Genomic DNA, 71,019 nt, shown 5'->3' on the forward strand with positions numbered 1-71,019 from the left:
TCAAAGGGGGGCTAGTGTAGTGGGGCAAATTTCCCAGTAGCCACGTGTCAGTTCGGACATGATGACCTGTCAGCTCGACTGCTGTGATATGGCAGCTCGGGCAGAGCAGTTCGGAATAGAGGGAGGTCAGCTCAGCCGTGGCCGCCGCCTCTCCATGAAGTGGGCCTGATGGGCCGCCGCCTCCGGACCTTTAGGGGTTGTCATACGAAACCCTAGAAGGACTCCGAACCCTAAGGGGACTTTGACTCCTATATGGAAACTACTACCCATTAAAGCCTATATATACAGCGCCACAAGATGACACAAGGTACGCCAGCTACAGTGCTCTCTACTGTTGTTCTACTCTTGAGCTCTACTGACTTGACCGTCGGAGCTATTCCGAGGACTCTAGTCCCGCCGTCGTTCTTTTTTCGCAGGGCATTCTGCTCGGTCTTCCCCTCTCAGCTCGGCGGCTTCCAACCAGCTCGGTTTGTAGCGGCTCAGCTCGGCCCGCCGTCTGTCCATTTGCAGGTCAGCTCGCTCACCTCGCCAGCTCACCTGCTCGCTCCCTCTCAGCTCGCAGCAGCACAGCTCGAATCGCGTTCCAGGACTGAGCTCAGTTCGCTGGCTTTCCTCCCATCAGCTCGTCCCTGACCAGCTCGCTCAGCTCACAGCAGCTCAGCTCGGATCTTGTTTTTGGCCGTCGCATCAGACCCATTTTTGTTTTGATTGGTGATTGAAATCCAAACATCCATTAGGCAACGTAATCCTCTACTAAAGTTGCTCAAATAGAAAACGAATCCTTTTTCTATATATGAAAAGTGCAAAGCTCATTAATTTGCTTGTTTCGTGCTGCAAAAGTGCGTACCTTTTTTGCAGATTAACGTTTAAGCTTGTGGTGATGATGTTTCATCTCTTGCTACATTCCCTAAAGCCGCAAGCAAGTGCTCTATGACTTTCCTTCTGGTCCACATAGTTATTTAGGGAATAACAATGCTCAAACTCCTGCTTGAGGGAAAAAAAATAGAGAGTTTTTGTAACCAAACATCTATTGGGCACTCGTTAACGTATCTAAAGTAATTTATCTTGTCGTATAATATATATATAGAGTACCCGTTCGATCCAAAAATAAAATATATTACTTTCTAGGTTTCTAAAACTATTTTTGCATTTTGAACTTTTAATAAAATATATAGTACCCGTTGGACCCAAATTGATGGCCCAAAGGAGCGGCCTATCTTCTGAACAATTGTGTGCCCGATATTAGAGAGCCTTGTAGCAATTATTTTCAGGATAGACCAATAGAGTATGTTAAGAAAAGAATATACAGCTAAAGTGAATCCAAATGGAGGAAGTATCCAATAATTTATGATTTTCGATAAAGATTTGTTTTATTCTCTTTTGCAATACTGTGATTCCACTGAATGTTCCTTTCTAAAGGTTCAACCTTTTTTCCTTTAAATAAAAACCGGATTATAGATTCTACCAAACAAACTGACCTCATCAATTATTCGCAGGCGTGGGGCCCCGGTTTGTACCTCTTCTGCTTGTGCTCTTGCCACTTGGGTTTTCTTTGGCTAAGTACAGCATATTTGGGAGTTGGGAATGGGAAATTGTGTATTTGGATAATAGATTATTTGTGAAAATTTTTTGAAAAAAGTATTGCAGTATTTTTTTTTTGATATGATACATTTAAGATAGAAATGTTGATTGAAAAATATATTGATGATACAAATAAATAAAATTTTAGAAATAATTTACTATCCAAACAAATCCTGCCCATGTATGCAGATTGAAGACTATTTGATTTCAAAACAATGAGAAGAGTGAAAAAACCGTGAAAGCAAAAAAAGTATGTAAATTCGACTTTGTTTTTTCATTTTATGTCTCCTGTGTGCGACATTAAAGACAAAAAACACTACACTAACGAGAAACACGGTTTGTGTTTGGATTGCAATTTTCTGGAGTTTTTGTAAAAAAATATACTATAGCAATTTGATTTATGTAAGGTAAAAAGGTGATTGGAAAATATGTTTACGGGAAAACGTAGAGATTTTTTTGATAGAAAATTCCTTTCCAAACAAGGGTACTTGTGGTTTTTTCTTTTCTTCCCCTTCCCCTCGAGGATATACATTCCTCCAGGAGGAGCCCACTCACAAGTCACAAGAGAGGGAGAATCTTGCAAGCAAGTCCTCATGTCCGAGTATTGAGCAATTCATTCATGTTGGGACACTGTATCTGATTCCAAAATTTGCAGGCTTCTCTGTATCTTTCGAAAAGCCAAGGGATGGTGCAGATAAGTCAGCCCAGAAATCCTTCGACTGAATCTGGCCTCCCTGTATTCAAGATATTGTTACGATTAACTATTAAAGTTGCTGCAGAATAAGCAAAACAAGCAGCAGTAAATCTTTTAAAGTAGTTTGATGCTTGTGGATCAATCAACAATACATTTGTTAAGTATATTTAGCCGAACATGATTGCTTGGTCCGCAGCACATAATTCACTTGAATGTGTCGTGTCTGCTGAACAAAACAAAGTGAATGCTGGATGGTATGCATTTGTTGGATTGTTGGAGTTTAATCTCCGACATCCAAACATTTTGCCCAAGCGTCTCCATGTGAGACCACGTCCAGTGGCCATGGTTTCCTACCAGCTGCATTTGACGAGGAAGCTTAAATCTGCATCATCTTATCATAGTTGTTTTGGATGAGGACACCAATGGTCCCTCAACTTTGATTCATATTCTATCTAATTCCTGAACTTTTTTAAGTGTTTATCAAGTTTCTAAACTTATATATTTTGGTTCTAAATAGCCTCCAAGCCAAATCCAATTATGGTTGTTTCTTACTTTGCCCCCTAACCTAAGGTTTGATTCAATGCATAGTTCCACCTTCTAAGATCAAGAACAAGGCGTACGTATTAGCTATTTTTATTGATTAAATATTTAATTGTTATTTTTTTTTTTGTAAATAAATTGGCTGGCTAAAATTAATCACATTATCCTTCCTATGATTTATATGAACTAAAAAATGACAGCACTACTTTTTTACAAAGACTAACGTTACTTTGTCTTTAAAATTTTTTGCTGACTTTGTATCTTTTTTCCCCAAGTTTTAAATCTCTTCAAAAGAATATAAAATTTCAACATGAATTATAAATTTTTTTAAAAGAAAGGAAAGTATTTTTGTTTTTTATCAGTCTAACATCTTTTTCACAAGATTATTTAGAATATGATAAATTTTGACAGCAAACAACTAACAAAAGAATAAAAGTGTAATTAGTTTTTTTTTTTTTGCATATTATTTTACTTTTAATGTTTCTTCATTTTTTTTGTTTATTTTGCAGGTACATGACATCTACATAAATATTCTTTTTTCACTAAATTTGTTCTTAGAATTTGACTTGATTAACCGATCCCCACAAGTACATAGTATAAGTTTGACTAAATTTGTTAAAAGAATAAATTTTCATTATTTTTGAATTAGTGAACAACTGTATTTATGCAAAACATTTTAGTGGAAACCCGTTTTTTAAACTTGGAATGGGGCAAATGGAGGGCATCCATTAAACTTTGGTGGGGTAAAATGAAACTTATCTTAGCTTGAATTGGGTTTAAAGACCATTAAGACCCAGATTGAGAATTTTAAGAACCGAATGGATAGTTTTAAATTTGAGAGACTAAATAGAAACTTTGGCTAAGATTTAGAGATCATTGGAGTCATTTACCTGTTGTCTGTTACTATTTAAACATACAATTGGGTTAACACGTAGGGAATCAAGAAAAAATTTTGGGCGAATGCGCTAAATAAAGAAATGTAGGAAATCTAGCCTATAAGGATAGCATTGGTGGAAGATACAAAGTATTTGGATTGCTTCTTTATAATTATGAGAATTTATAAAAGTTAATCTTTGTTTGGTTTAAAGTTTTTTTCCCCCTTTTTAGGATCTTTATGTTCAATACGTCTTTATACTAGTGTATCAAGATACAAGTCACACGTGTAAAAACAAATGCTAAAATTTGGAAATCATGTTAAAAGTGTTGTGGTATAGAATGCTTTACATTATCAGCATATGAAATATTATAGGTTCGTCTGGGAGTGAGTTATTTATACAATTTTATTTATTTACATTATCAAGACATTTTTTAATCATTTTATCTCACATACATTATATTAAAGAAGTGCTACAATTATTTTTTTCAAGAACTTATTCGAAAAAAATCACTATCCAAATATAAAAGCTATAACTTTTTTCTGCCATACCATGTCAAAATTTGGGAGGAATTGGGATAAATCTTTAAACTGGCTGAAGTTGCACGAGTGAAACCGTGGCAGCTCTGATTGGACTATTGGCATTGGGTAACGGTTTAAAAAAGGACACGAAATTGGCTTCTGATTGGACTATTGTGGTATGTGTAGCAGTGCAACCGAGTCGTGTTGAGTTGAGTTTTGATTTAATCGAACCGAGTTCCAACATAATTTTACAAAACTCAAACTCGAGCTAGGGTACAAACAAGTCAAGTTTTGATCTAATTGAATCTGGTCTCAACATAATTTTACAATATTCGAACTTGAGCTCGAGTTTGATAAGTTCAAAATGTCAAGTTAGAACTCGAGCTCAACTCAAATTCGAGTTGAATTCAAACTCGAGTTCGAGTTTAAAAAAGATAAAAATAATTATTTTATTTAAAAAATAAATAAAATAATAATTTTTTATAACAAATAATAAAACATTGGGAATATATATGTAATTTTATTATTAAAATAAAAAAAATAAAAAAAATATATTTCTATATGTATAATCGAGTTCGAACTGACTCGAGAACTAACGAATTTAGTATTTTTGAACTCGAATTTGAGTTAGAGTTCAACTTGGTTAGACTGAACTCGCGATTGGCTCGCAAGTGACTGGATTCATTTGCAACTCTAGGCACGTGCAACGATTGGTTTTCATGCTGCGTTTATTTTTAGGACGAGCTAAATAGTAAAACCGTGGGAGCTCTGATTGGACTATTGGGTAATGGTTTCAATAAAGACACAAAATCGGCTTTACAGCAGTGTTTGATTGGGCCTTCCTATTTCGGCGGGCAAAACGATTGTTTTAGATATTGCTTTTATTTTTAGGATGATCTAAATACAAGTAAAATTTAAGAGCAGAAAGCTCATATAAGAATAACAATAGAAACAAATTAACAATTGCAACACTTTTTATGATGTAATGTATGTGAGATAAAAAAATGATTATAAAATAAAATATAATTAAAAAATATGTTTATAATACAATCAAATAATTTTTTACAAATAAAATCGCATCCAAACAAACCCCTTATGGAAAGCAAATTGGTAAATATATATGGCAAAAGCAACTATGAACATTCCAACTACTAGTAATTTGGGCGGCATGATCAATAGAATGATTAACTAGGTAGTTAATAGGTATAATAGAATTAGGGAGAGGAAGGGCTGTTAGAGTTTTTCGTTTAGAGCTTAAATTTTGTGCTCATCTGTGGAGAGTGGGAAGAGTGTGGGAGGATGGGAAAGTAAAAAAATTTTGACAAAAGGATTAGGGGTAATTTAAGAAATAGAATACGGTAGGAGTATTTGAGGAAAAATATTAATCCATGTATTTGGAATGTTCGAGTCACTAAAATATACAGCTATATTCCACCCCACAATTACTTTACATAATGTTTTACTTATTGTGGATGATGTGAAAAAGTAAGGGCGTGCACAAATTTGGTTAATAGAATTTAATTAAAATTGATGAATTGATTTCATCATTTCAATTCGGTTTGGTTAAAGCTGAATTCTAAAAGCTATTATTTGATTCAAAAGGAATTTTGGGTTTTCGATTTTGGTTTTAAGCAAAAAAACTGAATTTAAAATTTCCTTTTCTTACTTATTACACACATATATACATATATAGGTAAATGCACACATATATACATACAGAATATATATATATAGATATATTATGTGTGTATGTGTATATATATATATATGTATCTATCTATCTATCTATCTATGTACGTATACCTATGTTATTGTTAACACTTTATGGTCTCGTTACCTTTTCTAAGTTCTAATTACAATCAAAATACGGTTAACATGAGTACAGGTTACTCCAATTTGAGTTTCGGTTAACCAAAATAAAATGCACGCTTATAACCGAATTTCAAATCGACGAAATCGATCAACCGATTTCAATTCAATTCGATTTCAATTGGGTGAATATAAAATTGATTTTGATTTATGTCAGAAAAACAATAACCTTTTTAAATCACTGATCAACTGACTGATTCTCACCCTAAGATAAAAATAGATGGCAAATATTTATACGTGGCGCGTGTAGTTATTACCTTTGAAGAACGATTTATTTTTTGAAGAAGGATACATTGTGGGTTAGTTAGAAGTAGAGGTGAGGGCGCCACGTGGAGCAGCGGAATCGAATCGGATGGGACTTTTACCAGAAGAATCGGTCGGGAATCCAGAAAAAGGTCCGACCCTTTTATATCCGGATTTCACGACCAGTTTCTTTTTTCTTCGAAACAAAGCATAAGCATATCCTCGGTCGGATCCGGTGGATCCCACCTAAATCCAGTAACTGCGGAATAACAGCCGGGCACAAACTCAGAAATTAGAGTCCATCATTGGAGTGGCTGCCAATCAGAATCCATATCCGTCAATGGCCAACTTACCCGTGATCCCATTTAGATGCCGCCACTCCAAAAACTTGAGCACCCTTGTCCTTTATATCGCCGACATATCATCACTCCCAGAGAGCGTATAGGCAGTCTACACCTGGAAAATATGACTGGATTCCGGTGCTGAATTCACTGGACAGTAAGGTCCAGTTTAGACTGCTATCTTTTTTAAGTTTTTATAAAATAATGTGCTGTAATGATTTTGGTGTACATGATAAAAATGGTGATTGAAAAATATATTCACTGAAAATGTAAGAATTTTTTGAAAGAAAATTGTAATTCAAACATTATCTAAATTTAGGTTATCTTGGTGAGAGTTTTCTTCTCTTCTAAACTACTCTGGTGAGAGTTTTGTTTAGTTTTTATTTGTTTGTTATTTATTTTCTCAGATCTAAGAATTTCTTCAGATCTATATGTTATATCTAAAATTTATTAGATCTTCTCGTCATATCTCCATATCAATTTTGATATTGAACCAATTGGATAGCAGATCTGAAGGAATATACATGCGCCGATATATATATATGTATGTGTGTGTGTGTGGAGCTGTTCGTTCAATTGGTCAGATTTGATGATTGGTGATTCACAGTATAATTTTCTATATTTTGTAACTCCGTTGAATCTTATGATTTTTTAGATCAAATATATCTGTGACATGTTCAATATATTTTCTGCCATTAGTGCATATTACTTTGTCAAACAAATTATGCCGAACGATTTCCGGCGAAATGATTAATAATATTGATTTATGTTTTATCAAAAAAATAAGGCTCAACAATAGTAATTCAATTTATTTCTATATTTTTTTAAGGATCGTTTCATTTTAATATCTATAGTAATAGCACTAACTACAAGATAGATAGATTTGAAAATTAACTGATATAATAAACCTAAAAGTATAATAAATTTGATTATATTTTTGAAACTCCGAGAGTATTTTCCATAACATGAATGTCGTTGCAAGTCAATAAATTTGTATATAACTTCCAATAATCTGATAACAAGTTCTTGAAGATTAAAAAAAATCTAACAAAATAGATCTAACTTCCAAATTTAATTTATGAGATCTACCAAATTTCTAGTATTAACCACAAAAAATGACAGAAAAAACTTTTACAAAAATATTCTAAGAGAGAAAACTCCTATTAAAAAAACCTACAAAGAAGAAGAATTCTCAATATGAAACATTATGAGAGAACAATCTCTTATTAAGAAACTATAGGATAGAAATTATTTGAATAATAGAAATAAATCTAGGGAAAGGCGCTGCTCTTAGAGGGAAAAATTTATTTGATCTCTCTCCCATAGGATAAGTTTTAGACGAAAGTAAGAGAGAATGTCCCTTCAAATTTAATTTGATTTTCAGTTCTATATAGATCATGTGCTATATTTGATGTACTTACTACCATTAGTACATGTATATGAATTAAATTATCCTTTTTACCAAAAATAAAAATTCCGGTTCGGATAACCAATATTTGCACATTATTTAAAAAAAACATATTTTTCAATCATCTTTCATCCTATCATAAAAAGAATTACAATCAAAATTCTTTATAAAAGACAGCACAATCAATTGAACTACATTTTTTTCCAAGATGTATTCTAATTCCCCTCTACCCGTTTATTTGTTTTATATATTTTTATGTTTGTTCTTCATTCTAGTTATTGATTGACACGAATTAAACTTATTTCACCATGAATTGTGACAAAGGAAGATGAAAAGGAATATTCCGCTCAATATATATTTTTGCTACTTTAATTTTAACAAGTTATATTTGACAGTGGAACGTTTTTTTATCTCAAACAACCTCAAGGATCAGGAGAAAATAGATCTCACAAATTAGTCATGAGAAAAGGATGAACTAGATTTGCGTGAAAGTCCAACACAGACATTTATATAGGAAATTTCACTAGCGTATGGTGAGATTCAATTTAGAAACATTTAAGAAATCATGGCTATGTAATTTATTCTCACTCTCAATTTTCATCCTATTTATGCAATACTTATGAAATAAACGGTAATGAATACTTTTTTAAACATTGAACGTCATTTGACCAAGTACCGTGACAATTTCGACAGGCTATGATAAGAATAAACTCACAATTTGATTAAGATAAATTATGCGTTCATTAATAAAAATTCTTTTCAATTTAATAGACAAAATTTTACCTAAACAATATTTTTTTTAACTTAAAAAACCTTAACCACTCTGACAATTGCATTGTGTGACGACCAATTTAGGTTTATTTTGGCAAAAAGGTTTATATGATCAGGGCTGAGGCAAGGCAAAGCCAACTTAATTGAATTTCATGTGCATGTGACGTGCTAAGACCAAATAGAGAAAAATCCAAGCGAAGCGCGTCGAATTCAATGAGTCAACAAGTCAAACTCCGCATGCGTTTACGGGTAAACGAAGGATGCCTCCTTCAGTCTGGTCTACTGCACCATGCACATGTACCATTTTGATTTTGGGACCTGCTATTAGTGTGACCCTTGCCTCTGTCTTTTTCTGTCCAATCTTCCAGTCTTACAATCGATTATCCCAAAGTCCAAATTTACCTGCTTTTTGCTGAAATCGTTTCCTTCCGTCCAACCAATGGCAACAATCCTTATAACCCTCAATGCTTGGAAGCATGAATAACGTGGGAGACCCGAATTGAGATAAAATAAGGCCCTGTTTGCCACTTGAGTTTTTTGTCAAGTTTATCTGTTACAAATTTTTTAAAAACTTTAGTTACAGTAATCTCAAAAAAAAAATTAAAATTTTAAAATTATACACTTCAACAAATTTTAAAAAAAACTTCTACAGTAAAGTTTTAGACAAACATCAAAAAAACTCACTTGCCAAAATGGGGCCTAATATCGTACCATGGCGATATTATAGATTGGCAAGTGAGTTTTAATGCCATGGCGATAGCAAAATTACCCTTGTTAATTGAAATTAAATACCATCACCAATTGACTTAGGACCGGGGATTTCTCATTTTGGTAAAAAATTATATGGCATTATATTGTCACCATTTAAAGTATGGTCCCTAAGTATTTTGCATTGTGAACTGTTTAAGATACTGGATTGTATTAGAGGTGCAAACAAATCAAATCGATCCCAAATAGTGCTATACTCGAGTCTACTTGCTATAGCACTACTCGAGATTGAATTTGATTGAATCAAGCTTAAATTTCTACATATTGACTTTGATTCACTAAAGTTTCTGAGATGTTCAATTTTGATTCGTTTGGACTCGAGCAAACTAGATCTAGATGTATCGAGCTTGATTAGGAAATGAGGTATTTTGGAAATTGACAAGAATTCAGTACTTATATATGTAATTTACTATACACTAATATATATATATATATATATTTATAATACGTGTTGCTCGATAAGACTCGATGAGTTATTGAGTTTAACTAAAAATTATCAATACTCGACTCGTTTGGTTAACCAAGTTGCTCGAGTTTGACTCGAACTCGGTTAACGTCGAGTCGAGTTGATCGTTTGACCGATTAGCTAGTGAGTCGCTCAATTTGTTTGCCCATTATAATGTATTCACACAATGGCGTTGGCCTTTTTTTTTATGAAGTGTATATCCAAAATAATGCTTCTCGTAACTATTATGTTTTATTTTTACATGTATCTAAAAATTAATACGACGTCTTAGCAGCAAAATAATAAAAGAAAAAGATGAGCACGATGAATTAATTCAATGATTAATTATTAATATGTGTTTTGCTCCCAAAAGAAATAAAAAAAAAACATTTGTTCTGCTGAAAATTGACACAACAAGTTTTATGATTAAATTGTTCACATGCTGTTGAAGCGTAATTAATATTCATTAAACCCTACGTGATTTATGCCGAAGTCAGGATGCCTCTTGTCATTTGAAAATATTCACATAAACTCTTTATGCTTTCGACTAAACAAGAAAAAAATAAAAAAAATATGATTGGATGATTGGGAAAATGTGAAATATCAATTATGTCCCTATTTAATAATGTTGAACAAACTCAAATCTATAGTCAATCTCATCCCCTCCTTTTGATTTGTCTCTTTTTCTACCTTTTTTTTTTTAACGGTTTGGAGGGATATCCCGGAATCATTCGGACTAATCCCCCAGACAAGACAGAACTCGTCTCAAAGATGCCTAGCAACGATAGCAGGTGAGTATCGAACCTGAGAGCTTGCTGTAAAGACAGACGACCGGAATCAGCCAAGCTACCCACTGGGGCAATTGTCTCTTTTTCTACTTCATTGTTTTTTTCCCTCTTTCCTCATATTTTCTTTCTCTTTTTCCCCTTCCCGTCGTTTCTTTTTATCTTTTATGCTTCCTTTAAGTAACTTTCTTTCTTCTCTCTCTCTCTCTTTTCTTCCCTTTCTCGTTCATTTTCTTTCTTTTTGTTCTCCACTTTTGAACAACCCAACCACCATCTTGCTCCATGAACCCAACAGAATCTTGAACAGAAATGAATCAATTACCATCAAATTTTCCACACAGGAATCATCCCAGTTTTTCGGGCATAAGCGAAAATCCCACCAGCTTCAATTACCCGGCCAGCATCCCTAATGGGCTTCAACTTATTCTCTCTCCCAGTGTAGTGATTGATCAAATTGTTATCTGCGAGCTCAATTGTCACCACATCTCCAGTCCTACATTCCTCACAGAATTCCTGAAGAAAATCTCCAATGGATAAATTTCTCCATTCCCCACATATTTCCTGAAAAAAATCCTCGCATAAGATTCGACCACCACCGCTGCTCCTCCTATCAGCTCCGCCGGGGCATTGCTCACGGGAAGACCCGTATCCGAAATTGTCACCACCGATGACGATGGAGTAGTTCGATTTGAATTGGCCCGGTTCAATGAAACGCGTCTGGGAGAAAAGAGGGAAGTCCGATTAGAGCACAGGACCCAAGCTTTTTGTTTTCTTCCCGGTTGGAAAGATACTCGGCGGGATGGAGTGGGGGTAAAGTACTTACAGAGCACAGGACCCCACATAAATTTAGACCTTTGTTCATAGTTTTGACATCATAAATATAAAAGCTAACGTTTTGATCAAAAAAAAAAAAAAAGAAAAGAAAGAGAAAAATTAAAAATGGAGTGGCAGTAGTTGAGCAATCTTTTATTGTTTATTTGGAGGATTTTTTTTGGGACAAAAAAGTATACATTTTAGGGCACCTTAATATTTGGATGCAGGAAGGGTATTTTTGGGACAAAAGTATACATTTTAGGGCACCTAAACCATTTTTCATCGTAAATTGCGTTTTCAATGTGCGTGCATGGTATTTGTCGGTCATTTAGGCAAATTTTCAGCATCTTCTAGTTCAGTCGGAATCACGGGAAGGTTATGTAAATATTTGTAAATGACGAGTCTTTATCGCAAATCACATAGAGGTTATGTACGCATTTTTAAACGACAAGAGAGTCCTGACTTTTACTAACGTTTCAGAAAAAAAAAAAAGAAAAAAAAAAGAGAGTCCTGACTTTACCGTAAACCACAACAAAGTTGAGTGGATTTTTACCCAAGGAATAAAATTTTCCCTTTGGTGGGGCGACTCGTCTTCAATTGCCGATCGCAACAGATAAAAGGATAAGATCGGAACTGCGGTAAAAATCAAACGCAAGCTCTATCGTAATTATGGAGAATTTCTGCAAACGCCTGGCTCAGGTGCAACCGCCAAGGGACTGCTAATTTGACCGTTTAGTCCAAAGGTGAACGGATCCTTTTCCGGATTGGTTGGTGTGGAGAATTAGTACTCTTTTAACGTGTGTTCTGCGCGTTAAAATTGGGCCCCTTCCCTCAAAAAAATAAAAATTTGGGCCCCTTCAATAAAATTTGGAATTTCTTGAGTGTCCCCCAAAAAAAAGGACAGAAGAGATTCAGTATTCTCCGGGATAAGGTTTGCCGAGGGAGGTGATCTTGTGAGTCATTTTGCAAACTGCATATTCTCGGGAGAAATTCAATATTCTGTTCCTTTTTGGGATTTCGATTTTCTATCTCCATACGTAGAGGACGACAGGATAATAACTTCCCTAGCTAGGGACCCGGAGTAAAGATATATCACACTTTATGCTGCTCTTTGGCAAGAAAAGTTCTTAAAATGCCTTTTAAAAAAAAAAAAAAAAAAAACTCACATGGATTTTAATGGATACTCAAAACAAAACATGGTTTTTTTCATTGCATTTAAGGTCTACTTCCACAACATATTGCCACCACATCAATCATACGTGTAAAACAAAATCTAAATACCACACCATCTCCCATAAAATATGTGAATTGTCTATATATGTGCGTTTTAGATAACTGCGGACGAAATATCTCTATTTTTTTTACACCAACAAATAATTAGGTTATAAAAAATTAGACATTCAACATATATTATTGAACCTCATGCCTTCAGAATATTTTGAAACCTTTTCTTTTGGTTTAATGAAGAGTTCAGAAAATCTTAGAGCTGTGGATAGCGGAAGCTCCAATGGAGTATGCTTCCAATTATATGTTTTAAAAAGAATTTGTTGGAGATTTAAACTCAAGATCTTTTAATTTCTGGAACTTTAATCTTAATCCCTAAATCGAAACCATGAAGACGTGCACTTGAATACTTAAACATAAACAACTTCATTATAATATGCATTTTTCTTGTTGCATGGTTTGCCATTTGTATTTCTGAAGTGGATGCATTGTAAATCTTATCTTAGACCATGGACAAATAAAATCTAATTCTTATCCATATATTTATCCTTCAAAATGATGTACTTGCATCCACATTTCTATTTCTAGTATAATTTCTCTGTTTTATCCGTGAGAACAAGAGGACGGAAGAGTAATTACAACCGCCATAAGGAGTGTGGGTGGTGTGGAGTTCAAGCCGGAAGGCAAACTACCAGCGAGGCTGAGGTGGTAATATCATGGCCGTACTTTGGAAGACCAAATAGCCATGAACCTTCTTCCTCATTTCCTCATCTTTGTCATAGTGTCGTGTCATTCATGTAAAACCCACCCTTCAAATTTCTCACGATATTTCCAGACTCAGCTAACCTCTATCATCTTTCATCTCGCCACGCGAATTCAAGCACTAACTCTGTCACTGACGACACCGGTGACGGTGAGTGAAGACTCCCGAATTGTGATTCCACGACCCTAGGCCACGCGGCGACCCGATGCTGATTAGAACCCGCGACAGAATCTCAGACCCACCAAATAAAGAAAAAAAAAAAGAAGAGGAAATTGTAAACTGTGAAAAAGTCCAAAATTTATTTTGTCAAGTCCCAGCACCAAACCATCTGCACTAGTACGCGTATACTTATGAGTTAAAATGGATTGGAAAAATTCTTGTTAACACATCAGAAGTGTTTGGACAGCACAAATATGTTAAATAATATTTCGCCTGCATCATAAATATATTTTCTAATTCACCTTTTTATGTTTTTAATTATCTTTTTATCTCACATACATCACATCACAAAAAGTGCTACAGTAATTATTTCAAATAATACCTTATCCAAACAAACCGTTACCAAACATATAACCCACCCAAGAAATGCAGATCGAAAAGAAGAAAAGGAAAAAAAATATATAAAACCAGATATTTCAATTAACAAAAGAGGTAGGGCCCAATAACAGAGCTCCTAAACTCCTCCTCCACCTATATAAACCGATAGTGCCTCTCATGCAATTCTCGCTCACTCAGTTCTCGTGCAGCGTTGTTTTGACAAGCCTTATACAGAAACCCTAGCCCCCCTCTGTTTCCTTAGCCGTTAGGTTTCCGTCACCGCGCGCTCCCTCACCCACCCTCCCTCTTCACCCCTCCTTCTCCCTACCCCCACCCCCGGCAAAAACATTTCTAATTCTCTCCTTCCTCATAGGCCTCCTCTGTTGTTACCCACCCTGAATCTGTAAAACCTTTCCGCAGCTCTTTTCCTTTTTTTTTTGGAATTTTTTTTTTTAGATCTGCATGGTGAAGCCCTCCTTCGGAGCATAGAATTGTGACCTCTTTCCATATTCTCCCCCGTTTATTAATTTGTGAAACCAAAATCCACTTCTTCTGAGGGGTAGGCGTGGGGATATCTGGGTCTTGTAAGGGTGAATCTGGGTTTGGTTGTCTTTTGATTCAGATCTCTTCTTGCTTCTTTTGAGGGGGTAGCCGGGGCCTCGGCCTCGGCGGGTTCTAAAGCCCCCACCTGTTACAACCATACAAAAATTAAAAATAGATTTAACATCCGCCCTCACGGAACCAATTGTAAAAATTCCCAAGTATAAAATTTAACAACAAAACTATTCTTTGATTCTTTTTTCCGATCTCTAGCAAAAAGAAATAATAATAAAAAAAAAACAGATCGGGGAAGAGATGCCGGCCCTTGCATGCTGCGTAGACGCCACTGTAGCTCCTCCTCCTGGGTACGTCTTCGCCAGGGACAGCTCTCTTCCCGCGCCGGCGGCTGATTCTGTATTTCTCCCCTCCTCTGCCGCCGGCGTACCTTCGCCGACAAACGCCTCCGCCACCGCTGACGTCTGTCATTGGTCTCCAGCTCTTTCTGCTGCACTTTACAAGGTTGATGGATGGGGCGCCCCTTACTTCACCGTCAACTGCTCCGGCAACATTTCCATCCGCCCTTACGGCACTGATACCCTTTCCCACCAGGAGATCGACCTCCTCAAGGTGGTGAAGAAAGCATCCGACCCGAAATCCTCTGGCGGTCTTGGATTGCAGCTCCCCCTCATTGTCCGCTTCCCAGACGTGCTCAAAAACCGCCTCGAGTCCCTCCAATCTGCTTTTGATTATGCTGTTCAATCCCAAGGCTACGAAGCTCATTACCAAGGCGTTTATCCTGTGAAATGCAACCAGGACCGCTTTGTGGTTGAGGACATCGTCAAATTCGGGTCGCCTTTCCGGTTTGGATTGGAGGCCGGGTCCAAACCTGAACTTCTCCTTGCCATGAGCTGCCTTTGCAAGGGAAGCCCAGATGCTCTTTTGGTCTGCAACGGCTTTAAAGACGTCGAGTATATCTCTCTGGCCTTGCTTGCACGAAAGCTGTGCTTGAACACTGTGATTGTGCTTGAACAAGAGGAGGAAGTTGATTTGGTGATTGACATAAGCAAGAAAATTGGTGTCCGGCCCGTCATTGGAGTTCGGGCCAAGTTGAGGACCAAGCATTCTGGGCATTTCGGGTCAACTTCGGGTGAGAAAGGTAAGTTTGGATTAACGACCACTCAAATTCTCCGTGTTGTGAAGAAGCTTGAACTCTCTGGATTTTTAGATTGTCTTCAGTTGCTGCATTTCCATATTGGATCTCAGATCCCTTCGACGGCGCTACTCGCTGACGGTGTTGGCGAGGCCGCGCAGATATATTGTGAATTAGTACGCCTAGGTGCTTGCATGAAGGTTATTGATATTGGAGGTGGGCTTGGGATTGATTACGATGGCTCAAAGTCAGCTAATTCTGATATCTCTGTGGCCTATACTCTCCAAGAATATGCCTCCGCTGTGGTGCAGGCAGTCCGCTTCGTGTGTGACCGCAATGGCGTTAAGCACCCGGTGTTATGCAGTGAGAGTGGTCGGGCAATTGTGTCCCATCACTCAATTTTGATATTTGAAGCTGTCTCTGCCAGCTCCTATGAGACTCCGCAGGTATCATCTCTTGGCCTTCAGTATTTTGTTGAGCGTCTCACCGAGGAAGGCAGAGCTGATTATAGAAATTTATATTCTGCGGCCGTCCACGGGGAGTATGATACTTGTGTGCTATATGCTGATCAGCTCAAGCAGAAATGTATCGAGCAGTTTAAGGAAGGGTCTTTAGGTATTGAACAATTGGCTGCAGTGGATGGCCTGTGTGAGTTTGTTTCCAAGGCTGTTGGGGCATCTGAGCCTGTCCGTACTTACCATGTCAATCTATCCATTTTCACTTCAATTCCTGATTTTTGGGCCATCGGTCAGCTTTTCCCGATTGTCCCAATTCACCGGCTTGATGAGAAGCCTGGAATGAGGGGAATATTGTCGGACCTGACGTGTGACAGTGATGGGAAGATCGACAAGTTTATTGGAGGTGAGTCAAGCTTGCCCCTCCATGAATTGGAAGGCATTGGTGGTAGTGGTGGGGGATACTTTCTGGGGATGTTCTTGGGTGGGGCTTATGAGGAGGCGCTCGGAGGATTCCATAACCTGTTCGGCGGCCCTAGCGTCGTACGCGTGTCCCAGAGTGATGGCCCTCACAGCTTTGCTGTGACGTGTGCCGTCCCTGGATTGTCCTGCGGGGATGTCCTCCGGGTGATGCAGCATGAGCCTGAGCTTATGTTTGAGACTCTCAAGCACCGCGCTGAGGAATTTGTGCATGAAGAAGATGATGATGGCATGGCCCATGTTTCCTTGGCCAGTGGCCTAGCCCGTTACTTCCACAACATGCCTTATCTTGTGGCACCTTCCTCTTGCTGCTTGACTGCTAATAGTGGTTACTATTATTGCGATGATGAATCTTTTGGTGCTGCTATTGAGTCTGCCGCTGGTGAGGATGAGCAGTGGACTGCCTACTGTGTTGCTTGAGTTTGTACTAGTCCCTATTGTAGCATCTCCATTTTAAGCATTTCAGTCCGGTGGATGGACTCTGCTCTCTAGTTTGTCGTTGAGGTCGTCTGTTTTTTGGAATTTTGTTGCTCGTTTTCCTGTTTTAAATATGTTCATTTCCTCTTCTTAGTTCCTGATGAACAAGATGTACGGAGGCCCTTTGTATTCTCCCTACTGTGGAGAACTGGGAATGTGACCGAATCAGTCTGCTGATGTAAATTCGGTCTCAACTGTTGCCCAATTCTCTGTGTAGTCATTTTCATATGCCATCTAAGTTGACCTCTTTATCTAGGTTTTAATAAATTTAGTTTAATTAATGGGCAACCTTTGTAAAGATGTTCTGTATTTGGGCATTATTTTATATTCGACCATTTTGATCTCGGACTTTGGATTCTTGTCGGAGAGGTTGCAGCCAATTGTACATTGGGCGAAAAGGAGCGTTTTGATTGGCCATTTTATTGACCCCTCTCAAATCGTTCCTTTTACTTCATTCATGGTAAGTGGATCCTGTGTAGGGCCTTTTGGCGTTGTTTTCTTCTTAGATTCTCTTCCTTCCTTATATTCTTGAAAAACTAGTTGTTTAAATAGTACAAAAATTTTTAAAAAGTACTTTAAAAAGTACTCTAAAAAGTAATTAAAATTTTTTTAATATTTAAAAAATATTTTAAAAATATTTTAAAAATTATACTATTCTTAAATATTTCAAAATATTTTTTAAAAATATTCAAAAATATATTCTAAAAACTCTACTCCAGTTAAAATTTTTTAAAAATATTCCCAAAAACAGTTAATCTAAACTGAGCCGAAGGAGAAAAAGAAGAATTGGGATGGATGTGGTGTTCTGCAAAAGCCGGCCCTGTTTTGATTGTCATTTTCTGCCGGAGAATTGTGTCATTTTTCGTGATCACATTTTTCTATTACTTTTTTCTCTCACATACATCAAATCGTTACAATAATTTTTTCATGAAAAATCATGAAAAATGCAATCCAAACGGAGCCGAAGGCTTCATTGCACAATCTTCTCGTCGCGGGGCGTCACTGGTTTTTTAATTCATGTCTTTAGCGGAACTCCATCGATTGCCAAAACGATCCGGGGAAATGGGGCAGGAACGGTTGTCTCTGACAACAGTTCCTGAAGGTTCACGGTCACGACGTGGCCTCAGAAATTTGTGCGGCTCAGATTACAGCATGTAACTCGATTTTCGCGCCATGTATGGGGCCCACAAAAATTTGTTCTAAAGTTACTCATTGTGTAAAGAAAGTTACGCGACGTGTAAAAAATGTTACGCGCTGTTAGAAAATGCACAAACCGCAACAAACGGTTGCACCTGCAATCGTTTGTGCCCCTTGTCCAACGATCCGGGCACCTGATTGCTGGTCAAAAGTGGTTAACTAATTCTGATTAGATTCCAAGCTGTAAATGCCGAAAATGGCTGTAAGTTCTTCGTTCGCGCTTTATCGCAAGAGTAGAGATCTGGTTGCCTTGGGTAATGTACCGCAAGTATCAAGCTTATTTATTCGAAAATTTATTTCTTTGGGGGTACAAAGTGACGTCCTTGGTCTCTTGAGTCGTGACACCCCATTTTGAGCAAAAAACTAGTGCAAATGACTAATCCACCATTTGAGTAACGGAGCCAATGGGATTATTGGGCGAACGCACCTGAATGAATCATGGAGACAAGCAAGCAATGGTGACACCAATTGGGTAAAACACTAGCCATAGTTGATAGAGATGATTTATGGATAAGATGAGCTGTTTAAAGTTAGCTGAAAAATGCATGGGTGACCTATCATGACTTTAAAATCAGGTGATCTTCCGCTCATCCTAAACTATTTATTACCAAAATTGAAAAGAAGAAAACAATAATATAACTTACAAGATTTATAGGTTTGCAGAGTTTAGATTCATCATCTACTACTGCATCACCTTTACGTGGGGAGTAGACAATGGGACAGGAAAATGAGTTGCTTTACATTTCCTGTTAGTACTTTCTTCCGTCCATAGTAGTAGTTATTTACACTACGATGCTCAGAGGAAACAGTCAGAATCTCTCATCAAAATGTCATATTAATTTTTTCTCCCACGTCTTTCGCTGTCCCAAGGGTCGTATTCTTGCGTGAAATGGCATAGGAAGCGTGAACGCTGATAACTGATTGCTAGCGGCTATTCCGTTCCCTAGGTTGGAAAGATCCAGGAATTGAATTCCTTCATTTTGCACAGCATGGGCAACAAGAAGACGTTTTCTCAGCCACAATTTACGGTCATGTCTTCCCTCTGAATGAGTCCAGATTGGCATCTCGCGGCCAAGAAGAGTACAGGATTGCATAAATGTGGATTGTGGAATCAAACCATCTCAAGATTGTGGTTGTAAAAAATACTACTCTATTTTTAAGAGCTCCACACGAGCATTCGCGCTTTTGTTTGTGCATTGAATACATATAGAAAGTGAAGATCTCTACGTCATACCAACTGCGCTGTGTTTTGGGCCCCGTCATTAGCTTTTTGGCACGTTAAGGCAGGAGAGCTTTTTCTAGCGAAGACTCGAGCAATTTGAAAAAAAAAAATTTTTTTTTAAAGTTAGGGTAAAAAATAAACTCATAAAAAATTGAAAGTTGTCACACACACACATATGCACATATGCTCAAGAATAATGTGTGTGTGTATATATATATGTATATGTATATATGTGTGCACCGACACATATATGCTCATGGATAATGCAAGTGGCTATAATTTTGCCATTCAGATAATATTTTGTTCTCATATAGGTACATTGTTTGTGTACCTACTAATAATACTGATGGCATGTTCAAAGAAAAAAATGTTTCACTAAATTATGAACGTTGAAGTTATATTTGGTTTTAAAAAAAAAAAGTTCTATTTGGCAACTCTTATTGGAATTTATTTTCACAAAATATTTTAAGTCCACTATAGCCTTTTATATTTGTTGGATACCTAAATTGGAGTAAGAAATGTTTCTTGTAATGGAAAATTAATATATGATCCAAAGACTATTTCAACTTAGTACGGGGAAAGAAATAACTTTTGACTGGAATAAACGAATTTTAGAAATTGTCAAAATCTAGATTAGTTCGTTATTTTTAGGGTTATTACCACTTTACTCCCTTAACGTTTGGTGTCACTATCAATTTCTCCCTTAACGTTATTTTTTAGTCACTTTACCCCAAGACTAATAGTCAAACTTAATGGAGTTTGTTAATTAAAATAAAAAGACATGTTTAACCCTTAAAATTATTATCACTTTACCCCCATAAACTATAGTCTCATTATCAATTTACCCTCTAGAGTTATTTTTTAGGCAATTTATCCTACCATTAAACCAACTTAGCAAGTTAAAAAATTTTAGAAGAAAATACCCTCTTCTTTGCATAATAAAAATAATAAAAAATTTTAGAGTGGCTCTTCTCCTTTTTAATATTAAGAAAAAAAGTCAAAGTATTAATTTCTTTATTCTTGACAATCTTATTAATATCGAAAAAGAATAAAAAGATGAAGAGAAGGAGGGGGAGAAGGAGAGAGCTCAATTCTTTTTTTAAAAATTACAAATAAGAAAAAATTAAATACTTTTATTATTTTAAAATTATTTCACTTTTCTGTTTACTACCAAATTCCAATTCTAATCTCAACAACCTTAATGTAATACGATAATGTTAGACTTTTCTTTATTTTCTTTCTTTGCAAAATCTAATTTTCTTTCTTCTTCTTTTCTATCCCTTTTTCTTTTTCTAGTATTAATAAGTGTGAAAAAAAGAAATTTGAGAAAATCCTTTTATTTTTATGTTTTTCAATCTCTTAAAGTGAAAAAAAGAAGAATAATCATTCCAACTTTTTTATTTTTAATTATATATAAAAAGGGTAAATATATTAAAATTTTTTTGACCATACTAGTTAGATTAATGATGAGGTAAAATGTCTAGAAAATAGTATTAGGAACTAAAATGATTGTATTACTATAATCTAAACGAATAAATTGATAATAACAATGTAATAATGTTATAAAATAAAAGTGTATTTTTGTCCACAATTCTTAACATGTTGAGTTGAATTACTTATGGAAGTAAAGTGATTAAAAAATAACGTTAGAGGGTAAACTGATAGTAGTGATATAGTTTAAGGGGGTAAAGTGATAATACATGAGTGGTTATACATAAAGGGGTAAACTGATAGTAGTGATATAGTTTAAGCGAGTAAAGTGATATTTTTATTTCTCTAAGTGGTTATACATAAGTGCACACCCTTTCCTGGTTTGGTGTGTAGGAATGATCTAGAATGAAAAGGTCTTTTTACCCAAAATTTTTCTGCCAAAATGGGTAGAAAACTATTTATCATTTTAGTGTTACGTAAACGAAGTCAAAATGGAATATGTATTTCTTTTCCAACGTTTGATATAGTCATATTGAGAAACCAAAATGGGATGAAAAAAATTATTGTGTTAACTTAATTATCCTAAATATAACATAAAACATTTCTTTTTTTATTTTATTTGATATGAGCATCCTAAGGTAAATGGTCAGTTTTTTTGAATTTGACTTTTAACTACACTACTAAGTAAGAACACATTCCATAGATATTTGATTTAGAGATATATAACTTATTAATAATAATAATAATAACAACAACAACTTTTTACTAACAAAAAACTGTAATAGTTGAATACTAATTTAGCCAAACCGAATATTCAAATTGCATACATGTCAATTCCTATGTCCCTTTGATTTGCTTCTATCTATTCCTTAGAACTATTTACAAACAAAAACAATATATATATATATATATATATTTGTGACTTAGCAAATGGTCTAGTGACATTTTTTCTCTTTTTCTAGAGTGCACATGAATGTATTTTGACATATTATTACTTCTTTTGAATGGACAAATGTCATCGCATAATCCAGTTTTGTAAATAAAAGATGTTAAAAATTTTAATTAAATGTCTCTTTTTAGATAGTAAAAAGAGAAAAAAATCTTATTAATTAATAAAACTAGAATTATTTATGACTAAAATGTAAGAGACATTATTAAACTCACAAATAACTTAACATTTGACATGCATATAGAAGATAGAGATATATAAAAAGGTAAACTTGACCCCTGCAATTTAGGTGTTTCTTCGTAGAATTTATATGTTTCGTGAACAGAATGAGAATGAGTTTTCCCTAGATTTTGTGTGGAATGAGATTTCGAGAAAATGTTTGAATAGGCATTTTAGAAGAAAAAGCCTTTCCAAAAAAAAAGTTGTATATCAAACATTAGAATGAAATGAATAAGTTAGAAAAACCTTTCCATTTCAGACCTTTCTAGTGTACCAAACGAGGAATGTAAATTTAAGTGCTTATCTAGTTCTTGTTTTTCTTTTTCAAAGTAAAAAAATCAAAGGAGCCCCTAAATTATCATTGTTGTCCCTTTTTTGCCATTAATCTATTTTTTTGTCTCCAATTGGTTCTTGAACAATTAAAAGTGAATAGTTTAAGGACTTATAGCCATTTTAAACATAAATTTTGTCATAATTCAAGGGCATTTTTGTCCAACCATAATCAAAAGTATTGAGAACTTAATAAAAAGCATTGAGAGTAGGAGTAGAAGCCCTGAAAAGAGAAAACCCTTCATTTTCCTTGAACTCTTCATCATATTTCTCTACTTGAGTAATCTGATGAAACTTTTGACTACTCAAGTATGAAATCAATTAATTTGGAAATTTTATGGAGAAATTTGATCCAAAGTTTAAGGAAAATGAAGGATTTTCTTTTTTTCATAACTTCTACTCCTGCCCTCAATACTTTTGATTAGGTTCTCGATACTTTTGATTATTGTTGGATAAAAATACCCGTCGATTTCATCTGGATTTATGCCTAAAATGGGCAGAAGTCCTTAAACTATGCACTTTTAATTGTTCAAAGGCCAGTTGAAGATAAAAAATAGATCAGGGGCCAAAAGTGAATAACAATGATAGTTTAGAGGCTCCCTAGGTTTTCTACTTTTCTTTTTCATGTCATCTTTTGCAAATGTCAAGTCTGTAAGGACTGTATGGTCATAGAAACCAAAACCAAAAAAGAAGAAAGAGGAAAAAAAAAAAGAATATGGCTGTAGTTCACGGTCCTATTCTTACTTCTCATTTGGTATGTAGGAATGGTTAGGAAAGAAAAGATCTTTCCAACTTGTGCATTTCCTTTGGTATGGTTCATTTAAATGAGAAAAGTCCTTTCTTTTTTGAATACTCATTCCGACTTTTTCTTATAACCTAATTCCTTAAAAATATTGAAGAGAAGCTTTTTTTACCTTTATCCTAGAATGTCTAAATAAAAGGACGTCAAATTTATCCTTGTAATTTTTATATTGCTTCAACATATTTTAGCCTATTTGTAAGCTAAATTAATATTTAAATGTAATTCTTCATTAGAATTAAAATTTTTATATATAAAATATTTTTTATTACTAAAAAATAACTACTTTAAGATACTTTATTCTTTGACTTTTGAACAATTATGCAAGATTTTTTTATGAATCTCATATCAAAATTGAAAATGGAATTAAAATAAGTATAATTATTCAATTTCATGTAATTTATATTTTACATTGCTAATTATATTGCTAGTGAATGCAAAAATTTAGCTTAAAAATATATATATTAGAATGAATCAAATATTAAAATTAAAGAATTTTGATATCAGTCCTTATTCATTTTTAAAATAAAAATATCAAAATTTCACGTAAATAGTCAAATGCTATTGTAGAATAAATAAATAAAAAAATAAGAGATATTATGTCTTATAAACTAATCTAGGGCAATTAAGTCAAATTCATATTTTGTATATTCTACTCTAAGATTTAAATATTGATTATATAAAATATTGGTGATTGATTGAACATTACATTTTAACTTGTCAATCAAACTCCAGAACAATAAAATTTTTTTCCTACCATTCTAGGTTGGAATGTGTTCTGGGTGGGAAGATCTTTTCATTTTGGGTATTCCTATGTTCTGGGATGGGGGAGGAAGCGGCTACATTTCAGTTTTCTAACTTTCCTGTTTTAATTTTAGCTGTTGATTTTTCAACTACATACAATTACATATACTCAATAAAAAGGTTGCATAATGTGTGCTCACTTTTTCGGTTTCTTTAATTTGCTTCCCTCCCTTTTGGCGCATGAAACATCCTTATTGAGATGTTAGGAGACCTTCCCTTAACCTTTCCTGAAACTGAAACAATATGCAACACGAGATTTCTTGGGTGAGAATAATAGTGTGCAAATGCGTGAGAATTATGGCACAAGCCCTTCAGCAAAGTTGCCAAACCATTTTTGTTTCCAATATTTGAGTCGATTTGCATTTTTAAATAAATATGGTTATGTAGAAACCCTCATATTGTCAGGCGGTCTGTCTATTATGTCTGTTCACTTTTTATGTCCAATGCAAAATTACATAGTTCCACCTACTAATACTGTTAATATGGCACAAGAATCATGCAATATCGCAGATGGGATCCTCTATCCATTTTGTTTGTTCAATTTTCTGTCTGAAGCAAAACTATGTAGTTCCACTTACTAATATTGATTATATTGTTGATGTGGCATATAACAAAACTTTAGATGTTTAGTTGCGTTATGTTTCTTCTTCATTTTTTTTTGTTTCCTTTGTTTACACAACTTAGTTACAATTTCCAAAACCCTATTGCTACCGTTACAATTCCCAAAACCTGTTGCTACTGTCTTCACGGAAAATGAATAAAGCAAATTATGAGAGTTTCTTAGAGAAATAATATCAAATAGATGGTAAGACAACTTTTACAAGGGTTGGGATAAGGCTTAAAAAAATAATTACCACATACCTGTTTTGCATTGGAGTCCACCAATACTTAAAATTCTTTTGCATGAACATTGAATTCTTTTCCATAAAATATTGAAATTGACCCATAGTATGAATCCAATCACACAACCATATAATTGCAAATGAATTGGATATATCCTATAGAAAAAAATATATAGACCAAAGCATGATTTTCCATGGAGACATGCTAGTCTCTCCTTCAATTGATGCAATTGATAACGGATTGTCAGAGATGAAAGTAGAAAACTGTCATTGTAGTAATCTAAATTAAATGGTGTTTCAAAAAAAAAAAAACAAAGAAGAAAAAGAAGAAGAAGCATGTGGCAGCCAAACGGCTGAAGTTTTGTTATGTGCCATATTAGTAATATTATTAGGTGGAACTCTGTAATTTTGTATTGGACAGAAAAGTGAACAGACATAATGGACAGAGTATCCCGTCTGACTTCTAAACTAGTAAAGATTTAACTGGATTACTACAGCTTTCCTGACCCCAAAATAGAAACGTGAGAGAAAACTTGGGCCAGGCCTTTCATTTTAGTGTAGTACTGAGAACAGCCCAACTAACCTAGAACACTTTGTCGTTAGGCCTGATTCTTTTGGACAGATCTCGGAATTTATGAACACCTATATGCGAAAACAACACTCAGTGTAACCGAAAAAAGGAAAAAACCGTTTACAAGCAATGATTAACTGAAAAGAATAAACAAAGCATTTAGAACAAGAAAATCTAGGGCAGAATGACAGGCAAAATTGTTCCATGGCGATATGGTCTCGGCCTATCGTCCCCAACTCTAGATCAACTCTATTGGGCCTAATGAACTTACCAAAGGGAAAGCCCAAGAATCTCCAAGAAAAATTACACGTGGTGCCAGGCAACCAGGCGTGCACAACACGCAGCAGGCGCATCTTAGCCTTTTTCTTTCCCTTCCCTTCCCTTCCCTTCTTCTTCAGGAGAGTTTTGCTTGTTCCCCGATTAAACTTCCGACAATCGTCACTGCAAGTCACCCTAATTCTCTCTCTCAGGTTCACTTTTTCTGTCACAATTTTTGATCATTCAAAAGTTCTGCCCTATCTTTTGTCATCGAAGTTCGTACCGTCAAATTTTGGAATTTTTTAAAATATCTTTTTAGATCTTAAATACCCGTGAATTTTGTATTTTGAATTTTGTCTGTATCTTTTCTTTTGGCTTCGTAAATTAATTGATATTGTATTTTTGCCCCTTAATTAGGTTTGCCTAAGACAGTGAGCAGTTGCTGAGTTAGCTCAAAGATTTGTAACTATGGTAATATGATTGTTTGGCTACTTATAGGCTTTCATGATATGTTTTATGATTGATCGTATCATTTGTGATTTCTTGAGCTGCTTCTATTGTGAAGTGATGCTACTTCACTATTTACTTTTGACCCTAATTATGGTTTCTTTTAGTTTTTCAATTTGAAGTTGTGGTTGAGTTTCGTGATTCTTCAATTAGAATGTGCTTGCGGAACTGAAAAAAGAAGAGACTTTCTTGGAATTGTCTGACTAAAATTGTGAGGATTGATTGCGCTGACTGCATACAGTAAATGAAATTACCAATCATAGTGAAAGTGTTTTTGAAGTAGCTTACTTTTTTTTTTGGGTTTTTTTTTTGTTTTGTTTGGGAGGGGGGGGGGGAGGGGGGAGTTGATGCATAACTAATAGCACGAGTGGTTTGGATAAGCCAGTAGCTGGAGTAAAGTTGAAAAATAACAAGCCTTGAATTGCCTTTGACTATAACCAATCCTTTCATCAGGGAAACATACCTCACCTAGGTCGTCCTTGCTCCTGCCAATGTGGGGCTGTTGTAGCACCTGTTTTCTAGACCTGCTTTCTCAATTGTGCTTGTTGGAACACTTTTGTGACAGTAAGCTAGAGTTGTTTAGTCTTGGACGCCAATTTTCATTTCCAAATAGGATCATAGTTGGATTGCTTTGTATTCTTAAAACACCATTTAATAATGCAAGGAAACAGAAGAGATTTCCTTTGAAAAATAATTATAGCTCTTTCTCATTTTTACATGCATCATGTTGAAAATTGTGTCATTCTTTGGTAGTATCTTGTCATAGACTTTTCTTCTTTTTTGCCCTTTCAATATAGCTGTAATTTTATGAAGTCTAACCTGAATGGAGTTGTTCCAGTCTAAGATAATATGACCTTTGTCGACCACGTGGTTGGTAGTGAACTTCTTGTTTCCTATCATGCTTAGCTGTTGTAAGTAGTGGGGAATTTCAGATTGCATATGGGAACTGGCCAATGGTACATAATTAAGAATGTAACTCCATTCCTATTGACCTGGACTTGATTGCCTTTTGTTTTAGTCGAAAAAGAGGTAGAAAAAGAAAATTGTAATCTAACATCACTTGCCTAACATGTCATCCATGCCATTTGCTTTTTCAAACAGGACTTGGTTTTTTCAAAGCCATCAAGAGTTATATTGTCATTATTGTTGTTATTTCTTTTAGTTATTTTACTGTTGTTACTGTTCTCATTGCATTGGTTTGGATTGTGCAGTTCTTTGACGGGTATGGGTATCATGGAACATCATTCGAGCAAACGTATCGATGCTACCCTGCATCTTTTATCGATAAGGTTGGAGGCATTTGTTAGCAAATAGATTTGTTTGTGTCATCTAGTATAATATTATTGGAATCTGAGCTTGGGTCAACACAATTTCTTCAGTCATTTTGAAATCGACAAAAGCTATGTTGAATCCTACTGTTATTGTTTTCTTTGTCTTTAGAAATGGATACTTTTTGTTTGAACCTTTGAAATCAGACACTTTTAACTTTCTGAATTTTGCCTTTTTTTTTTGTTTAGAAGATTTTTGAATTTCTTTATTGTATTTCTGGGTTATGCGCTCTTCATGGTAGCACGTCAACTTGTACACCAACACCATTCTTTTAAAGTATCTTCCTTCTGTTAGTTTGCCCTTGACTTATTATCTCTGATGCTATTATTCCCCTCTTAATCATGCAGCCACAGATAGAAAATGGTGATAAAAGTAAGTTATATTTTCTCTTTGAGCTTTGATGGTGTTCATTGTTATGGTTGCTGCGTGATCTTATTCGCCCTTGTTTGTAATGCTTTGACAGTTATAATGCCTCCTTCAGCTCTTGACCGTCTCGGTTAGTAGCTTTAAATTTTTTCCAGTCATCTTGTGCCAATATTTCACGTCTTTCCTAGCGATTGGCATTGAAAATATATGGCTTTGCCTATGCAGCATCTCTTCATATTGATTATCCAATGTTGTTTGAGCTTCGAAATGCTGCAACAGAGCGGGTATCTCATTGTGGGGTTCTAGAGTTCATTGCAGAAGAGGGCATGATATATATGCCATATTGGGTATGCATCATGAAGTCTTCTACCATATATGTCATTTGAATTGGTACAGCCATCATTTAATGCAAATTATTCATGTAGATGATGGAGAATTTGTTGTTACAAGAAGGAGATATTGTACGTGTGAAAAATGTGACTCTTCCTAAGGGTACATATGTTAAGTTGCAACCACACACTAAGGACTTCTTGGAAATTTCCAACCCCAAAGCCATGTAAGTTGGCTAAAGTATCTTTGTTGTTTCTTCTCTACTACGTAATTTTTCATTATGGTGTAGGTCAGATTATGATATTTTCTTTCATAGACTGATTCTAGTATGCTTGGTGATGTACAGTCATGCAGTTTCGGAATAAATTTTATGGTTCTTGCCTGTCTTCTCAACTCTTGCAAATGCTTTCTTTGATGCTTATCAGAGGAGGGGGGCCCGCCGGGGGGGGGGCATTAATGGATGGTGTTTTGGCACTCAAGCATTCATGAATTCTGTTTAGGCGTATATATGAGTTAACCATTGGCAAACGCAAGGTCTTGCCCAGTTTTAGAAATTCCAACTTGTTTTGCTGTCTCCTGCATCATTTGTAAGCATTATTTTCATTTATTGGAAAAAGCTGCATGAAACATAATTCAGGACTTGGTGCTTTTGGTGTTTTTCCTGGATCATGTGGCCCTTAATATTGCAGACTGCCTCCAAATCAGTTTAGAAACCAAGGTGCTTCCCCTTAGAGAATTTATCAGTTTGTTATCTTAGAGGATTACATAATGCAATTTAATTTCTGCAGCACGGCTTCACATTGTCTTCACTGTTTAAATGGCTATAGCTGTTCTGAACTAGTCGCTGCCTTTTCCTCATTTTCATCTGGAAGTTTTTTCTAGAATTTAATAGAACATTCTGCATGATCACTACCTACTTTTGACCATTGATGTACTTTTCTTGGAGTTGGAGAAGTTGTCTTCAGGATGGCAGCTGGTTTGTCGAAATCTTGAGATTTTCCATTTTATTGATCGTCATTTGCAGAATATTTGATAAATAAGTAGTGGATTTGATATGGATTTAGGGTGGTAGAGGTCCATGTTTGACTTTTGTTTTTGCTGGTGCAGCTTGGAGACAACACTAAGAAACTTTTCCTGCTTAACAACGGGTGACAGTATTATGGTGGCCTACAACAACAAGAAGTACTACATTGATATTATAGAGACAAAACCCTCTAATGCCATAAGCATTATTGAAACGGACTGTGAAGTGGACTTTGCTCCTCCACTGGATTACAAGGAACCTGAAAAACCCACCCTTTCTCCTGCATCAAGCAACGCATTAGGAGGTGTAATTTTTTCCGTGCTTTTTTTTTTTTTTCTTTTACATTACCATTAAAGTTGGATATATATCATTTCTCTTATCAGAGGACGAGACTTAAGTGACCATCTGTGTTAACTTAGTATAAAGTGCTCTGTCTAATGAGCTCCTTCAGAACTTTCACTAGCTGATAACCAGTAGTAATGGTAAGGTCAATTGGTAAGGGGCCTTTAGGAAGACACAAATTTTACGCCTTTTAATTAGCATATCGTGTTCCTTGGAAAAAAAAAATTATTAGTGTTAGATTTTCTTCTGTTTGACACTGAGATCTTATGTTTCTATATTCTTAATGTGAATCTTTCATCTAGATCTGTATAAAATCTGCAGCATTTAATATGAAGACAGCTTGTTGAACAATATGGGGCAGTAGAGTAAAATAATAACTCAAGAAAAGCTTATAAGTGAGGCTATTCAAGAAAGAGTAAATCTTATATACACTGACAGTGTATACATTATCACCATTTGATTCATGATATGTGTGCAAAAGTTAAATTTCAAATTCAAATTTTATATAGTTGTCATTCATTCAACGCTGACAGTGTAGGAAAGATTAATCCACCTGTCTTTTCATATTACTGTGTTCATAATAAAATTTTTGTTGGACTTTTGATTAGTGTTCCTTGGCGCACCTTCCAAAACTAATTATCTTATGGACTGTTGCTGATTTTTCTTTGGGTATAAGAATCCTGAATTGGGATGAAACGCTGTTGATTAACTTTGTTGTCATTCATGAAGGTCCAGAGGCTCCAGAAAATGCACAACCAAAATTTAACGCATTTAGTGGTGTTGGAAGACGCTTAGATGGGAAACCCATGAAATACCAACCTTCACCAGTTTCTTCGTCCGGTTCCAATGATAAGCGACCTGAGGTCTCTAGTGGCGCACAGCCTTCTGCAGGTTCAAGTTCACAGGGTGCTAGTCGACAGTCTCAGGGAAAGCTCGTCTTTGGCTCAAACCAAAACCGTACACGCGAAACACGAAAGGTCTGTCTGTCTGTCTCTCTCTCTCTCATGTATAACCTGAAGCTGAGCATATGTTCATGTGATTCTAACCATTGACGTCTCTTTCTGTAGGAACCTTCGAAAGAGACTAAACCAGAAGAACCTGAAAAGAAAGAAGAGCCAAAGTTCCAGGCTTTCACAGGGAAGAAATATTCACTGAAGGGATAATGTCATACTGCTCAAGGTCTTTAACTTGTGTGGTTCTTGATTGAGGGCCTTCAATTTATTGTTAAATCAACTCTCAATCTGGGTTAGAACTCAAACTCAACATATTCAACCGAATTATTGTAGTATCATTGACTTCCAGGTTAATATTTTTAAGTATAATGGGAAGTAGAACTTAATTTGTTAAAGAAATATCTGTAAAGCTTCGATGTTTTAATCTGCAAGACTAAGTCTCTCTCTGCATTCAATCTCTAAGTACAAGTCAAGATATTCACTTGAGTTGATACGCAGTATCGAGTGGTATATGCCCTGCGGGCATGGATTGTGGTTGGGGGCAACAACCTGTTCCTCTTTTATTGTCATCCACCTCTCGTTTTGCGTTTTAGTAGCAAAGGAAGAACAAATGAAAGGCCAAAGGCGTTAAATGTGTAATTTCTCATGTGAGAGTGATGCTAATAGCTAATTGGCAATGTTCTATATTTCTTATCTTCCCTTGCAACACACACAATTGAGCTTTGGAGAATTGTGTGCGTCGCATTAAATGCGTCATTCCTAGAATTTCTTTTTCTTTTTCCTTCGAAAATTGATTCTTGTGAGGATGAGAAAATTGGAGATCAAGAAAGGTGAATTAATTGCTTTCCTATACAAGATTCAACAAATTAAGATGGGTAGAAAACGTATACATGTCCTAGTCTAGAAGAACGCTATGAAAATGAAGATTAGTCGTTGTAGGAATGCTTGGAAATTCTTTAAAGTATATTTATGGAACCATTTTCATGAGAACCATAAACATGTAGAAAAATGAAATAGAGGTGCCAGTGTGTTTGGATAGCAAATTATTTACAAAAATTTATCAGCATACATTATAAATTTATTTTTTATTTTATAGATATCGTATTAAAATAGTATTTCACTATTTTAAAAAAATTATCCCAAATAATCTCTTATCAAAATACAATGGGCCTGTAACCATGACCATGGATGATACTTTCTCACTCTGACAAAGGCGCATTTTTCTTTTGTGTTAGGCCGCATTGTAAGCCACACGTTTGAAGGGGGCAGGAAGGGACGGTTCGACTCTGTTGTTTTCGTTGCATTTCACCTTTCCTAAAGTTGAACTAATTTGCCATCGCATCAATTATCTTGGTAAATTCCTTCCTTTGTATTATTTAACCAGACCTTTAACCCCTCGAGCTTATTGCACTTTACCACCCTTAAGCTTTCAAATAATATATTTTACCATGTGTAAAGATTAGTGGAGGTTAAAAATATCAACTCGTAAAGAAAAAGTCAGCGAAATAAAATTACCTTAAATTGCTGAGATTATCCAAAAGGGGTGATGAAGGAATCAGTTTCTCTTTTTACTTTTTTTTTTTTGGTAAATTACATTTTACCCTTGTGACTTTTTTTTCCACGTATATGTCCACTTCATACTATAGAATAAAGTGTCAAAATTACGAAAACTTTCCTACATAACGAAAATAACTAAAATGTCAAAAAAAAAAACCCTCAATGTCAACATGCAAATTATTTATTAATTATGAAGGAATTGTGTATAAATTTTAAAAACTATGAGAGAATTATATAAAAAAAATGCTAAATCCCATGCAAAATCTGTATTAAATTTATATATTTTGGTCATTTTGATTTCTAATTGCAGTATGATTCATGATACTTTGGCACTTAATTCAAACATAAGAGGATGATATATGAATTTTGAATAGGGATGATAACGGGATGGTTTTGAGGTAGGGACCCTCCCCTGTCCACTGCTTCGTCATCAGAAAACTCCCTCAGCTCCCGCCTTACTCTTTAGCTCTGCTTCCCAGCCCTGCCCCCACCATTGATTTTTCCATGCTCGTATGATCACAGTAATTTGGTCTTTTATAGAAGGAAAATAGATACACGATGTTACATAAAGATATACGTCTCTTTATATTTCGTGCTTTTTTGTAACCCAAAAAAAAAGCAATTAGTGGTCTTTTGAGATTTTGAAATGAAAGTTTACCAGGTGTGGAAGAAATTTATAAATGAAATTCATACTATACTTAATAAATGGTCATGATATTGGCTACATCTAGTAATGTTTATGCATTTTAAAAAATTTATCTGTGTCAAATTTTAATATTTTAAAATTTTTTAGAGTTAAAATATATAAGTTTAGTGAATAATCATCTCTGTGGGTAATTTTGCAGAGCCATGACAAAATTTGAACCTTTTCCTCTTCTGTATCTTCTACATTTTTTTCTTGTACCGTTGTACGTGTGATTTGGGATCTAAAGAGTGACTAACACAAGTCCACGTAATTTTTAGCAAAGTAATTCAGCAGAGCTTCATCAAGGAGACAACAGTTCAAAGGAAAAAGTGAAGAAGGAGATACTTCTCTCTGTGATGTATTAAGCTTTTCTCAGTTGAAGTAGCTCGCAACCATAAGAACTAGACCTGAGAACTCACCTCAGTTCCCAGCCTAACAAATGAAAAAAATTGAGGGTGTTGATTAGGCGTTGTCCAGCAGCATATCATGCTTCAGCGTAGTCATGTCATTATGGCTTTCAGCGCGTCTTTCACATAACGATACTTGAACGGAAAACCTAGTTCCTTTGCTCTAGCGGGAAGCACCTTCTGTCCTTCCAAAACCTAGGATAACCACGTTACCTTTCTTAGTGACTAAAGAGGGAAGGGCATAATTTTAAGAGTCAGGAGGCAGGGGATCTTACCACTGAAGCACCTTCTCCAAGAACCGCCTTTAGTGCAATATCTGGCACTGGCAACCATGAAGGCCGGCTTAAAACAGATCCCAGTTGTTCACACATCTCCCCCAGCCTGACAGGATTTGGTGCAGTGCCATTGATGACCCCTGTAACACCAACCAATCAGCTGTCCAATGTTAGAAATTTAGAATCATTATACGAACACCAACTTAAGACGATCTAAATATTGGAAGTATGTTGAAAAATGCAGATACTTGACACTCAAACAAAACTGGAGCACTATAGGCAGGTGATGTATTCTATACAGGTGGAAATAAGACGGTGTTCATTAACTCATTACATAAGGCCAAATTAAGCTTTCTGATTTCAGAACTGCAAGGAAGGATGATAGGAAAGAATTGTTAATCTATACAACATTCATCCTTAATTACTGTTCACTGTGTCATATGGTAGAAAGAGGTATCTCAATTTTATCTCCAAAAGGTATCATGAGTCAAAGAAGTTAATGACTATCAAACTGGCCATCTAGATTTCCTTTTTTACAAATATTGACAATCTAATTTTCATGAGCACATAAACAAAATTTTCACCAGAACTCTATATGGGGTAAGTCAGAAGAGATTTGCCTTTGTAAGATGGGTTGGATAAAGCTTCACATATCAGATTAACTAGATCATCCACATGAATCCATGAAAACCTACAGAAAAAGGCAACACAAAAAAGTATTAAGCTAATGCAGAACAAAAAAGAAAAACAATTTAAAAAACCATAATAGTAAACAATCTTAGCATATGATCAAGGAAAATTCCACCTTGACCCTTGAGGTCTTGAAGGTACCATTCATTAAAGCCTGGTGCTTAAAAAAGGAAACTTTGCCCTTCTTATTCTTAGTGTAATTTATGGAATAGTTCCAAGTTGAACTATCATTTAAAACATTTCAATGTAAATTGTCTCAATTCCTTGCTTGTGGAGAGCTAATAACCATTTACTACACAGGAAACAGAGAGAGCTAAGGGAGTTCTTTTGAGTACTAAAGTAAAAGTGCAGTACCATTGTCTTCCAGAGCCCAGAGGTCCACCAGCAAACATCATAAAAAGGGGGATCATTTTAGCTGCAGGGACCGTGCAAATAAAAATGCTTGTAATGATCAGCATCAATTAACTTCAATTACAAACAGAATCATGACAGTAGACATGTTATCTGGTTGAACTTGCTACACCTATAAACACATTTCCACAAGTAAAATCTGAAGATAAACAAAGATGTGCAAACCAACTTCATCTTGCAATTATGTCACAATCGCTCTAATTGGGCTATTTACAGATCTACAATGCAACCTATGACACGCTTACATTTAATCGGATACCTGGTTTTTTAATGTTCTATAAATGTTTTGCATAGATGTCACCATTTATGAGCTAAATAATCATATGCAAGTACAAAGTAACAAACATAGCAATGAATACCAGATTCAGGTAATATGACACGGACCAATCAATATACTAGAAAACGGGTTGATTGACTTAGAAGCAGTATAGGAGCTTCAGAATGTACAACTTAGACAAATAATTCACAGCATGAAATCCTACCCAAAGCACCACCATCTTTCCCAAGGACAACTCCAATGCGAATCAAGGCTAGCCTGACATCTTTTTGGACTTTGAGGGCAGTTCCTTCCCATTCTCTACAAACCTGGGATGCACATTGAATATCAGGAAAGAAGGTGCCAGATTAGACAAAAATCTGTTGATGGGTAACATAATTATTAAGGTCAAACAGTCCACCACAAGAGTAGAAATTATTATCATTCACCAGCCTTTGTTCATCGGCAACATAATCAAAGTTTTACCTCAGCCAAATAATCATTCCCTGATGGACTCTTTTCATCAAAAACTTGAGTCTCACTGGTCCCTGAGTATTAAAATAAGTCAAAGTGAAAATGGAACAAGCAGCACATTTTAGGTACATATACGCCCAATTTCCTCAGTACAACAGTTTCTACGTTAAAAGTAAGGAATCAGACAAAAATGGTGACATAATATATTCTTCAGTAATATGCAAGCTTTCAAAATGAAGCTGAGCACAATTACACTTCCTTTTCTGATAGACAAGTGCTTTCAGCACAGAGTAGAAATTGGACTAATACCATAAAAACCAACAGCAGTTGCACTAATCAGAACTTCAGGGCGAACATCACTTGTTGAATCATTTATCAAATCTACAACCTGCAGAAAATGTTCATATACTCAAGCTCAACAAAGGCAGGGATCAGAAAACCTTTGAGGTGACTCTAAAGAAGTTAATTGACTCAAGGCACAAGAAAACCTTTGAGGTGACTCTAATCCTGCTTTGCTTGATCTCTTTCTTGATCTGCAGTATCATGTTAAGAGAACACGTTACCACATACTGAGAATTTAATGTACACGTTGACGGCCCTGAAAAAGAAAGTTGAAATAAACAGGAAAGAACAGGTCCAGAATATACTAGAAGGTCCCAAATTAGGAATTTATTCACATTCAAATATGGAGGTGATGTATGTTAAAGGCATATAGGTGTATGATCACCCAATTTAAATCACATATTTACTCCACAAATTGTACCTAACAAATCCCTGCATAACGGTAGGATCTTAATATATTTGGTTTACCAATTTGTAGATCAATGCTGAGAAGGTGCTAAGAAACAAAAACCAATAACAAGAAGTACATAGTATTAACAAAAAGATTCCCATTCACAACTAGCCAGCAAAAGTAACCAAATGAAGAACTTTAGCTGATGCTCATCCAATGCAGACATTATGACAGCTAGAATTCTCCATTGTAGACACCATAACCAAACTTTCACACGCAGATCAATAAATATCACCATTATTTGCCATATAAGACTACTCAGGTTAACATATTAATGAAGCTAGAATTTGAAGAGCATGGACAGATTTTATTCTATTAATTATACTTGCATGCATGTTACATCTGGAATTCTACACACTATTCTCCAAATATCAAATTGTGTAATTGAATATTTGTGATGTAAGACATTTGAAAAATTCATAAGATTAGTTAGAAAATAAGAACTGCACCTCTGGAGACCATCTCGTACTAATGGGCATTCCAGCCAAATTTACCACAGCTGTTGAGCCCTGAATGCAATCTTTCCACTCAGACTCCTCAGCAAATACAATTCCAGGGAATTGCTTGGCTAAATATTAAGGTTATCAGAAGGTCAGAGAAAAAAAGCAGGAAAATAAAAAATATATGCAAAGCAAAGAAATGACCAAGAGAGGAGAGGAAGAAGAAAGGATCAACCAAAGAGTTCCATTCCATTATTCTTGTAACCATTTGTCCACGTACTTATTAGCTACCTTAACAACCAAGAAAGCAATTACATTGCTTAGACTATAACACATATTTTAGGTAATCATTACCTTCTTACCGGGGAAAATTGCTTGCGCATTGGATTTAGATCTCGTCAAGACACGAACATAATGGCTATCTACATTCCAAAGTAATGAGGCAGGAAGGTGAGTCATCATGTTAAGGTTTATACTGTTAATACCAAGTTGATGATTTCAAAATATATTTCAGATTTTCAGGGGTAGATATCTGTAAAATCGATTACATCGTTCTGGCTAGTTTGAAGCTACCTGAATGTAACCTTTGGACCAGTCTTTTACCAATGAACCCTGTTGCCCCAGTCACAGAAACGATCATTTGATCTGCCTGCCCAAAGTTAAATGAGTAAATCACCCAATCCAAATAATTTTACTACACCGTACCATGCCCCGAACTGTTTCAATTACACATACCTATTTAGCCACTCCAATTCCTTACTTGGCTATCACAGAATGTTATCAATTCAGTGGGGGCAGAACTTAAGATGCAGCTCCAACTCGATATGATATATGAATTCACACAATAAAGTAGACGACAACTTCTAAGAATCACAGTCATAAAAACCATTTCTCGTTCCTTTCTTTATTTTGCAGTTTGGGTGGTAAAATTGCAGCAATAACTAAAAGGTTGCAGCAGTACTAGTAATTTAGCTGGTCAAGCATCACATTCAACTTACATTTTGGAGTTCTGCAAATGTAAGAAAAATAATGTGAAGATCTTATGGCTTGGCAATAAGTACCCTTTTTTGAGATGGAGCAGAGTCATACAGGCACCGAATTTTTGGAGTCCTACACCCATAGGCCTACACAAATTATCCAAGAATACATTCCAAGCAAGGAATGGGCTGCTGTCAGTACCATGCAATAGAGCACAAAAGAGATTATTAATCGATTGAGATGAACGACAACGCGCAGAAGGTAAAAATGGAACTGACAGAGAAGGGTTGCTGGGAAAGATGATGGGCGGAAGAAATGGAGTTTGACCAGGTGAATGCAGCAGCAGCAGCAGCAATAGCTCCACGGGTTTCCATTCCTCCTGAGCTCTCAAATTTGGTATGTAGTTATCAAACTGACAAGAGAATCGAAGGATGTCTCCAATCCTCTATATTTTCTTGCTCGTGGTAAGTCGTTTTGTTTTCTTGGGCGTCCGCTGTCGTGTTTTATTTTGAGCCACCGACTTATAAATGATGCGTCCCCACTCCCCACATATCCATCACCTTAAATATTTTAAGGGATAATTTCAGAAACCTCCCCTGAGGTTTCTAGTGATTTCACTGAGCTCCCTTAAAGTTTTCAATATTACACTTACCTTCCTTAATGATAGACAATGACTATAATAACCTTCATAATTTTTCAAAAGACAAGCCATTGATAAAAAAAAGGGAAAAGATAACAGAAAAAAGGAAAACAATTCTTCTTTATTAGGCTATATATTGTGACCATTAAATTGCAACCTTCTATCACTCAAATATACTAACCAAGGTAGATGTCTCCTTCTTTATCATTATCATACCATCGCCATCCCTATCACCTTTCTCAAAGTGTCTTTTGAATTCTTGATCTCCTAAATGCTAATCCAAAACTTATAACTCTTTTTTATTTTGCCACTCTACTTATTAAAACCTTGGTAATTCTATCTGTGAATTGAAATAGAATAGAAATCTAAAATTTTCACACAAAAAATCCATTTCACATAGAAAACCCATTAAAAGCCTTTACCTCACTAAGCTTATTGTCATGCTACTGCTATTGATGATGATGGAAGAAATCATCACTGCCAACAACCCAATTGTTCATATCATTGAGCACAAAAAAACTACTGAATTACGAGAAAATATAATTTGATAGATTGTACTAAAACTACTACTCCAAACTTGCACTTTGTTGATGTTTTTCCTAGTTCATCTTAATAGACATCAAACTTGTTCTCAATAAAATTGTGTCAATTCAGAGAAAAAAAATGTGGGCTAATTTAGGATGACCAACCCAAATGTTGAGTGCAGAAGTTAGAAGCATTTTGGTAACTGAGCGCTTGGCCATTTGAGTATGCAAAATGTAAGGATTGTGAGTTTTATGACTAACGATTTGGTAGACAATATATGGAAGAAACCTATAGAAAGGTAAAGATTGTGAAGGCAAGAATTACGACGGTGGATTTTGGCATCTAAGACAAAGAGTTTGTTTGGAAAAAGAAAAAGAAGTGATAAGAGTTTGAAACTTTGAGTGGATGTAGAAAATCGTGGGGATGGAAACTATCAAGACATTGACTAAGCAATAAAACTCATAATTTTGGTAGTATACAAGTGTATTCTTGACTTTTAAAAAATTTTAATGATTATTCATACTAAGGAAATTTAGATGAGGGCAATTTTGGACATTCATATACTTTTTTGGTCTTATATCATCAAGGTAAAACCCAAACTTATGTTCTAGGGGAGGTATGTGTAATTTTCAAAATGTGAGGGTAGCTATTTGAAATTACTAGAAACCTCAAGGGAGGTTTATGAAATTATCCCATATTTTAAATATGTTTACGGAAAAAGGCAAGCCCTTTTGGATTTCTATTTTCGGAGTTTTTTTTTTAAAGAAAAATGTATTGTAATAATTTGATATATGTGAAGTAAAAACATAATTAAAAAATGCGTTCACAAAAAATATAAAAAATTTTTAAAAAAAATGATAATTCAAACAAAAGATTTAAAGGATGGATGGGACTTGCACAATAGTTCAAAATTTCATTAAGAAAGTTAGATCGAACGAATAAAGAACTTCAAGAAGAAGTAGTGGCTGAGCACTAGTTTAACCTCATTTTCTACTATCATTGTAGTTAAATAAAATTGTATTTATTCATTTGTTATTATTAGCTGATGGAAATGCAAGCCCCTATTTCTTAAATCTTTGACCCATTACAAAGTTACAAGTCTAGGGGTACATGAGACCTTTCATAAGTCAAGACTCTAATGTTTTTGCTAAAACAATAACATGCTTGATTTCCCAAATGTTGCAAAGTTGCTGTGTTGCTTCCATTTCTAAAAGAACCTATTGATGTGGAACTTATAACATTTTTAAATTATTTTTAAACCAAAATGATTCTAAGCTTAAATTCTATTGAATAATTACATCAGGTTATTTAAATAAATTTAGTGATTTTTTAAATACCTACTTAAACTTTTTAGATACATTTTATTGTTGTATGTCATAACTTTGTTTCAAATTCAAAGTTGCATCATTCTATTTGCAAGCCGATGCTACTATATTGTATCAAATGATAAAATCGAATATTTGACCTACTATCTAATTTTTTTACTTTAAGTTGAAGAGAGTTTCTAGCTAATATTTTCTGACTTGGCCCATGGGAAAAACAGGAAAAAAAATAAAATTTTAAAGTCAAGAGAAAGCTATAATTCTTAATTCTTATGTACAAACTTTGTACTAATTATAATTATAAAAAAAAACTCTGTAATATGTTAAAGTGTACGGGGTAAAAAAAACAATACCCAACAATAGTGGGTTTGGTTTTTAATAAATCTAAAATATGGATCCTCCTATGATAATTTTGCAAATAGCCAACGCAGAGCTAGTAAAATCTGGTCATTTTGGGTTTTAGGGTTTACGAAATCTGAAAATGGCGATGATACAGTGGTGCGGCTCCGCAGCGAGGAGGATGCTGAAGGCAACCGAGCAACGCCTGTCATTTTCACCATCGTCATCTTCATCGTCGTTGTCATCGTTATCGTCTTCATCAATGACATCATCACCGATTCTGTGTGGCCGAGGGGACAAGAGGACGAAGAAAGGGAAGATATTCAAGGGATCATATGGCAACGCCAGACCCAAGAGAGAGAAAAAAATCGAACGCATCAAGGATAGGGTTGAGGTCCCCAGGTCTACCCCTTGGCCTCTTCCTTTCAAGCTCATCTGATTTTGCAATATTAAATAATTAAAGCCGGGGTTAGATATAGCAGTTTTCTGTTGTATTTTGTGGGAAAAAAAAGTATTACAAATTTGGTATTTCCGTTTGGAGGGAAATGTGTACATTTTCTATGGGATATTATGCGTACATCAGAATATGGGGTATTTTTTGCTTTATGCAATAATGGTGATTTATGGTTTATTTACTGGATCGAAGTGTTGCTTTTGCGAGCGTTCGTTTTCTCGTAGAAAGCTGTTATCCTGATCTGGTTATGAACTATAACACAAGGTGTTCCCGCTAGTAAGCATTCTTAGTTTTCCCTGTTCGCCATGCTTAAGCTACGCAGTATATTTGGCCTGTTGGCTATCCTTAAGCTACGCTGTATATTTGGTTTGTAGAAGTCGCATTGATAATCTGCCATTAGTCGGAGTATGCTCGTGCTCGTATGGGCAAACACACAGACCAAGAGGGAGATGGAAACTTGATTAACTTTTGTTCAGGATGTATATGAGCTAGCCGGTTTTTGAAGTTATCCTGTATTGGTCATATTAAGAGCCATTGCTCTTGCTTTTCCACTGGATGGAGCTGAAGTTGGTAAATCCATGTTTAGGCGTACAATGTACCAGGCATCTACTGGTATGTGTCCTTTTTGGCATTGGGCTGTAATTCTTGTTTCTTATAGTGAATAGAACTTCAATTCCTTTTGGATAAGTTGCAATAAAGATGCAGGCTGTAAATTATCAAGTGACTAAGGCATGAACCCTTTCCAAAATGTTGACAACTGGCCTGTCCTTGTGACATTCTCTAGTGCTCAAAATCTGTTGAGAGCCCGTGAATGCATATCTGTTCTCTTTTGAGTATTGGTATGAAATATCTCTCTTACAATTAGGGTGGAATCTGGGGGATGTATTGAAAATAATAAGTGGGAGCTAAAGAGATTTGGCATCACCAGGTAATTCCCATTTTGATTTTGCAACTTTCTAATGTTTTTTCTGGTGTGTATAACTTCACCGTTCACTTGAACTTACGGTTGAATGAATATTTGATAGGAATTGGTCTAATTTTGGGGATTGCTCCTTGATTTCACCTGACGTAGACAACCTACTCTCTGGAATTGATGTAGATAATCCACAGATACACAGTTACAAACTTTCCTAATTTCTTTATAGGATTTGCAAGAAAAGATCATCGGTATTTCATCGTTTCAGTTGATAGAAACTGATTAATAAGCAAGATATGATGGGTCTGTTATACATTAATGCAGCTGTTTTGAATACTAGTCCTGGTCATGTAATAGCAGTATTGACTATGACTACTGCAGGCTTTCTATCTTAAACTATGATAATAGGTGTACAGATATTCTGAGGCTCCAGGAATTAAAAGCCTGTATGAGAAAATATAGAACGAAGGATTATATGTTTGAACCTCTTGAATGGTATTTTACAACGTCAATCAGGTCAATGGGGAACTCCCTCGAGCGAATATTCTGAGGTAGGAGGGTTGCCTGGCATGCTGGTTTTCGGTGTGAGGAGAGCGAGGAATTGAGAGATGCGAAGGATGTAGCCTTCTGTGTGCTTTTTGTTTGTAGGCCTTTATTTCTCTCTTCCAACACAAATGTGTCAATAAAAGACTTTCATAGGCTAACTTGGGTTTTACTGTTTTAGTTGCTCTATTTGCTCGGTCTTGAAGCTAAAATCTGTCTTGCGATTACAAACAGCGCACCACTTGCAATGATAAAGTACGCTTCATATGTCCTTTGCCCTTGCCAAATAAACATCATTTTCCTAGCAAACCTAATATGCCACTGAAGCTCTTCATTAAGAAATTCAGTCAATGTCATTCCATGCTTATTCCTTGATTTTAAGTTAAAGCCTAATAACCAGAAATTGGACGCGACACAAACCTCTATTCTGCTTCATTTCCTTTGCTTTCTTGGGAAGGACGAGGGTTAACGCGACCGAGGTTTCTCAACCGTTTATGATATTGCAGCGCAGATGAAGTTTTTAGGTACGTAAAATAGGTCCTCAAGGAGCTGCGTTATTGTGATCGTGCATTAATTTGTCCGTCATATTTCATAAAAGTAGCCTTTTTTTTCTTGCTTTTGTTTTCCTACCCGACGTTATACCTACCCGAGAAACCATAATAAGTCGACTTACTCATCTTGTTGCTCTAGTTTGCTGTTAACTGCTGTAGCGACCAAAATGGTACATGGATTGGCCGACATAAGCACCTGGGGATTGTTTACCGGCACATTTTAAACGAGATACTGACAGCTTATATTGGCTCACTTTGCCAAGTGAGCAAGTCCCGAACGGTTATAACTCAGTACATACTACTAGAAATCAGCAGAATGCATGCGCAGAAGTCAAGAATTCAATGCCTGATTTATTTTAAAAAGCGTTCTGGATGATAGAAGGTCCAAGCAAATCGGACAATTCAAAAATCCAACTATTCTGAGAGATTGGCACATCATCTGGAAACTGTCTAATCCAAGTCAAAATGCTCAGAGAATACAGATTAACCAACTGCATGTCTTACAGATTTTCAAAACACCGCCATGAACAAACATGCACAGACTGGGAATCTTCTTTCTTCACATCCTTAATGCCCAGTTGATCTGCGTCAACAGCAATTTTTCAGCAAAACAAAACAAATTTGCTAGGAATTCCCAATGAATGTGATATACACACCAGATAATGTGCAGGAGAAATGATTGCCCTTTATCCTTCGGTCAACTTAAGAATGATAAGAATGCACGTGCCAAAAACATGTCAAAGAACATGAGCAAGAGCGAAATTAACCTTTGCTTAATGCCATAATTGAGGACGAATTCTGCTTAATGCCATAGATTAGGATGAATTTTGCTTAATCCCACAAATAAGGATGATGTCAATGTAACATTTGCTATGAGTAGATTTGTAACTGTAACCACTCCATTGCAGCAATAAATGTAAAAGATTAATGACAAGAATGACCCTAACCTTCAGTTATTTTTGCAGAAGGAAGATCAGGCGTTAGTCATTGTCTTCCCTACCATAGTCATATAATATCTCAATCTGCATAAGCAGCCAAAAGTTCAAATTATTGCAATACAACAAATAAGGTTGTCAAGCGTTGACAAGAAGCATAACCAACAAAAATAGGTACAGCATACTAACATCAGAGTATTACACAGTCACGTTTCTCCTCTTATAATTGGTTTTTGCAAGCCAGAGAACCCATTGAAAAATATAGAGAGAATATTTTCATCCAATAATTAACTGCCTAATAACACACAACTGAATAAATAATTCAGCATCAGAGACAGTAGCTAACAGAACATGCGATGTATAATTTGCTACTTTAAAACAGGTCAAGAATAGAAGGGAAAATGAAAAATCTAATTGCATTCCTGTTTGAACCATAATTGCCAAGGGGCTGTTGTGTTGAAGTAGAGTGGACCATTAAGTTCATAAAAAGGGGGGCAAAGAGAATAAAACAAAACATACACTCAATTAGTCACAAGAAAAGAACCAATAAGGACATCAAAGCAACTTACCCCAGAAGGAGGTGTTGGATTTCGGTGGAACTTCGAGCCACCAGGAGCCCATGGAACTGTTCATTAAACAAAAGACAAGAAATACTTTCAGAAACCAAAATTCAAAAAGCTGATTTGTTCAGGAGACTCAGCCTTACAAGAAAGACAAGTGGAGCAAAAGCAAGACTGAAACCAGATAAATCATCCGTGATATGAGTTACAAAATGCTTGCAACTTTTTTTCGATGTCACTTTGACTTGGGTCATGCAAAGTATACGAATACTTTATAGAGATCCACAATATATAATGCAAACGTAGCTTGGTTGAAGGGATACGATTAATGGGTTCTCAAAAGGGAGAAAAGGGACTATCTTTTATACATTATCGCACTGCACATGACTAAATTTTCTTGCATTAAGATAACTCATAGTTAAATGGGGATGGAGTACATTATGTCTTTAATGACCTTAAAGCAAGTAAACTATAGGCAGAAATTTCTATACTTCATGAAATCAGAGAAAAGGTTAAACATAAATATTAATAAATAAACCTTCAAGCAAACACTTACCCACATAAGGATCAGGATGGCGCCACTTATTGTAGGTCACTTCACCAGTAGCTATCATCCTATCAATAGTTTCAAGATCTTGCTGGAAAAGCATGACATTTAAAAAATAAAAGAAAAATCGAATATAAGATCATATGTAATGTGCTGAATGAGAAAACACAGCATGACTTTCTGTACAGAAATCTGATTAAGTAACCCAGTTCATCTATGTAGCAGAAGCAATATAACAAACTCTCATTAGGCTGTAGAGCACATATCATCAATTAGGATGAGCAAACAGCAGACTTCATCCAAGAAACACTAAAATTTTAAGTTCATCTACGTTACTCCAAACCTGCTGTTGAAGATCAAGCTAGCTGACACTGTACTGGATTACACAATTACTACAGCCAATAAGAAAGATAATGGTCAATGGAACAAATACACACCAGAGCTTAAAAGACCAGTAAATGAAAAGCTTGACATCACATAGCATATAGAACTCCACTTAACCCTCATAGACGGCAAATAATCCACAAATAGAATATGTTACCAGATATACACGACTCATGGTATAACATGATATGAGGAAACTAATGCCACGAAATGCAACATGCTGCAGCTACCACGACATATTTCAATGGGTTATGACTTATTTCTTTAAAAAAGCAGAACAGATAACAAAACCACAGCAAACAGTTAAGATTCCAGTACTCTAAAATTTAAAGAATTTTAAAACGATGGGAACAACATCAAAATGTGAACACATTAGTCACATTTTGAGTATTCACTAAATCAGCAATCAGTCAATTACCGATTGAGTTTCACCATCATAAAGCATTATACATAAAATGATACCACAAGACCCAATCACTGGGGAAGAACCCAACTCAAACGCATAATGAATTAGAACCCCAAAAATGTACAATTATGTTAAACAAATCCCCCATTCAGAAATGGCTTAAGTAACTTCACTTAGTTAAATTCTCATCTTCTACAAATAAAACCAAATGAGTTAACCAAGCAAAATCGGACCCCTACTTTTCATCAGACTACTAACACCAGCCTCTTGGTTAATACAATAATAATAATAATAATAATAATAAATACTAAAAGACTGCGACTCATAAAAAGAGAGTCTAAGATAGCATACCACATCTTTGTTGGCCTCGAATTTCTCCCTAAGAGCATCGGCCTGTAAGAATGTAAACGATAGAGTTTTGATAGGTTAATCAAATCTTCAGCGATTGAACATAGTATGAAATGCAGATTGACATCGAATTGGTGGAAATAAACCCTAGGAAATGAAGAGAAGAATTATTTACATCAGGATAGAAGAGGTGGCGATGTACAGCCCAATTGAGAGTGTCCTTGAGAGCTCGTCTGTAGAGGATCCTTACTCTCTCCTTCTGCGCTGCTCTTCGAGCCAGGTACGATGCTGATCCTAAGCTCATTTCTTTCTCTCTCTCTCTCTCCTCCTCGTCTTTTTCTCTGCTTTCTTCCAGATATTACACCTTTTGTCAATCCGATCCGATGGAGTTTCTCCGACGTCGTTTTGGTGATCTTCCTTCAATCTTTTATTCTTTATTCTTTTTTTCTTTTAAAATTTCTGTAGTTGAAGAAACCTTTCTCCATTTTTCTTCCTTTCATTTAGGGATAATCTCAGACCCCTCCCCTAAGGTTTCTAATAATTTCATTGGGCTCCCTCAAAGTTTTAGAAATGAAACCTACCTCTCTTATCCACCTAAAATGACAATTAACCTTCCTATTTTATTAAAACTCCCTTGTTTGATATGCATTTAGAAAGAGTGGGATTTATAATTATTTTTTCTTTTCCCTTTCTCTTCTTACTCCTCTTTTTTATATTTTGCGAGTAAAATTGTATAACTATAAATTATAAATATTGACTTTAGTCACTATCATTACCAAATGTTGAAGTAATGATTTTTTTTTTGGACAAATTTGCATGTGGTCCAATTTTTTTGTTGATCTTTTTTTTTGTATCAAAAGCAACAATAACTTAAAAGGAAACTATCCAAAACTACTACTAAATTATGATAATTCCAAAAAATAAAAAATTCACAAACTCTAAAAAAAATTATGACAATATTCTCTTGTCCAACTTAGAAGGAATATGTATCGCAAGTAAAGCACCATGTGCAATAGCCAATCATAGTGATAAAACTATTGTAATAATTGTTTATTAAATAATAAATATAGGTATTGAAAACTTGATGCTTTTTCTTTATATTTTTTGCAATGTATTTTACAATTGTTTAGGAAGATAATATAAACTTTGTAAACTAAGGGCATTTTAGGGTATCCATTTAAATTTTTGGGCAAATCTAAGATTTGATTATCAAAAGTGTCAAATTAGGAGAGGTCAGTGTAATTTTTGAAATGTCTAGAGAGCTCAGTGAAATTGTCACAAACCTCGAGGAAATTTATGAAATTATCCCTTTCATTTATTTGTTAAAAAAGGCTTTAATTAGCTTAATTTTATGGAAAATTACCACCAACATCTATGCGATTGTCATAGTATTGTTTTTAAATTACACAACAACATTTTACATAAGGGGAAAAATCTGTCACCAACAATCATCACTTCATTTTGATTACAAATGATATTATAATCTTTTCAATTTAAATTTGTTACAACTATAAAATTATTGTCGTGTCAATATCATCGAGGTTAGTCACAAACTCACAATAATGTAAGTGGGCTCTCTTTTTTCACTTTGCCTCTTAAACTAGTATGCGTTCTCTTTTTGTGCTTCCCATTTGGTTAATATATCATTTTCAAGAGAAAAAATAGTTACAATTTTATTTATTCTCTTCAGAAAAAAAATCTTTAGCTTGGAATCTAGTTGAAACTTTCTATTAATTGTTGGATTTATAGATACAAATGGAATTGAGCGCAATTAACTTTTTTCCTTTTCCCTTTTCTGTCACATACATCACCCTAGGTCAAATGCATGGATGCAATGTTTAAGAAACCATTTTTATCTGAAGGATGGATTAGCAAAACACGTACTACATTTATTTAATTTATTCATTTTTTGGTCAGGGATTTTACTTTTACTTTTACTTTTTAGCAAGAACCATATAGTATATATAATAGATATCGAGTATTAGAATTCAAAATTTATAAAAAGACAGAACTTGGCCAAACCCATAGTATTTCCCTACTTTCTTTTTTACCTGAAGGTGTTCAGACTTCCCCTTTTTTGCCCTCTTTTTCGAGAATTTGACCAAAACAATCCAATAAAGTAAACCATGTCTTTAGCCATGCTTAAGAAAAGGATTACTCCTAGCAGTTGTTAATTGGCTTTCTTGCTCCTCCTTTCACACATCAAGTACATATGTCTGTGAAAACATAAGCCAATGAAGAAGGGAAAAATGGACAAATTAAAAAAAAAAAACTCTAATATGGAATCTTCAAGAAATATCATAAAGTCTGGATAATCCTTCAATAACAAATCACAGTTCCAGTGAAGATAATTAACCTAACAACTCGCCTGTGTATTTTCACAATATAGATTCACTGCAGAGCTCATACAAGGGAAGCCGTGCTATTTTTCCAGCCAAATGACCTCCGACTCAAGCGTGGAGGTGTGAAGCTAAGCCCAAACATCTCCTTGATCGCCTGACCTTGTTGGGAGAACTTGATCAGCTTCGCAACGATAGCAGCACTCTCTGAAACATGATCAATATCCTCGGTGTTGCTCCACAAACGTTGGACTAGCTGCAATCTCCTTTTCTTTGAGTTCAAACCTATACCCCATTTCTGATATATTCTATTTCTTTCATCACTAGTCAATCTTTTGTTGACAAGCCTGCTTAGCATTCGTCTCTCCCGCAAAAGTGCCTTTAGGCTGTACATAGGTGGAGATGAAGTTTACGATATTGAAGATGCCATCAAATTCATTTGGCTTTAGCGTGAAAGTGGGGAGAGGGGGAAAAAGAGGATATACCTTGAAGCTAAAGTTAATGTCCGACCATCTTGTTCAACTGGGTTTCCTTTGGAAAAGGTTTCCTTCAGGAAGAAGAGCCTTCGTAGCTCCACCTCCATATAAATAGAATCCATTGGTTCACCTCTAAAAAGCAGGAAGAAATATGTCCTGTGGACCAAAGAAACATTGCAAGTTTGCCAATGCCCTAATATCAGTCCCCGTAATCTTTCAAACTCCAGTGGCCATTGCAAAGGATCACCTGAAGACTCCAGCAGTGGATCGAGCCCAATATCTTTGAGAATCTTTCCTGGACTTTCAGCCACACAATCAGTTCCTTGACCCTATCCTCCACAGAAAAACGACAGGTTAGGATGGCAAAATCGTGAGAAAGGCCTCAGTTTCAAGTTACTAATTCACCCCACAACCAATGCATGTCCAGAAACAACTAGTTACTAAATTGAATACCCCACCACAAAACTGTGAATCTACAAACCACGCCCACTTATCAGAAACTACAGTCAAATGCACGCAAATTATACTCTATTAGATTCACGCCATGGATAGCACAAGACATTCAGATTTTTGCTTTAGATTTACACACAGTTTCAAACAACACATCCATTGAAATTTCCTATAGTACGATGTTCAATATTAAATTAAAAAAAAAAACCTATGCATGAAACCTGCTTTCATAAGCATTTGACAAGAAGAAAAAAGTCATTGATATCAAACATTTTCTACTGGGAGCATCTAGATTCCACAACAAAAGGAGGAAAGTTATCTAGAAATTACAAAATATCAAACAAAAGTAAAACCATAACAAATTAGTAATGCAAAGTGGCAGCCAGGCAGTTATCCCATAAGATGAATAGAGACTACAATAGAAAATTATGACACCTCATAGACAAGCTCAATACAAACAACAAATATGATCAGTCTTACCTGATCATCCATTTTATTTTCATACTGATGCTTGGCCATTTCTTTCAGTCCAGCAACAAAAGTATTGACACTGGGGATATCCTCATCTGCAGCATTGTTTTGAGATTTTAGGTCATCCACGAAGGCGCTACCATTAGAGGACTGTGAGTTGCTTCTTGACAATCTTCCACCATTTGCACCAAAGGTAAATGGAGGAATCTTCCAGTGCTTTCTGCGCAGACCTTCTGGTCTTCCTGGGAAGTTTTTCTCCAATCCATCCGGTGGGGTTGCTTCACCATCTTGTACTGTCTCAGAGTCAGGTGAAGATGACCCAACCATCAGATTAGCTCTACAACTCCTGCTTCTGGTCAACTTCAGACTTCTAGAACCAGATGCAGTAGTAGACGAGTCCCAACGGGACTGCTCCTCTGGGTAAGGAGTACCAAGAGAATCTATGGTCTTCTGAACTCTTTGAATATTTTGCTCCAATGCTCCATAAGTGAAGCCATTCTGAATGCCACTCGCTCGTCTAGAAATGGTTGATAAGAGTTCCCCATCTTCCCTGTTTTGATTACCAGGTACCCTTGGCATTGGAGACCTCCCTCCATTCTCAGTGTTGTCAACCGTTACAAATCTGTTATCCTCATCAGACTTACCTGTCTCGATACATTGAACTTCCTTGCAGATCTCATCAGAATCCTCTCCAGTTCCAGCCACAAATTCGCCATCCCCCAAACTAGCATCAGAGCAATGAAACTTGCTTCCATTTGACATCAACGTAGAAGCAACATTGGATGGAGAGCGGTCAAGACTATGTTCTGAAATCTGTCTGTGGGAAAGCTCTTCCCCTGCATTGTCTCTTTCACAAGATCGAGGTGCCCTAAATATTCGTATAGCAGGAACAGTTTCACCAGATGACTCTGATATCAAGCATTCATCTTCACATGCCTTTTTTTCTTCCATAACCTGAAGCATAAGTCCAGAAAATAGCAAGCTGGCACTCTGAAACCTTGTTTACCATTTAGAAGATAAAAAACAAATAGGAGAAATTACCAATAGTCTGGAAGCTTGACTTCCAACCATTTGTTGCAAGTCCTCAATCCGTGATTGTGCAAGATCCAGTTGCTTTGTGAGCTCCCTCACCTCTCTTTCCAACTGCAGAGGGTACACAACCATGTTACGAGCAATCCTCTGTAGAAAAGTATTGCAATGACCAACATTTTGTGCCCTTAACCTCAGTATAAGTCTGACACAAACACACACACACACACATACATATATATATATATATATATATATATATATAGAGAGAGAGAGAGAGAGCACTTTTACTAACAAATACTGAAATACCTATGGATGGGGTTACAAATATCAACTAGTTGTCGGGGATATTATGACTCATATATTCCAAGTGAAATAAACAGACATCATAAATGTCTCTGTGATGTTATAGAAACACAAATACATCATTCACCTAAATGTGTTTCTATTCTATTCAAGAATCAAATGTCAACTAGGACTACAACAAAAGATTCACATTTTATTGGTCTCTGTTTTCTTTATTTATTCTTTTTTGCATCTTCTAATATAAAAAAATTTTCAAAAAACAGCAAAACCTTTTCGATTTGCAAATCTTTCTTTCTCAGCAATGCTGTATGATCATTGATTGACCCTGGAGTGCTTAGTTCACTTTCCAATCTAGCAACTTCTCTTTGCAAATGCTTCACCAAGGCCTTGTCAGACATCACCACATTGACTTGTGCATTTGTGGAAACTTCCTTAGCACAACTAGCAAATAGTAGAGTATTTCTAGATTGCTCAACATGGCTTCGTGCAGGGCTCAAGGTGCAAATGATGGCAGTTCTTGCATTCCCACCCAAAGAGGGTTGTAGTATTCGTGTTAGCTTAGAATCTCTGTAGTTGACGTGACCATGTCTTCCCTTGCTGCATTAGATTAACACACCAAAGTTAATGAGAAATGAGCACCTTAAAATGACAACTTTTGAGCTCTAATATAGTATGAGAAATAATCAGAAGCACGGAATATACAGAAGAGAATTTAAAGATGGACATCCAATTGTAGTTACTCCCAACCAATTAAAAGGCACTTTCCGGGAAAAGTTTATATGGATTTAGAGAACCAAAAACCCATCAAACATGATAATTGTCAAGAAGCCAACTGAATTTGTCATGGAAGATAGAAAGACTACTCAACCTTAGCTTACGAATCACAGTTCCCAGGGTAAGTAAACTCCGATTGATGTGACAACCTTCTTTTAGCCTTTGACCAACGGATAATGCCTGAGATGCACGCTCACTCCCAGCCAGGTCAACAAAATTCTGCAGATAAAAACAGATTAACTTGGAATGACTAAGCTTATTTTATAAAAAAACTCACCAAATTACTCCCATAAATTCTTAGGGAAATAGAAATTTTTTGGGGAGATTATGTAGCAGTACCACACTGGCTGCCAGAGTGGTGGAGTTGTCCTTCCCTATAAACTCACGAGCTGAACTTTCAATCGTCTGAATCAAATGAAAAGTAGGTGTGTATAAGATTTTTAGGGTCCTCCATACACAGTTCTCACAAGAAAAATGTTCACAGAGGAGAGGGAGTGCTGGTATGTGCATACCAATCTAAGTATTTGATGAGATCTAGAGCTTGTTTCATTCAAAGAGGTCTCGCCAATTTGTCTTTGAGCTGCCCCAAATTCATAATTGAATAACTCATCATTTCCTCTTTTAAATAGGCAATGGAAATGACAATTCAGTATATTAAGTTTTCCTAACCTTCACAGATTGATAGGAGCTCCTTCAGATGATTCCAGTCTCTCAGAGTTTCTTCAGTGAGTCTCTCAATAATGGTCCCTCTCTGTAAATTTGATATGATTAGACAATTTCATAAACCTACAGGATGCAAGAAGAGACATGCATTCACCTCTGGATCATCAAGTAGCCTGAGTGGAGTATTATCTGTGCTAAGCAGGTCTCTTACAACTTCATTATAGATCTCCATTGCAGCAAACTTTAAAACAAATGCCCTTTCTTCATGCTGAAAAAAAGGCACAAAAGATAATTCGAAGCAGATAGCCAGACAAAGTAGAAGATGCATTGTGACAATCACAGCTAAAATAACAGCACCAGACTTGGTATTTTACCTTTTGTATGTAATCATAAATATCTGCTACTGTATACTCGGTAATCCCATTCATGGTGTATGTCTTTCCACTGCTCGTTTGCCCATACGCGAAAATGGTTGCTAAACCACAATATTTTGGAAATTGAAAAACATGAGCTTGTCAAGTATGCGTGAATTACAGCACCAATAAGCAAACAATAAAACCTTTATGATACTTACAGTTGATACCACTAACAGCCGAAAGAGCAATTTCCTTTGTTCCATCATCATACACTTTCCTTGTCGGACAATCACCTCTGAATACTCTGTCTACTCTCAGAGAAGTAATCCATGCAGCAAAGAGGAGGGGGGGGGGTGTTAAGGAAAAAATTACTTAAAAAACTTTGTGAAAATTTTCTAATGCAATTGTAGACAACTTAAGCAGCCGGTTAAAATCAGCAGAACATCAAAACCTCAAACTATCATTGTTGTTAATACATTGCAAAAATGTCAAGAGTATAGCTTAATAGCCTAACTCCATATTCACTTGCAATTAACAACCAGCAGTAAGTTGCATCAGATCCCTTGATGAGCCAATTACAAGCATTTATCTTGAAAAACAGGGTTAGAACACCAAAGTTTGAAGAAGATGGAAAACAATGTACAGTAAAGAGCCACAATATCTGGATTTAAGCTAAGAAAGACTGCTCAGACACATTCCCATTTCAATTTCAGATTGACACTTATAAAGTGAACAGCTAAATCCAGTGTCTTACCAAATGAATAAGCAGTTGGGAGCCCAGACCGCTCCTGGAGGCTATTCCGGTACAAAATGGTGGTCTCATTAATACATTCCCAATCCGAAACATCATTCCTCAAAATCTCCCTGTCGCTCAAAGGTCTCAACCTCACCAACACCAGAATCTTTTCTTCACTTCCATTTGCCATCCCTTGCATTTTCTCCCACTTCATCAACTCTTCTCCTCCAATAGCCCCCATCTCTCAAGAACCCACTTCCTTCTTTATCTCGCTAATTTTTCCAAAATTCGCTCCAAGATCACCAAAAATCAATAACCCATGGTTACGAACTCCCCAAACAATCGAAAAAATTAAATGCACAAAATTTCACTGTTCCATATAACTGCCCAAAAGAAGTAAGGCAGTTAGGCTGTTGAAGCAAAGCTGTCCCATCTTCAACAGCATTGCAACAGCCATCTCCAACCAGAATTCATAACTGCATCATTGTCTGCAACAGAAGAAGCTAATTAAAGAAAGTAACATTAGACAATCTAACAAAGTATGTGAAAAGGATTATTTACGAGGGATTAGTTGTGATTAGCACTTTTACTTAACCGTAGGCCTCAAGTTTTTTCCCCCAAAAATCTAATGGTCCATTCACGACACAGCTTTGCTTAATGTGGACCCAACAATGCTTCAATACCAAGGAACAAATTGTTTCTGCTCTTTCCTTTTCTGGTTTTTTTCTTTATAGAGCTCTGTAAAGGCTCGGTGTTCTCACAGTAGGTGGACCCTGGTGCAAATATATAAACTTGTAAATTATATATTCTAATTCTTCATTTCTTTAGAGAGAGAGAGAGAGAGAGAGAGAGAGAGAGAGCCGTAAAATTAATGAATTGCGTTCAGGCCCCTTCACCTTGAGTCGTTTTCAGAGAAACGGCAGCGACAGCTGAGGTTTCAGATGAGAAGGGGCTCCTCTCTAACTGACTGGCCAGAAGCTCAGAACTGCAAATTTAAAAATGCCGATTTTTTGCAGAAAAATAAACAAAAATGTAACCGTTGAAATTAAATTAAATCTCCACTAAAAGCATCAGATAATTCATGGGCTTTCAAAAGTAATATCACACTTGACCACGTAACCGCCAGCGCCGATTCCTCCGCATTTGAGAAAAACTAGCATGCAAATTGGATAACGTGAAATTCACTTCAGCGGTGAAATTGCTAGAACTTGAAAAAAATGCTGGGAAAAAAATAGTTAGTTTTTCTTATCTTTTCTTTTCGAATATTTAGTAGGGAGGAAAAGTTGTCTGAGAAACTCTGAACATCCGGGAAAATGGAGGAGAAGTGTGAATGTGAAGTTGTCAAAGGGATAATGAAGAGGTAAGAGAGAGAGAGAGCGACAGAGAAGGAACCTTTACGCGTCGAATAAAGTGAGTGAGAGGCGTATATGTGTATATATTACTCAAAAAAGAGATGAAAATGGAGGAGAATGAGACTGTGAGGGGTTGAATTCCAAAACTGAAAAAGAAATCCAGAGACAGCGACCAAATGGAACAGTGACTTTCGGCCAACCGCAGCCCTCCCCACCACCACCCCCACCCCCACCGTGGATCTAAAATACTGCAGCTGTCTAATAATAAAATGGCGACTCCACGCAGAACAAAATTAGCAAGCCCAGATAAGTGGAGAAGGAAGGACTCACAGAGGCCGGAGCTGAGAAGATGGAATGGTTCGGTAGCGCATTCCTGTTAGTCCCAACTTAGCAGATAGGGACTTGGGAGGACTTGGAGGGGCTGTTGCCAATTTTTTCAACTTTGCCTTGGCTGCTGCTATGCTGGCTGTATTCTCGGATGACGAAATTTATAAGATAGTCCTTCAGATCCTAAAGTAGAAAAATTACTCCCTCGAATTTAAAATGCAAAAATTTGATTTCTGTCTGATCTTGAACAATTTGTCTTTCTCGGACCAAATTGTTACTCTTTTTACCATTTTTAATGCACAAACCAAGGACATATGCTACGTTTTTGCCACTATAACGCATAGTTTGAAGGACATAAATAAGAGGAGGCGCTTTGCTAAGCAGACTAATTTGTAATTGATATAATTTAACTTTAATCTTTTTGAATGAGATTATCGACATCTTCCTTTTTTTTTTTTTGGGCAAAATGCTCCAATAGCCTTCAAACTATTACAAAAATCAACTTTTGCTCCTTCAATTATTAAATTGACATTTTGATAGTATTAACTTTTCCAACTAATTAAAACATATATTTATAACACTTCAGTCGGCTTGAGTTGTTATATCCAACAATAGAGATTGTTCTTGATAGTTTTGGCATGTCAAAAAATGTTTGTTATGTTGAAAAAGTCAAATCACTTTTTAGTCCTTCCTTTTAATATAGTCTTTCCCTTTAATCATGTACATATTATCATTCAAATTCAAATTTAGAATTTATAAGCGTAAGATTGAAAATAAAAGTACAGGCATCACAATCAAACCACTATTATTAAAAAGTTAAACTCTTAAAACATGATAAAATAATTGAGAGGAAGAGAGTAATATGTTTTGTGATAGGACATGTGTGATATAAAAGATGATTGAAAATATAAAAAAAAAATTTGAAAATGTATTTATGATATAAATAAATATTATTTAAAAAATATTGTACATAAACACTTTTGTTTTCAAAAAGAAAAGACACTTCCATGTGGCATAGATGATGTGAACATGGAGATTTTAGTCCAACAATTAGACTTGATAAGAACATAAAATGCTTCGTATCCTAACCAATGATCAATATAGTGTTTGAAACTGAAGTATGTGAGAGACCATATTTATAGGTTTTTTTCTTATACATAGGGGTGGAAAAAGATTTTAGAGGAGCATGCTGGTTCTATTTTAGCAATTTTACCAAATTCGCACCTTTGGGCAGGAAGAGCGGAAATGACGGGTTTGGGCTTTCCTTTTCTGGGGGAAAGCCTGGACGATAGCCACGTGCCCACGTGGCGGTCCGCTTGTCGGTGTAGAATATCGTACCAGACGAAATGCCGCTTCACCGTTGATGGATGAGATGCCAAGTGGCCAGCGGCGCAGGAGCGGAGCGGAGCGCCCCACTTTCCTGGTGCCCACTGGCCACTGCCCAGGCCAGCCCCGGCCCAGTACGACTGCGACGGAGATTGGAATTTGGGAAACTACACAACCCATCACTAGCCTGGTGCTACGTCACTGGGGCTACAGCATGCAAATTTTCGCAAAAACCACGCTGCGGACGAGGATAGTTCGATCAATTCAAACCTCCTATTTCCACCCAAAAATTCTTTTTTCAAAATTGATATTCCATCGTCATCCATGATCCATGTGTTAACACAAGGATTATCTTCACAATATATAAGGGGAATTATCTTACAAAATCCTACAATATATACAAAAAGAATCACCACACGCATTCTCATTTTTTAAGGTTCCAATTACTAATTTACCTTTAATTACAAGGGTAAAATGTCTCAATGAAATCCAAAAAAATTTCCCACAATTAGTAGATAACTCATTAACTGCAAATTTCTCACACGAAATCCGACATATTCTCCTTAACTTCCATCATCTTTCTATATAATTACATATATTATAAAGTGATATGACGAATAAAACTTTTTTTAAAAGATAATTTTGATAAATATATCTTTTGTTAACTACACATATTAGGGTGTGTCTTGAATACTATTGTAGTAAAAATACACCGTAGCACTTTATAAAATTCTTGATCTACCCTAATCATAAGGTCAAATTGGTCTTCGTCTATTTAAATACAATCAACACATAGTTATCCATTGAAATTACCCACTAATTACAACTTATAACAACTCCCACATATTCCTCTCAACTTCTATTACCTTTTTATCTATATCTCCGTTTGGATTAGCTGTTTTTGGGTTTGTTTTTCAAAAACACCACTGTAGCATTTTGAATCTGAAAAACAAGTCCGTTTGGATTAGTTGTTTTTTGGGTTGTTTTTCAAAAACTATATGAAAAACTTTTACTGTAGATTTTTTTGGATTATTTTTAGAGGTATTTTTGAAACATATTTTTGAGTATTTTTAGAATATTATAATTTTTATATTTTTATATAAATATACATTTATGCATTTATAATACATTTATAGATATTTATAAATAAATATATTTATATATTCATATAAAAATATATAAATGTATTATATTATATATAATACATAATATAAATATATTTATAAATGTATAAGTGTATATTATTATAAATGTATAAATTATAAATGAATATTATAAATATATTATAAATTATAAGTGTATATTATTATAAATGTATAAATTAGTATATTATAAATATATATTAATATTATGTAGAAATGTATTTATATAATTAACATAAATGTATATATGTATTGATATTATGTATAAATGTAAAATTAATATTATGTATATTAATATAAATGTATAAATGTATTATATTATATATAATACATAATATAAATGTATATTTAAATGTATAAGTGTATATTATTAAAAATGTATAAATTATAAATGAATATTATATAAATGTATAAATGTATAAATTAATAAATTATAAATATATATTAATATTATGTAGAAATGTATTAATATAATTAATATAAATATATACATGTATTAATATTATGTATAAATGTAAAATTAATATTATGTATATTAATATAAATATATAAATGTATTATATTATATATTATACATAATATAAATGTATATTATAAATATACATAAATATTTATATATTATGTATAAATGTACATTTATATAAATGTATAATATATTATATATTATATTATATATAATTTATATAACATATAATATTTATGTAAATATATTATAAATATATAAAAATATATTATAAATAAAATAAAATATTTATAATATGTATGTATAAATATATAATATTAGAAATGTATAATATATATAATATACATTATTATTAATATAATTTATGTATAATATACATAATTGAAATATACATATTAATATATATTAATATATATTATAAAACAAAATTGAATAAATATATTTATAAATTTATATATAAATAAATGTATTTATGTAAATATATAATATTTATTTCAATTGATATAATATATATAATATTATACATAATTGAAATAAATATATTTATATTAATATAATATATATAATATACATAATTGAAATATACATATTAAAATACATAATTGAAATATACATATTAAAATATATTAAAATATAATTGAAATATACATATTAAAATACATAATTAAAATATACAAATTGAAATATACTTATTAAAATATACAAATTAAATATACATAATTGAAATATATTTGGAGTTGTTTTTGATATATTGTTTGGATATGGTGTTTTTGAAATTGTTTTTGAAATACACATTACTGTAGCATTTGGAATGTGAAAAACAGTTTTTCAAAAACAGGTGCAAAAACACTCAATCCAAACGCAGCCTATGTTTTCAGAACCAGACCAGATATCGACTCGGTCGAGCTCAGGGATCAGGGGTTAATGGGTTCAATCGGATTCGATAGGGGTTGAACCGGATGACGTCATAAATAAAATTTATTTAAAAATTAAAATATTATATGTAAAATACTTAATAACATGTTAATATTAATAAAGGTATATTCATATATATTTGATGTTTCAAATATATTTAATAAGAAATACAAATAAATTAGAGCAATCAAGTAGCAACTTATATTATTTAATAAGCATTAACAAGTTTAGAATTAAAATTATGGACTTAATTGAAAAATAACACCAAACTTTAAGACAGCATTTATAAAGTATGAAATATTTGAGGTATGTTAATAATTTTTAACAACTTAAGGATCAAAACATCATATTAAAAATATTCTGACCTTTCAAAAAAAGTAAAGAAAAAAAAAGAGACGGGTTCATTTTTCTAGTCAAACCCGAGTTTTAACCTGGTTTGATCGAGTTTTTGATTTTCCGGTTTTTAGGATTAACTCGGATCGGCCAATTGACCGGTTCTCGGTTCGATCGATCGAACCGACCGGTCCGGTTCGAGTTTAAAAACATAGCTTTTTATATAATTATGTAGATTAGAAACGAATCTTACCAATCAAGAAAATGTGGTAAAAAATTAAATTTGATAAATATATTTGTAATTGACTGTATACACATTTTTAACACTAGTTGAACATAAGCGCCTTGTTCGACAAATGTACTTCTCAAATTAGTTTTAAAAAGTCTATACAAAATATGCTTGATATTCAAGTACTTGTCATTTAATTTTTTTTTTATGTGATTTTGTGAGCTTATAACAAGTTTTGTCCCATTTTCAAGTTTACTTACTAGTTACCGCAGTAGACAAAATGGAATTTCTCCATTTTTCGAATTCTATGTTTTGGATACCCTTCATAAAATCTATTGCTTATCTTCGAAATTCTTGACATTGATCTAGAATGTGTATTGACTCTAGAGTTGTAATCACAACCCAACTTCCTTTGTCTTTTCATTGGAAAGCCACAGAAAAAGAAAACTTATGCACGCCCTATATCGTCCATGCCAAGGACTTCTCCTCCCAATGAGTCATAGGTTAAAGATCAACGCTAGATTGTTCTTTATTAGTATCCAGTCAAAAGTGTTTATAAAACTCTGTAAATCTACAAAATAGATTAACTCAAAAAAGGTGATTAAATATTGCGTAGACGGATTAAAGATTAATATAGATAATTGTTTATTAGTATCTAGTCAGAGGCATTTATAAAAGATATACTCCCTCCGCCCCACTTTGATAGTTCTGTTTTTCTTTTTCATCTGTCCCAAAATGTAGTCCACTTTCCAATTGAAGAATGTAGTTGTATTTTAATTTTCCTAAAATACCCTTATTCAATGTAAGTTGTTGTTACTATAAACCTACCTCATTTAATGAGAGTTGATTCTTTTTTTACCATCAATTCAAGTTCCCATAAAGTTGTACTCTAATTAATGTGAGAGTATTTTAGGAAAATAACTATCTAAATTAATTGTTCCAACAAAGTTAACTACTTTTTATTAAACTGTGTGAATAAAGAACCAGAGGTCCAGTGTGACAGCCCCACCTTCCCCTAAGGCGAACCAAAGGGGTTAGCGGACTGCCTGCCCAGCTCTCGCCAGGACTACGGTACAGTTTACATCGTTCTATAACGTTCCGGAACTCACCAATCACGCAAACAAGTCAAAATCACAAAATAAAAAAACGAAAATTTTGCGCCGAAGATGAATAGTGCAGACCACGTCAGAATCCGGCCAGAATCTGGCCGGATTACCGGCCGGATTCTCGGCCGGATACAAGGCAGTGAGCAATCCAAAATTTTTCGAAAACCCTTCACAATCCGGCCGCCAATCCGGCCAGTTTCTGGCCGGATTCCCGGCCGGATTCAGGCCAGAGCCTTTCCGCCAAAAATTTTTCTTCTGCCATTTGAAGGCCGAAGCGTTCCGAAGTTCATCCAAACATCAATTTAACATATACATATGGAAATCCGACATCGTCAAGCCAAAACGGCATACCAAAATAGCTATTTAGTTCATACATAAACAAGTAGCCATTTACACACCAAACATTGGTGAATCAAAACACTTAGGGTTTTCACCCTCAAGGAGCTAATCAAAATACATATACATGAGCTCAACTTGACATAACCGTTTCCAATTCCTGTAAGGAAAACAAATGGAACGGGATGAGCTAAAGCCCAGTGAGTTACTACCACATAAGCAACTAAAAGCATAGAGCATAACCTTTCATTTCAAGTACACAATTAAGGGATGAAACACATCGATAAAAGGATACGGACGGCTCTCAAGAGCCCATTTCCACGCTTCCATTCTTGATCCAACCTCATTGACCCTCCGTCAATGTTGAAGAGTAACCAACCGTAGACTCCTCTTCTCTCCCATTCCTTCCACCAAACATCCCCCTACCGGGCCCGCACTCCAAACACTTGCACTGTGGTATTACTCGAGTATACCGGAATCAAGAGTCTCTCATACTACAAGATTCCTTATAACTTTACCCAAGGCTCATTAATTGTCACGACCAAACCCTTGTCGGCTCGATTCAATCAACTACCAATGGGGTTGAGCTCAATGATAACATTTGTAGTCGTTGGATACTTGTCCAATCGATACCAAGTCATGTATTTCATTTCATATAACAGTTCATATAACTTTCCAATGACTTTTCAATAACATGTGAAACAATAAGTGAGAGTGATAAAGTACACTCTCACATCAATCCTTTAACATACAACATCTCAAGTTCAAATATCAAAGCCATATAATAGCACACAAGTGAGTAGTACACTCACCAATCAATTAAGTGCTATTTCATGCACTTCCGTCAGGAGAATGTCGTGAACCACCGTCACGCCCTAGAACACGTAAACAAATGCAATGAGACTCGATAGCGAGTCACAAAACAATGCCAATCACAACCCCAATAGGGTCTTGCAAACATATATAAGCATCATAGGAAACCAGAAATTAGGAAAAGGGCTTTAACTTAGGCCTTGATAAGAAAACCGGTTTTGACGTCATAATGCGGTAATGACACAACTCTCACTACAATTATCGGATGGGGGTGTAAGACCCACCGTTTCGAAGCTATGGGACAGGGCTACAACAATGTAGAAGGTCACTCAATCCAGTTCCTTACCCAACTAGGTCAAAAATGCCAAACACTAAACCAGAATCACCAAAACAGGTTTGCAAAACACAGAAAACTGTAATCGGTATATCTCAGTCCATACAAGTCCAAATGCCGAAATTCCAAAGGCTTAAGTTAGCTAAGACATCCAGCTACATTTCATCAGAAGACACCAACTCCAAAATCCAAACCAATTCCAGTTAAAATGGCCAATTACTATCGCAGTTTTCGCATTCTGTCCAAAGCAGAACAGCTACAGTAATTTCGTCATAACTCATTCTACATTGATCCAATTTCCCTGAAATTTTGCAGGCACACTAAACTCATCAATACCTACAACTTTCATGTTTTGAGCAAAGTCCAATTCGGCCTCTAGCTATGACCTAAAATTTCGGACAGAATAGGGGTTCAAGAACCCTAACTTTTCACATTTCATTCCAAATCCAAAATTGATTGCATTTAACAACAATTCACACCTACTAGAGCCAAAGCCCCTTATTACCAAGCATCATACTAGTCCACAACATCAAAATCATATGAAACCAGAAAATTCCTCATAAAATGGAAAACTTCACCAAATCAAGCCAAACCAAGAAATAAATCATATAATCCAACACTCAAGCCACTTCTAAGCATAATATAACCATCATTAGGTGTAGTAGGGTGTTCAAGCATCACTTACCAAGAAATTAAGAGAGATAGAGAGGTTGGCCACCTTAGAGCTTCAAAACAACTTCACTAATACACTTACAAGCACTAGAAGGAAAGATTTTATGGAGTGAAATATAGTGTAGGCTTTTGTTCTTGCAAGATTGAGTGAAATGGAAGCTTGAGAGTTGAAGAAATTTCCTTTCTTCTTGAGCTTAGAGAGCCGGCCACCAAGGAGAGAAAAATGGTGAATTTTGTGAATTTTTGAGATATTTATTTAATTGGGTCAAAAGTCAAAAAAAATGTCAAAAGGTGAATAGTATTTCTTATGTCAAATCCAATGGCTAGGTGACACTTGTCACCACCATAAATGCATTCTTATCTTTCTTTTCTCTCTCACATCAATCACTTCACACACACTACTTATCTCTTCACACCCGATAAATTTTTCACAGTATCCGAAACTTAACCTTATTGGCCGAATTTTTCCGAACTTTTCGCACTAGTGGGTCCCACATCCAATATATATTCTTAATTTTCTAAAAATTCACCAATGCTAGAAAAATCATCTTAAAACTATAATTACTCATAAAATCCACTAAGAAAATAGTTCTAAGCCAGAAAATGCAGAAAACATGCAATTAAGGGGAAATAAACCCTAGAAAAATAATTAGGGTTTTACGGGTTCTCACACTCTCCCCCCCTTAAAAGAATTTCGTCCTCGAAATTTTCCTTCAAATTTAAAGTAACCAATGGCCTGTACCTTCTCCGTCTTCAGAGTCAGAAGAAACGAGGTTCTTCATTCCAGTCCCTTCTCCACTTGACGGTGCAGGGTCGGTCTGGGTTGGTTGTTGAGTTCTTTTCTTTTTCCGCACTTTAATCGGGCAATATGCAATTCGATGGTCGATGCTCCCACAGCGCAGACATCTCCTCCCCTTTCTCCAACAATCATTCTCAGTGTGATTGGCCTTTCCGCAATAGTCACAAGTCAAGTGGAAAGTCATCTTTTTGCTTTTCGGAGAAATCTCCCCCTGTCTGGTTTGGCTTTCATTGACAAATCTTTTATCTACCGCCCCCATTGTCCATGGCGGCCCGAATAACTGGTTCACTTTCTGTCCTTTAGAAGGTGTCATTGCTTCGCTAGGTTCCTCACTCACGCTACCCACTGCACCCCTTTTCCGTATTTGGGAAGCTTTCACTTGCACCTTTGCATTCTTGATGCATTGAGCCTTTTCCAGGGCCTCCTCGGAAATCCCTTCATATTTCCTTTTTAACTCTAAGTTTTTGTGCAGGAGCTCAATTTTCTCTGTATACTCGTGCTTCCAGCGCCCTTCCCAGTATGCGACTAGGTTCTTTTGGACTTCTATTTCGTCTCGAAGACCCCCGATTTCATTATACATCTCAACCCTACGTGCCATTTTACAGAGTTGCTGGACCTCAGATGGTAGCCTGTCGGCAAAACAATGGGTCATAAAAAAAAAGTCTTGAATACAAGTAGCACTCTTGGTCCATGTTCGGTTCAGGTGTTGTTTCCTCCCTTTCTTCTCTTTGACTCTTGGTCTCGTTTTGTGTCACTGCTATGACCATGTCCGCGGGTTTTTTTTTTTTTTTCTTTCCAAAAGGGTACTTCCATGCATGAATGCAATAAATTGACTAACATAACAAAATCTATCATACCAATAACATATCGCATATAACACGTTATATTAAAAGACGGATAAGCAAGTAAGCAAATATAGACTTAGTAATATACAGTCGAAAAGTCATCCCAGTACCAGCCCGTCTGGTCTCTCACGTCACTTACTATCCAAACTAGACGTCCATTGATCTCTTGTGCTCATTTTAGTCAGACAAAGCCTGTTCACGTTCCCAAAATACTAGGCTTGTTTCCAAAAACACAGGGTTCAAATACCTAGTAGCTTGCATCACCTCAATTCTGGGGTACTCGGGCACGAGAATCCGAAATAAGATAGTTCACATCTCGAGCTGGCCAGTCCCAAGAGTAAACCATCTACAAATCAAAATTCCTGTCCGACATACTTATCTAGGGTCCTTAAATACCATGAGAAAGATGAAAGACCTATAACACTTCAAGGTTCATAGCTTATGCTCAAACGAGCACTTAAACATATTCATGAAATTAGGACCATAACACCACTTGGCCCAGTCTCCCTTCGCGCAGAGACCACGCGACGTGGCTCTGATACCACCTGTGACAGCCCCACCTTCCCCTAAGGCGAACCAAAGGGGTTAGCGGACTGCCTGCCCAGCTCTCGCCAGGACTACGGTACAGTTTACATCGTTCTATAACGTTCCGGAACTCACCAATCACGCAAACAAGTCAAAATCACAAAATAAAAAAACGAAAATTTTGCGCCGAAGATGAATAGTGCAGACCACGTCAGAATCCGGCCAGAATCTGGCCGGATTACCGGCCGGATACAAAGCAGTGAGCAATCCAAAATTTTTCGAAAACCCTTCACAATCCGGCCGCCAATCCGGCCAGTTTCTGGCCGGATTCCCGGCCGGATTCAGGCCAGAGCCTTTCCGCCAAAAATTTTTCTTCTGCCATTTGAAGGCCGAAGCGTTCCGAAGTTCATCCAAACATCAATTTAACATATACATATGGAAATCCGACATCGTCAAGCCAAAACGGCATACCAAAATAGCTATTTAGTTCATACATAAACAAGTAGCCATTTACACACCAAACATTGGTGAATCAAAACACTTAGGGTTTTCACCCTCAAGGAGCTAATCAAAATACATATACATGAGCTCAACTTGACATAACCGTTTCCAATTCCTGTAAGGAAAACAAATGGAACGGGATGAGCTAAAGCCCAGTGAGTTACTACCACATAAGCAACTAAAAGCATAGAGCATAACCTTTCATTTCAAGTACACAATTAAGGGATGAAACATATCGATAAAAGGATACGGACGGCTCTCAAGAGCCCATTTCCACGCTTCCATTCTTGATCCAACCTCATTGACCCTCCGTCAATGTTGAAGAGTAACCAACCGTAGACTCCTCTTCTCTCCCATTCCTTCCACCAAACATCCCCCTACCGGGCCCGCACTCCAAACACTTGCACTGTGGTATTACTCGAGTATACCGGAATCAAGAGTCTCTCATACTACAAGATTCCTTATAACTTTACCCAAGGCTCATTAATTGTCACGACCAAACCCTTGTCGGCTCGATTCAATCAACTACCAATGGGGTTGAGCTCAATGATAACATTTGTAGTCGTTGGATACTTGTCCAATCGATACCAAGTCATGTATTTCATTTCATATAACAGTTCATATAACTTTCCAATGACTTTTCAATAACATGTGAAACAATAAGTGAGAGTGATAAAGTACACTCTCACATCAATCCTTTAACATACAACATCTCAAGTTCAAATATCAAAGCCATATAATAGCACACAAGTGAGTAGTACACTCACCAATCAATTAAGTGCTATTTCATGCACTTCCGTCAGGAGAATGTCGTGAACCACCGTCACGCCCTAGAACACGTAAACAAATGCAATGAGACTCGATAGCGAGTCACAAAACAATGCCAATCACAACCCCAATAGGGTCTTGCAAACATATATAAGCATCATAGGAAACCAGAAATTAGGAAAAGGGCTTTAACTTAGGCCTTGATAAGAAAACCGGTTTTGACGTCATAATGCGGTAATGACACAACTCTCACTACAATTATCGGATGGGGGTGTAAGACCCACCGTTTCGAAGCTATGGGACAGGGCTACAACAATGTAGAAGGTCACTCAATCCAGTTCCTTACCCAACTAGGTCAAAAATGCCAAACACTAAACCAGAATCACCAAAACAGGTTTGCAAAACACAGAAAACTGTAATCGGTATATCTCAGTCCATACAAGTCCAAATGCCGAAATTCCAAAGGCTTAAGTTAGCTAAGACATCCAGCTACATTTCATCAGAAGACACCAACTCCAAAATCCAAACCAATTCCAGTTAAAATGGCCAATTACTATCGCAGTTTTCGCATTCTGTCCAAAGCAGAACAGCTACAGTAATTTCGTCATAACTCATTCTACATTGATCCAATTTCCCTGAAATTTTGCAGGCACACTAAACTCATCAATACCTACAACTTTCATGTTTTGAGCAAAGTCCAATTCGGCCTCTAGCTATGACCTAAAATTTCGGACAGAATAGGGGTTCAAGAACCCTAACTTTTCACATTTCATTCCAAATCCAAAATTGATTGCATTTAACAACAATTCACACCTACTAGAGCCAAAGCCCCTTATTACCAAGCATCATACTAGTCCACAACATCAAAATCATATGAAACCAGAAAATTCCTCATAAAATGGAAAACTTCACCAAATCAAGCCAAACCAAGAAATAAATCATATAATCCAACACTCAAGCCACTTCTAAGCATAATATAACCATCATTAGGTGTAGTAGGGTGTTCAAGCATCACTTACCAAGAAATTAAGAGAGATAGAGAGGTTGGCCACCTTAGAGCTTCAAAACAACTTCACTAATACACTTACAAGCACTAGAAGGAAAGATTTTATGGAGTGAAATATAGTGTAGGCTTTTGTTCTTGCAAGATTGAGTGAAATGGAAGCTTGAGAGTTGAAGAAATTTCCTTTCTTCTTGAGCTTAGAGAGCCGGCCACCAAGGAGAGAAAAATGGTGAATTTTGTGAATTTTTGAGATATTTATTTAATTGGGTCAAAAGTCAAAAAAAATGTCAAAAGGTGAATAGTATTTCTTATGTCAAATCCAATGGCTAGGTGACACTTGTCACCACCATAAATGCATTCTTATCTTTCTTTTCTCTCTCACATCAATCACTTCACACACACTACTTATCTCTTCACACCCGATAAATTTTTCACAGTATCCGAAACTTAACCTTATTGGCCGAATTTTTCCGAACTTTTCGCACTAGTGGGTCCCACATCCAACATATATTCTTAATTTTCTAAAAATTCACCAATGCTAGAAAAATCATCTTAAAACTATAATTACTCATAAAATCCACTAAGAAAATAGTTCTAAGCCAGAAAATGCAGAAAACATGCAATTAAGGGGAAATAAACCCTAGAAAAATAATTAGGGTTTTACGGGTTCTCACACTCTCCCCCCCTTAAAAGAATTTCGTCCTCGAAATTTTCCTTCAAATTTAAAGTAACCAATGGCCTGTACCTTCTCCGTCTTCAGAGTCAGAAGAAACGAGGTTCTTCATTCCAGTCCCTTCTCCACTTGACGGTGCAGGGTCGGTCTGGGTTGGTTGTTGAGTTCTTTTCTTTTTCCGCACTTTAATCGGGCAATATGCAATTCGATGGTCGATACTCCCACAGCGCAGACATCTCCTCCCCTTTCTCCAACAATCATTCTCAGTGTGATTGGCCTTTCCGCAATAGTCACAAGTCAAGTGGAAAGTCATCTTTTTGCTTTTCGGAGAAATCTCCCCCTGTCTGGTTTGGCTTTCATTGACAAATCTTTTATCTACCGCCCCCATTGTCCATGGCGGCCCGAATAACTGGTTCACTTTCTGTCCTTTAGAAGGTGTCATTGCTTCGCTAGGTTCCTCACTCACGCTACCCACTGCACCCCTTTTCCGTATTTGGGAAGCTTTCACTTGCACCTTTGCATTCTTGATGCATTGAGCCTTTTCCAGGGCCTCCTCGGAAATCCCTTCATATTTCCTTTTTAACTCTAAGTTTTTGTGCAGGAGCTCAATTTTCTCTGTATACTCGTGCTTCCAGCGCCCTTCCCAGTATGCGACTAGGTTCTTTTGGACTTCTATTTCGTCTCGAAGACCCCCGATTTCATTATACATCTCAACCCTACGTGCCATTTTACAGAGTTGCTGGACCTCAGATGGTAGCCTGTCGGCAAAACAATGGGTCATAAAAAAAAAGTCTTGAATACAAGTAGCACTCTTGGTCCATGTTCGGTTCAGGTGTTGTTTCCTCCCTTTCTTCTCTTTGACTCTTGGTCTCGTTTTGTGTCACTGCTATGACCATGTCCGCGGGTTTTTTTTTTTTTTTCTTTCCAAAAGGGTACTTCCATGCATGAATGCAATAAATTGACTAACATAACAAAATCTATCATACCAATAACATATCGCATATAACACGTTATATTAAAAGACGGATAAGCAAGTAAGCAAATATAGACTTAGTAATATACAGTCGAAAAGTCATCCCAGTACCAGCCCGTCTGGTCTCTCACGTCACTTACTATCCAAACTAGACGTCCATTGATCTCTTGTGCTCATTTTAGTCAGACAAAGCCTGTTCACGTTCCCAAAATACTAGGCTTGTTTCCAAAAACACAGGGTTCAAATACCTAGTAGCTTGCATCACCTCAATTCTGGGGTACTCGGGCACGAGAATCCGAAATAAGATAGTTCACATCTCGAGCTGGCCAGTCCCAAGAGTAAACCATCTACAAATCAAAATTCCTGTCCGACATACTTATCTAGGGTCCTTAAATACCATGAGAAAGATGAAAGACCTATAACACTTCAAGGTTCATAGCTTATGCTCAAACGAGCACTTAAACATATTCATGAAATTAGGACCACAACACCACTTGGCCCACTCTCCCTTCGCGCAGAGACCACGCGACGTGGCTCTGATACCACCTGTGACAGCCCCACCTTCCCCTAAGGCGAACCAAAGGGGTTAGCGGACTGCCTGCCCAGCTCTCGCCAGGACTACGGTACAGTTTACATCGTTCTATAACGTTCCGGAACTCACCAATCACGCAAACAAGTCAAAATCACAAAATAAAAAAACGAAAATTTTGCGCCGAAGATGAATAGTGCAGACCACGTCAGAATCCGGCCAGAATCTGGCCGGATACAAGGCAGTGAGCAATCCAAAATTTTTCGAAAACCCTTCACAATCCGGCCGCCAATCCGGCCAGTTTCTGGCCGGATTCCCGGCCGGATTCAGGCCAGAGCCTTTCCGCCAAAAATTTTTCTTCTGCCATTTGAAGGCCGAAGCGTTCCGAAGTTCATCCAAACATCAATTTAACATATACATATGGAAATCCGACATCGTCAAGCCAAAACGGCATACCAAAATAGCTATTTAGTTCATACATAAACAAGTAGCCATTTACACACCAAACATTGGTGAATCAAAACACTTAGGGTTTTCACCCTCAAGGAGCTAATCAAAATACATATACATGAGCTCAACTTGACATAACCGTTTCCAATTCCTGTAAGGAAAACAAATGGAACGGGATGAGCTAAAGCCCAGTGAGTTACTACCACATAAGCAACTAAAAGCATAGAGCATAACCTTTCATTTCAAGTACACAATTAAGGGATGAAACACATCGATAAAAGGATACGGACGGCTCTCAAGAGCCCATTTCCACGCTTCCATTCTTGATCCAACCTCATTGACCCTCCGTCAATGTTGAAGAGTAACCAACCGTAGACTCCTCTTCTCTCCCATTCCTTCCACCAAACATCCCCCTACCGGGCCCGCACTCCAAACACTTGCACTGTGGTATTACTCGAGTATACCGGAATCAAGAGTCTCTCATACTACAAGATTCCTTATAACTTTACCCAAGGCTCATTAATTGTCACGACCAAACCCTTGTCGGCTCGATTCAATCAACTACCAATGGGGTTGAGCTCAATGATAACATTTGTAGTCGTTGGATACTTGTCCAATCGATACCAAGTCATGTATTTCATTTCATATAACAGTTCATATAACTTTCCAATGACTTTTCAATAACATGTGAAACAATAAGTGAGAGTGATAAAGTACACTCTCACATCAATCCTTTAACATACAACATCTCAAGTTCAAATATCAAAGCCATATAATAGCACACAAGTGAGTAGTACACTCACCAATCAATTAAGT

The 71,019-nt window shown here is 35.9% G+C and overlaps 7 protein-coding genes across 21 annotated transcripts; 3 read left to right on the forward strand and 4 right to left on the reverse strand.

The window, feature by feature from the left end:
* Positions 1–11,165: 11,165 nt before the first annotated feature.
* Positions 11,166–11,703, reverse strand: LOC140036128 (3-isopropylmalate dehydratase small subunit 1-like). The gene is made up of 2 exons (XM_072077415.1): positions 11,665–11,703; positions 11,166–11,558 (listed from the first exon to the last, which is right to left on the reverse strand). Exons 1-2 carry the CDS (start codon positions 11,701–11,703, stop codon positions 11,166–11,168), a joined length of 432 nt encoding a protein of 143 aa, XP_071933516.1.
* A 2,668-nt stretch (positions 11,704–14,371) lies between these two features.
* On the forward strand, positions 14,372–17,568 carry LOC113731249 (arginine decarboxylase-like). Its single transcript, XM_027256403.2, has one exon. It carries the CDS (start codon positions 15,034–15,036, stop codon positions 17,221–17,223), a length of 2,190 nt encoding a protein of 729 aa, XP_027112204.2. The 5' UTR covers positions 14,372–15,033; the 3' UTR covers positions 17,224–17,568.
* An 8,391-nt stretch (positions 17,569–25,959) lies between these two features.
* On the forward strand, positions 25,960–31,184 carry LOC113728646 (uncharacterized). Of its 4 annotated transcripts, none has more exons than XM_072079262.1 (10): positions 25,960–26,114; positions 26,320–26,373; positions 27,621–27,698; positions 28,086–28,110; positions 28,202–28,234; positions 28,330–28,451; positions 28,530–28,660; positions 29,542–29,762; positions 30,530–30,777; positions 30,868–31,184. In XM_072079262.1, exons 2-10 carry the CDS (start codon positions 26,371–26,373, stop codon positions 30,961–30,963), a joined length of 957 nt encoding a protein of 318 aa, XP_071935363.1. In that variant the 5' UTR covers positions 25,960–26,114; positions 26,320–26,370; the 3' UTR covers positions 30,964–31,184. The 4 variants fall into 4 exon arrangements, with proteins under 4 accessions (XP_071935363.1, XP_071935365.1, XP_027108831.2 ...); XM_072079263.1 differs by having other exon boundaries at positions 26,097–26,177; XM_072079264.1 differs by lacking the exon at positions 28,086–28,110.
* A 2,141-nt stretch (positions 31,185–33,325) lies between these two features.
* Positions 33,326–38,223, reverse strand: LOC140036740 (epimerase family protein SDR39U1 homolog, chloroplastic-like). The gene is made up of 13 exons (XM_072079261.1): positions 37,998–38,223; positions 37,803–37,865; positions 37,315–37,390; positions 37,104–37,163; positions 36,751–36,869; positions 35,997–36,041; positions 35,818–35,896; positions 35,521–35,582; positions 35,261–35,363; positions 34,722–34,782; positions 34,298–34,368; positions 33,678–33,817; positions 33,326–33,597 (listed from the first exon to the last, which is right to left on the reverse strand). The coding sequence occupies exons 1-13, from the start codon at positions 38,091–38,093 to the stop codon at positions 33,496–33,498; spliced, it is 1,077 nt and encodes a 358-aa protein (XP_071935362.1). The 5' UTR covers positions 38,094–38,223; the 3' UTR covers positions 33,326–33,495.
* A 2,420-nt stretch (positions 38,224–40,643) lies between these two features.
* On the forward strand, positions 40,644–41,747 carry LOC140036741 (small ribosomal subunit protein bTHXm). The gene has a single exon (XM_072079265.1). The coding sequence runs from the start codon at positions 40,688–40,690 to the stop codon at positions 40,982–40,984; it is 297 nt and encodes a 98-aa protein (XP_071935366.1). The 5' UTR covers positions 40,644–40,687; the 3' UTR covers positions 40,985–41,747.
* A 1,589-nt stretch (positions 41,748–43,336) lies between these two features.
* On the reverse strand, positions 43,337–46,569 carry LOC140004113 (NADH dehydrogenase [ubiquinone] 1 beta subcomplex subunit 9-like). Of its 2 annotated transcripts, none has more exons than XM_072079266.1 (6): positions 46,365–46,567; positions 46,193–46,234; positions 45,061–45,142; positions 44,514–44,569; positions 43,957–44,031; positions 43,337–43,592 (listed from the first exon to the last, which is right to left on the reverse strand). In XM_072079266.1, exons 1-5 carry the CDS (start codon positions 46,491–46,493, stop codon positions 43,990–43,992), a joined length of 351 nt encoding a protein of 116 aa, XP_071935367.1. In that variant the 5' UTR covers positions 46,494–46,567; the 3' UTR covers positions 43,337–43,592; positions 43,957–43,989. The 2 variants fall into 2 exon arrangements, with proteins under 2 accessions (XP_071935367.1, XP_071935368.1); XM_072079267.1 differs by having other exon boundaries at positions 43,559–43,710; positions 46,365–46,569.
* Positions 46,570–48,464: 1,895 nt separating this feature from the next.
* On the reverse strand, positions 48,465–55,618 carry LOC140004116 (kinesin-like protein KIN-7E). 11 transcript variants are annotated; one of them, XM_072079272.1, is made up of 16 exons: positions 55,472–55,618; positions 54,686–54,774; positions 54,374–54,562; positions 53,808–54,277; positions 53,272–53,361; positions 53,072–53,172; positions 52,852–52,965; positions 52,704–52,785; positions 52,547–52,614; positions 52,374–52,439; positions 52,129–52,253; positions 51,530–51,857; positions 50,967–51,068; positions 49,935–50,879; positions 49,014–49,333; positions 48,465–48,914 (listed from the first exon to the last, which is right to left on the reverse strand). In XM_072079272.1, the coding sequence occupies exons 4-16, from the start codon at positions 54,028–54,030 to the stop codon at positions 48,593–48,595; spliced, it is 2,886 nt and encodes a 961-aa protein (XP_071935373.1). In that variant the 5' UTR covers positions 54,031–54,277; positions 54,374–54,562; positions 54,686–54,774; positions 55,472–55,618; the 3' UTR covers positions 48,465–48,592. The 11 variants fall into 11 exon arrangements, with proteins under 11 accessions (XP_071935373.1, XP_071935374.1, XP_071935372.1 ...); XM_072079273.1 differs by having other exon boundaries at positions 55,182–55,591; XM_072079271.1 differs by having other exon boundaries at positions 54,897–55,591.
* Between the last annotated feature and the right edge of the window lie 15,401 nt (positions 55,619–71,019).

This window comes from Coffea arabica, chromosome 2e (genome assembly GCF_036785885.1).
Source record: "Coffea arabica cultivar ET-39 chromosome 2e, Coffea Arabica ET-39 HiFi, whole genome shotgun sequence".
NCBI lineage: Eukaryota > Viridiplantae > Streptophyta > Magnoliopsida > Gentianales > Rubiaceae > Coffea > Coffea arabica.

Coding starts and splice junctions, on each gene's coding strand:
- LOC140004116 (XM_072079277.1), bottom strand. CDS start 54,030: ATGGGGGCTATTGGAGGAGAAGAGTTGATGAAGTGGGAGAAAATGCAA. Junction 53,362..53,807: donor CCCAACTGCTTATTCATTTG/GTAAGACACTGG, acceptor CTCTGAGAGTAG/ACAGAGTATTCAGAGGTGAT. Junction 52,254..52,373: donor CCACTCTGGCAGCCAGTGTG/GTACTGCTACAT, acceptor TTTTATCTGCAG/AATTTTGTTGACCTGGCTGG.
- LOC113728646 (XM_072079262.1), top strand. Junction 27,699..28,085: donor CTGCATCTTTTATCGATAAG/GTTGGAGGCATT, acceptor TTAATCATGCAG/CCACAGATAGAAAATGGTGA. Junction 28,235..28,329: donor TTCAGCTCTTGACCGTCTCG/GTTAGTAGCTTT, acceptor TTGCCTATGCAG/CATCTCTTCATATTGATTAT.
- LOC140036740 (XM_072079261.1), bottom strand. CDS start 38,093: ATGGAAACCCGTGGAGCTATTGCTGCTGCTGCTGCTGCATTCACCTGG. Junction 36,870..37,103: donor TGCGCAAGCAATTTTCCCCG/GTAAGAAGGTAA, acceptor CTTAATATTTAG/CCAAGCAATTCCCTGGAATT. Junction 34,783..35,260: donor GAAAGATGGTGGTGCTTTGG/GTAGGATTTCAT, acceptor CGGTCCCTGCAG/CTAAAATGATCCCCCTTTTT.
- LOC113731249 (XM_027256403.2), top strand. CDS start 15,034: ATGCCGGCCCTTGCATGCTGCGTAGACGCCACTGTAGCTCCTCCTCCT.
- LOC140004113 (XM_072079266.1), bottom strand. CDS start 46,493: ATGAGCTTAGGATCAGCATCGTACCTGGCTCGAAGAGCAGCGCAGAAG. Junction 45,143..46,192: donor TCGAGGCCAACAAAGATGTG/GTATGCTATCTT, acceptor ATGCTTTTCCAG/CAAGATCTTGAAACTATTGA. Junction 44,032..44,513: donor ATCCAACACCTCCTTCTGGG/GTAAGTTGCTTT, acceptor CTGCTTATGCAG/ATTGAGATATTATATGACTA.
- LOC140036741 (XM_072079265.1), top strand. CDS start 40,688: ATGGCGATGATACAGTGGTGCGGCTCCGCAGCGAGGAGGATGCTGAAG.
- LOC140036128 (XM_072077415.1), bottom strand. CDS start 11,703: ATGAACAAAGGTCTAAATTTATGTGGGGTCCTGTGCTCT. Junction 11,559..11,664: donor TATGTGGGGTCCTGTGCTCT/GTAAGTACTTTA, acceptor CTTTTCTCCCAG/ACGCGTTTCATTGAACCGGG.